Genomic DNA, 56,021 nt, shown 5'->3' with positions numbered 1-56,021 from the left:
TCATGACTGGTGAAGTAATTAATTAAAGCATCGGCCTTTCGCTTAAAACGATTTACAACAAAAAAACTCTTTGTTTAGACTTGTTTTTGTTAAGATCATTTGAAATAGTAACCATCGAATTTCACTGAATATTCAACACAGTCCCATTCATCGTAAGCAATGTCTATGATTTATGGAAAGAATGTACATGATGTTGCCGTTGAGCATAACGATCTTGGCACCAGTGTTATGGATGTATTTTTTTAAGCTGGACTATTCGGTATGTTTAATAAGATTGACAAAGTTCTATAGGCATAGAAAGTTTTGCGTATCAAAAAAGGATAAACGCTATATACTCACCGATAAGTCATAGATTATCACTTGTTAATATTTTCCGTACCCCAAGTATTTATCAGTCAAAGGAAGCAAATAATCCTAGCCTATATGAAAGGTGTATCGAGTGCTGGTAATGATGGATACTGCTGACTTGTGGAAAATATTCGATGGCAATTTATTGAATGTTCCTGAAATGATAGGACAGACTATATTTTACGCAGGAAGATATGGTCAAAATAATGACGGAACATGCAGCAGAGCCGATAGTTTTCATTTAGGATTAAATGGATGTAATGTAGACCGGGAATCAACAGCCTCCGTTCATCTGGTGTAGAAAAGAGATTAAAATGAAAGGGTTTTAGGCTGTTGCTTGAATTGTGGGGAGTGTTCGCTGTTAAATTACAAAGGGGCCACTTTACAGTTGAATTCACATATCCGATGCTTGTCTTGGTTTCATCCTACAATGGCTAAAGTGGTTTTTCCTGTGCTTTATTCTGAAAAGGCTAACAAGGATCGAAGATATCAAAATGATACTCTATAATCATGCACAAGGCGCTCTATAAACTTCAAATTCTTTGAAATTACCAATTTCCTTTAAAATGAACTTTTATGTCCGAGCGTATGCATAAATACTAAGATATATTCAATCTACAGTTGTTTTTACTTTGGTAATCTGATAAATTATCGACCTTTAACTTTTAGTATACATAGAGAAACTAACAACTGAGGACTATCATTTAAAAGAATTAGTATGGACTTTGTTCTGTTTGATTACCTCCATAAATTGATATCCCTTACTATAATTTCAAGAAAACCTTTGGCATCACATGTAAAGATAAGCTTGCCTCGAAAAAGAGAAGACTAGTTTTGCGCTAGATATAATATACTATGACCCGCACCTGACCAGCATTAATTTATGGATGGCTACCATTTAAAATTGCAGATGAACGTTCAATGTTTGAGCTCGACAGAGGTATTTTTTTTTATAAAGACAAAAGATACCAGTCTATTCCATGCTATGCTTTGTGATATTTGGCCTCTACATGATGGAGAGACGAGAGCAGATGCAAATGATAGTTATGGTATCACAGGATATGGGGATGTGGAGCAAAATGGTAAGTAATTTATGAATATGAGGAGACATCCTAGGATAAACGTGTATTTGTTGTATTGCTGCTATAATAAAAGATTATCAATGAAACGTTGCATGAATAGAGTTCGTCAATATTTATCGTTTTAAAGTTTTTGTAGTTGTAAATCAAGAAACATAACATGACGGACTTTTTAAATACTGAGTTCATTTGCGATATTCAAGAAACTAGCCCCATATTAATCAGGGGGTGAAAATGAATATTTATAGGATTTATCATTCCGGAGGCCAAATGCTCTAATGATATTGATAGACGGTAAAAAGAACAAACATGTTACAGGATTTCAGAGTGTGGACACCTATTTAATTAAGCACTGACAAAAAAGTGCATGACGTGATCATAGCGAAATTTGTTTGTAACTATGCGGTGTTTGTAATGCTATTTGCATCAAAAACTGATAACAGATTTGAGATGTGACAAAACAATTTTGTTGCACCATCCCGTAATTGGACAACCCTCAAAAAAAAAAAAAAGTTGGTTTAGGACAACTGAAATAAAAAAAAAATAGGCACAGCTTCCGATTGTTGATTTCTTTTTTGATGCGTGAAAAAAAAAAAAAAAAAAATTCCTGTTTGGGATTTATGCTTTTTTATAGATCCCGCGCAAATATGTTTTGTCCTCGTCGTTTTATTTTTATTTATTTTTTATAAGAGAAAGAAAGGGGTTCTAGGAATGTGTTTAAATGAAGAAGAAATCCTATGAAGGGGCACACATATTTGGATGCATACATGACAATCTGTAAAAAGTATCCGAATCTGATATGATCGAAGAAAAAGAAAAAAAAACAGGTGACGAATTTGGTATATAAAAAGAGTGCCTCCCACCAATCATTTGTATGTGAGAATAAAAAAAAAAAAAAAAAAAAAAAAATCAAAAGCCTAAACTCCCTATTTTTATTTTTTTCCCTCTTTTTTTTTTTTTCCTTCAGCAACAATAACCACCAATGTCCACACCAAGAAGAAGAATTGAAACAGATGTTATGAAGCTGTAAAGTATCAAAGTAGTCAATGAATAAGACAACAGATGAGATTAACCTATGGTATTGTAGCTTAATGAGTGATTACGAAGTAACTCTAGTTAATGATAATATGCAAGAATTCTATGTTCGTTTTCATGGACCAACAGACAGTAAGTGGATAGATAGGGGGAAATTAACGTGTACTTATATGGATAATGTAGCACCTTTTACTGGTGGTGTTTGGAAGGTTCATGTAGAACTTCCTGATCAATACCCTTACAAATCACCGAGTATTGGATTTATGAACAGAATATTTCACCCAAATATTGATGAAGTGTAAACTATTTAAAGTCGATACGTAATTTACGGTTAGATTGACATCCTTTTTTTTTTTTAATTGTTAAAATAGTAGTGGATCTGTTTGCCTGGATGTGATTAATCAAACATGGAGTCCAATGTTTGGTAAGCGGGATTATAACAGTGTACGTGTTTGGATGTTAACCCAATCTTTTAATAGACATGATAAATATTTTTGAAGTCTTTCTTCCTCAATTACTTCGATATCCCAACCCAACAGATCCCTTAAATGGAGAAGCTGCTGCATTATTGATGAGAGAACCACCTAAATATGAAGTCAAAGTTAAAGGTAAAAAGAAAAAGAAAAAAAGATGTAGTTTAGATATACACGTCTCATATGATTTACTAGATTACGTCTCAAGATATGCTACAAAAGAAGCAGCTGATGCAGCAGCAGATGAAAGCTCAGATGAGGAAGATATGAGTTCAGTTAGCTTTGACTCTTCAGAAGATGAAGCTGCCGGTATGGAACTGTAATAAAAAATGATGTGTTTGAACCCTTTTTATTTTTTTTATTTTAAAACACCGGGTTTGCAGGACCGTTTCTTTTTTTTATTATTTCAACATGGCATGTTCGCGTTTTATTTGAAATAAAAAATAAAAATAATTATGTAATGCGTTTCGGTCATCAACATGGATGTTTCTGTCTTTTAGCAAGGGCATGTTTATTGTTTAATGTCAAAAAAAATAATAATAATAAACTGATTCAATCGTACAGTTGTCATATGTTCACCTTTTTTCTATTCCGCTCACACAAAAAAAAAAAAAAATAAACAACCGCCACAAAGTTGCCGGAGGGGTGGGGGGTTACTTTTTTTTTTCTTCTTCTTTTTTAAAATAAACCTCGGATAAACCGCGTTTTATAATTAATAATGAGAAGAGATGTTCGTATACTTCTTGTGGGTGATGGTAAAAAGCAACAAACATGGACCAAGTGAAAGAAACAGAACAATTAACCTTGTTTTCTTCTTGTAGAGGGAGTAGGAAAAAGTACACTTATTGCATCCTTAATTAAAGAAACCTTTGTACCCAATGTAATTCTCAAGAAAAAAACCACAACAACAACAAAAAAAAAGTGGGCCTATAAAAAGTGAATACTTAAAAATGCTTTTGTTCATTAGGTTCAACATCTTATACCCGAAGTGACTATTCCACCAGAGGTCACCCCGGAAAATGTTACTATGCATATCATGGATTCGTCTGGTAAATAAATAAAAGAGATAAATTGAATACGAAACACAAAAGGACTAAACTCAACCCACAATAGCCCGAACAGAAGATCGTGAACAATTAGAGGCAGAGATACGTAAAGCCCATGTCATTTGTATCGTATATGCTATCGATGACCCCAACACATTTAATCGTCTTTCATTATACTGGCTGCCTTATATCAGATCTTTGGGTGTGAATGTAAATAAGAAAAAAAAAATATTACACACACACATATACACAAGCACACACAAGCACATATGAACACACACACTGATATATATAAAAAAAAACGGATAGGTTCCTGCTGTATTGGTCGGTAATAAGATTGATTTACGTGGAAATGACGTGGCAAATGGAAGTCTAGAAGATGAAGTTATACCCATAATGAACGAATTTAAAGTAAAATTACAACCACATAGCATATGCAATCCTATCAATATTAAACCCCCCCCCCCAATTTTTTCATAGGAGGTGGAGACATGTGTCGAATGCTCGGCTAAACAATTATTGAATGTTTCAGAAGTTTTCTATTTCGCTCAAAAAGCTGTGCTTCATCCAACCGCACCTCTGTATGATTCAAGAGAACACGTATTAAAACCTCAGTGTATCGAAGCCTTAAAACGTATTTTCAAGCTATGTGACACGGACAAGGACAATATCCTCAATGATGATGAATTGAATGAATTTCAGGTACACACACCCCACACCTCTTTTTTTTTTTATGTTATTCATGCAATTTGCCTTATTTTAGAGAAAGTGCTTCAATGCTCCTTTACAACCACAAGAACTAGATGGTGTGAAGGAGGTTGTCAGAGAACATGAACCCACTGGTGTAAGTGATATTGGTTTAACAGAGTCTGGCTTCATCTATTTACATTCATTATTCATTCAAAGAGGCCGTCTCGAAACCACCTGGACCGTGCTTCGTAAATTCGGTTACGGTGACGATCTCTCACTGCGCGAAGACTTTCTACTACCCTCGTAAGTATAATCACATATACATATATAGAGCTATATGGATATAAATTGACGTTTCTTTACAAATACAGTCTCGAAGTGCCTGCTGAATGTTCAGTGGAATTATCTCCTCATGGCTACCAATTCTTTGCCGAATTATTCCAGACGTTTGATAAAGACAAGGATGGAGCTTTGAAAAGAAATGAATTGGACTCACTCTTCAGTACATCACCTGGCAACCCTTGGGCCAATACGGGTTTCCCACATACCACCATAACGACAGAGTCTGGATCAGTGACATTACAGGGTTGGTTAGCCCAATGGAGTATGACCACCTTATTAGATCATAGAACAACACTGAAATACCTTGCCTATCTTGGTTTCGAAGGTGATACTCGTACAGCTCTTAAAGTCACAAAACCCAAAAAAGTCGACCGTAAAAAAGGCAAGATTCAACGTAATGTTTTCTCGTGTTATGTTATCGGTGCTCCTGGATCAGGAAAGACCTCACTTTTGAAGGCATTTGTTCAGAAAAAGTTTGTGGAGCATGGCTTTACCGATAAACCCTCCACAGAACCCTTCCATGTGGTGAATAGTGTCGAAATAAATGGCTCAGAGAAATACCTGGTTATGCAAGAGGCCGAACCAAGTCATGTACCTGATATACTGTCCAACAAGAAAAGGCTTGACCAGTGTGATCTGCTGTGCTTTGTCTATGATACCAGTGATGCAAGTTCGTTTGAATATGTCGCTGCATTACGAGTAAACATCTTTTTTTTTTTTTACATCTCATCCATCTTTTTTTCTCATTTTTTTTTATCTGTCAGGAAAAACACAAAATAGATCATGTCCCTACAGTATTTGTTGCAACCAAATGTGAATTGGATTTAGTCACTCAACGATGTGAAGTACAGCCCGATATTTATTGTAGAAACCTGGGCTTGGCCGTTCCCTTAAGCGTGTCTGTCAAGGAGAACCAAATGGCCGATTTGTATCATATATTGACAGCATTAGCCATGAATCCGTAAGTGGCTCACATGTGTAGATATGTCATGATATACTTACCCTAGGATTTTTTTTTTAATAGCACAATGGCTACTCCTGGATCTAGAAAAGATAAATCAGACAAACCTTGGATATCAAAACACTGTCTCACTTTATCTTTAGTGGCGGGTGTAGTGATATTGACTGGTTTAGCAAGCTATAAATTACTGAAAAATCATCCTTCATTTTCGGGCTCTCATCTTGTTGCTTCCTTGGCCTCAAAGAAAAAGGATTAATCATAGTTTTTTTTTTTTTTTCTTAAAAAAAAAAAAACTCTTAATTTTGTATTTCTACATCCTGCTCTTTTATTTATTTTTATTTTTTTTTCAGTGTGTGTGTGTGTGTGTGTGTGTGTGTGTAGTTGGAGCCTATGTTTATAATACAGTACTTCCACCATCAATTGGACACTTTTGTGAAAATATTGGTCGGATTCTAAAAAAATATTGCTCGCTTTTCTGAAAACCAATTGGTCACTTTACTTTCTTGAAAACCTATTGTTCACTTTTTCAAATGTCAATTGGTCACTTTTTGGAAATTCATTTGGTCACTTTATTCAGCAGACTATCTTGAGCTCTTCCTTGCTTGGCGGCATATAATCTTTCGAATGTCTCCTTAAACTTTGGCTTCATAGAGTATTCATGACATTTGATTGCGTATCTAGATAACTGATCAAAAGCACTTCCTGATTTCCCAATATTTTCGAGGATGTTTCTTATATGATTTAAAGCTTGAAGTGGCGCTGTCTGAAACATATTATCAAATTTTATAACTCTTATTAAACCTTTATAATTCTTCATTTAGGAAGAGTCCACTATTGGTTTAGTTTTTTCAGATAATTTGTGCATTAGACTTTTTTTTTTGCTTTATATTGGGAGCAGTCTTGTCGTGAAGAAAATGATCCAGTTAATAGATAGTATTCAACAGACTGTTGGCCAATTTAAGAGAGTTTTCAGGGGATTTTTTGGCATTTCATAATACTCGTTGTCAAGCTGAACTGATCCGAGCGATTTAGATGTAAATAAAAAGCTCCAGTAGCTTGTTCTACGTACCCAGTATCGTTTTGTGTAGGTTTTTTTGGAGAAAATGGCGAAATAAACTATCTTGATGAAATTACGTATTTTCACTTATTGAAGTGTCCAGATTGCAATCGGAATATCTTGAGTGGATCTTTTCTATTCAGAATTTTGCACTACATGTTCCTAAACTATTCATGTTATTGAAGATGTCAATCATGCTTGAAAACAAAAAGTCGATCTTTCATACCTTTAGTGAGGAAGCACGTTTTTTAATATGTAACTTTCAGTGTAAATAGATCCATAAGTTGTAGCACAAAATTCTACAAATTATAAACCGTATAGCTTAGAGCCCTTCAAAAAATAATATGTTTGCGAATTTACCCTTCTTAAATCTTGTTTTTGACACTTTCAATCAAATCAGTCTAATTTGATTTAGTATTTACAATGTAGACAAGGTGACGGCCAAGTAGATACTCAGTTTCCGAAGAGAGGACGCAAGAAATAGTAACACTCATCCCAACTCCCACTCCAAGATATAGAAAGCTCTTAAGCCTGAAGCAGATTTCGGTATTTGATATAACGAACTTTGGAAAATCACAATTATGACAATTGGGCTCGTGTATAAAACCGGCTAAGATCAAAACAAATTCTGTTTTGTTCGCTCTTTTTATACGGTATTCTTTTCATGTCCTCATAGATGTGCCACCAATTTAGCGCAGTACGGTATTTCACGTGAGGTCCTTTCGCAGCTTTAGCCACCAAACTATATTCTTGAGGCTGCTTAAGCATACGATTAGTAAACGCTTCTCTGGATAGATCGTTATGGAGATTGCATAACTTGGCTGATTTAGTCAAATTACTAGATTTCAGCTGTTCCTTAACTGAGGGCTCACTAAACAACTTTTTCGGAGTTCTTAGCGCTCAAGTAAAATTCTCGATTGGTTATTGTTCCAAGAGCTACATTTAGATCGTCAACTTGCGTCAAAACGTCCTCCGTTGGATCGAAAACTCTTTCTCCAAGTTCATTCAACAGGTTCTCTTGTCTATCTTTATAAAAGAATGTAGCCCTCATTATAGTTGTATTTTTAAGCAAGAAGACAAAAAAACCCCGCCAAAAGCATCTGTCAGTTAAATACCAATTTTAGTTAACCTTGTGTCCTTTTTTTGACTTTTGACCAGTTACTTTTTTTGGAAAACATCAATTTCAATAGGCTTCACTGTATAAGTCTTTTTTACAAGTAACCAAATGAATTACCAAAAAGTGACCAATTGACATTTGAAAAAGTGAACAATAGGTTTTCAAGAAAGTGACCAATTGGTTTTCAGAAAAGCGACCAATATTTTTTTAGAATCCGACCAATATTTTCACAAAAGTGTCCAATTGATGGTGGAAGTATTGTACAGTAATTTTTTTTAATCATATAACTATGGAAATGGGTTTTATTCTTTTAATTAATAGTCCATGTCCTTTGTATTACTTGATCCTTGTAAATTGGCTTGATCTAGATAAAATTGAGATATTTGTTCACTGGATGTAGCGTCTTCGGGATCTTTATCATCACGAAGTCGGATGAAACGAGGGAAACGAAGTGAGATACCCTTGTTAGGGTCCACACGACCTACACCTGCCATATATTTCGGACTCACACTAAGATCAGCACATTTCACTTCCCATACCACTTTAGGGTCAAACCAAACATCAGGTTTGGCTCCATTCTCTCCAATACAGTAAAATCGCTTGGGTGCCTCAATGACATGTGCTTTCAACGTATCATGGAACAATTGTAAATTTTCGTCTGAGAAACCTGTACCAATCTTACAAATCGTCTGATATTCCTCAGTCTCTGGATCGTAACAGGCTAATAAAAATGCACCATAGACACTTGTACGTTTACCACGACCATAATATGCACCAATCACTACCAAATCCATCGAATCTCCTACACCACCACTTAAATAATCCTTCTTTACCTTGAGCCAATTACGAGATCTTTTGGAAGGCTCATACGTTGCCTCTTTACTATCAAATGATTTCACCATCAAACCCTCACAATTGCTTGTAATTGAAACATCCAAAAAGGTTTGAATATCCTCAATGTTGTTGGAATCCATATGAGTGGCGAAATAAAATTCATCCTTTGTCTCTTGGAAGGCATCATTTAATTTCTCTCGACGCACCGCTAAAGAATCTTGTAATAAAGATTTTCCGTTCAAGTATAAACAATCAAATGCAAACACAGCTACCCGGACGGTAATATCCTCTTCCTTGACATCTTTACGTTTACGTGTACTTAACACCTGGAAAGGTAAAATCTGTCCAGCTACTTTATCCCATGCCACTGCTTCACAATCCAATATAAATGATGTTGTGGATGGTTTAATCCACTACTAGAACCTATTAATATCACTTTCTTTTCCTACCCCCCAAAAAAAAACTAGACACAAACCTTGTTTATAGCGGTCATAATATCAGGATATCTCTCGGACATGTTTTCAGAATTACGACTATAGACATTAATCGTACCATCCTCAAGACGATGAATTTGTGCACGTTCACCATCATATTTGAACTCGCATGTAAATGTTTGTCCTTCAAATCTATTCAGAACTTCGGTCAAACTCTTGGTTGGATGAGCCAACATGGGCTTCAAAGGAATACCAGGTCGCATTGTACACTGTTCAAGTAATTTATCCAAGGGACACTTTAACAAGGCAGGTATAATCATATCATACGAAGGTAATTGACTATACAAGAAAAAAAAAATTAGATTCGTATTTTATCTCGGTCTGTTCTCCAGCATGATCATTTGATTTTTTTTTTTTTTTACTTGTATACATATTTCACTGTTTCAGTCGCCTTTGCTAACAATTCCTCCTTCTTGGCTGTAGAGATCTTTTTGTTTTTAGGATCACTGAGAACCACAGATTGAGCTAAAGCAGAAAGTACAGTCTGTTCGGCTAAACCAATACGAAGCTTTCCCTCCAAATGACGAATGATAAATTTAGCTTCTTCATCCTTACAAGCGACCAAAAGACCTCTGATTTTATCAATCTTTTTCGATTGAGATGAGTTACCCGAGATTTGGGCTACTGCTTTCAAAGTACGAAATACATGTGAGACGGTCAAAGGTTTAGGTTTGAACAAGGTTTTTTGAGATCCTTTACTATCTCTAGCGACAGTACCCAGATCACCACACTTGACATATTCCGCCTTGATCGTTTTAATCTCGCGACCAGTGGATTGTGCAATGGCCTTGATTAATAAGGATTCTCCAATACCGAGTTCAAGTCCTTCATAATCCGGGCATAATTTGTTGATACACATGTATAAAAGTTCAAGTAATCCATCGGGTGTAAGTCGAATCACCTTGACAAATAACTGAACCAAATTTTCCGTAATCTCTAATCGTTTGGTGGTATTCTCACATTTTTCAAAGGTTTTGCATAATACTTCATAAGGAACACTACAAATGTAAAAGATGAGTTCCTCCAAATAAATGGGAGATAAATTCTACAGTAACTTACGCTGTTCCAGCTTTCCATTCTAAACCAATATCCTTTGTATCAGAAGAAGCACTAAACAACAACAACAAAAACTTTAGACAATTGGCTTTCTCTCTATGTTATGGAAGCGCACGCTTTTACATTGTATGGATAATACTCATCATTTCCATTTTTTCCTTTTTAGCTTCCTTTTCTTCCTCTGCAGCTTCCTCAATTTCTTTATCAAAGGCTTCATTTTCTTTTAATGTTTGAGAAGAGACGTCCATGGCTTCAATTTTTTTACTCATATCCTCTTGTTGGCTCGACATGTCAATATCTGGCTTTGATTCCTCTTTCTGAGTCGTCATGTCCATATCCTCATGTTGCTCTCCGATCTTTGGTTTTTTCTCTTCGGTTACTTCTTCTTCTTCTTCTGAATCACTAATAACTGCTCTCTTTCTCTTTTTCTGCTCCTCCACTGGGTTTTTAACAGGGTTAGGTCCTTGATCGTGATAAAGTCTTGATCGATCTTACCTTCCGCAGTTTTAGGCTTAGCGCCAAAGAAACTAGAAGACGATTGGACGGTTTAGATTTTATATGTGGGTAGGAAAAGAAGAGACATACTTTAATTTCGATTGTTTCTTAACAGCAGGTTTCTTTTGTGAGGACATGGTAAAGAACAAATAAAAAAAGAAAAACTTATCGCGAATTTTTTTTAGGTAAAATGGGATACGCGACCAAAAAAAAAAAAAAAAAATTAATCAATTCCCTAAATGGCTTATGTGTAACAACGCCTATTCGATTATGTATGAAGGCAAGCGAAAGGACATGGTTACCTCACGAATAGTTTTTTCTTAATTCGATGTAAAGTACCGGACTACAGGATAATACATTAAGAGGAATTTAGGAACGCAAAACTTTGGCAAACAAATCATCCTGGCTTTACGGGTATGTAACTAGTGCATTGAAAAAAAAAATCATAAAATCGTAAGATTACTTGATAAATATCAAGAATTAGAAGGTTTCTGTACATGTCTACTTTATCATCTCGGACTACTTTATATGTATAATAGATTATAATGAGAGAGTTCATTAAAATGAAAATGATGTGAGAATTGCGGTAATATCCACATGTCTTTAAAACACCTTTTTGTGCTCAAATGTGGTAACAAAGCGTCTCTCATTCCTTAGGTAATTCAAATTGGTAACAATATGATTTATTTTTTCACTCTTGATTCTTTATTCTTGACTTTCTTCGTGATGTCAATGCAGTCTAGCATATCCTTTCAAAAATAGATACACAACACATTCAATTTTATTTTTCAAGTCTGGCCGCTTTAAGTATTCAGAGGTTACAACCAAATCTTGGTTACTTTTTTTGATAGCGATAATCCGGATCTCAAGTAAATTGAAAGTGGAACCTTAACGGTTAAAAGCTCACGATGACTGGGATAGGGTGGAGACCCGAGTACCTCGCAAAGTTAGAAATATTGTGCGTACCCATCGACACACTTGCGACTTAAACTTTTGCTTTGTCAGTAAATTAAAAAGAGGTGAAGCTTTCGATAGAGATAAATATGCTGAAAAATACTTCAGCAGGTTGTGCATCCTCCAAGGTTGTGGTCGTCTTTGATAGATTCATTCAGGCCTGATCATGAATTATATACAATTTATTATTGATGTCTAGAAATGGATTTGATATGTTTATTAACTCATGGAAGCTCCTTAACCGTCAAAATAAGGGTGCCAGCAAAGATGACGTTTGTATAAAACTGGTCCACCGGTAATACAAAGTAGCATGAACCTAAAGATGTAAAAGAAAAATCACTGTAATTACCAAACCAATTTTATAAGAGAAAAACAATATATTATAGTTTCTTTTTGTTAGATACGCAAGCCAACATATTCTGGACTTTCTCGCTTATGAGAGATTGAGCTGTTGTTCTGAATTTTTGCGTGGCCATGGTATTCTGTTCCAAAGTGTCCCAACCTCTAGTTTAAATTTGTGTATACAGTAGCATTACTACCAGTCATTATAAAATCAATGTTTTAATTTTATGATAGGATATACTTGCACATATTTATTTACTTTATTTGAAAGATGGGAACCTTTCTACTTTTTATTTTTAATATACACCAGGAATGATACGATATTTAACAATGGCACAGTAACGATCCCAATCACTACCATACTTATTTCTACATTTTTCTTCATCACGGCGTTCACGATGAATAAGCAAAATGGCAAAGTAGACACAATAAAAGTAAGGGATAATCGAATCGAAGCCACAAGGTAAACACCAAGCAACGGACATCAACCAGTCACCAAAATAGTTAATATGTCTAGCCTTGCCCCACCAACCTGAAGTAATTAAACGGGATCCAGATTTAGTTTCAATATACTTGAGATCTATCAGATGTAGCATGTTTATCAATTAGTTTTACTTTATCTTTTAAAAAAAGGTGACCCTTTTTTTTTCTCTCGTTTGCTTACCAGCAACTTGAGGGTCCTTGGGATCTTTACGGAAAGCATCCTTTTGAGAGTTAGCAGATCTAAAGATATAATAACCAAGTGCTTGAAGGCCGACAATAAGAGCTAAATGAGGGTATGATAAATCTACAGGGAAATCCGAGAGATAACGTGCTTGTAAACTGTACATGATGGGAACCCAACACAAGTTACCAAATGCCAACATGAAGCCAAAACCATCAGTTGTGATATCCATGGTGGTTAAAATGGAAGATTCATTGTAAAGTGCGTCAATGATGTACCATGCTTGGAAGATATTGACAAGCACCATTGAATACGTAAGTCGTCCCAAATCAACCCATTGATTAACAGCAAAACAAATATTGAGACAGAACCAGAGGATTAAACCTGGTCTTAATTCTGTAAAGAATTTGATATCAAAGTTACCGATACGAGGATTCAATTCTCGGCCAATCATAAACTTTTCGAGAAACAAAGAAGGAGGATTAATTTCATACAAAGAGTGTGCGGAGGTTTGAGCAAATGACTTACATCGTAAATGGGATTACCGGTATTACCACCCAAAGCAAGCATCTTATTTCCAAAGAAACTTGAAACGTAAACAGCAATTGACACAATGAATGAAAAGACAAGCGAAAATAAAGCGATATCGGCAAAATGAGCCTTTGCATAAATAAACATATGATAACCTTGACCACGAAGCGCCATAAAGCCCATGGTGACTAAACCTTGAAAGACGGTCAAAGCATTGACCTTGTAAGTAAGTCGGCTTCCATTACGAAGACGTTCTCCTTCTACTTGCTCTCCGGGAAGTGCGATCGTATAAACGACTAATTGAACAACGATACCAAGATACAAAAATGCACCTCCATAATTCCAGTTTTTGAGAGTGTGAATCACATTGTCAAGATTGAATTGGGCAAAGAATTCGTATAATGCATGGAAAGGTTTATAACCGAATGTTTGATTACAGCCATAAGTAAAAGCCAAGACAAGCATAGGCAAGCATACAATCATGGCAGCAGCACCCAAGACACCACCAAATCTAAATGACAGGATGAGCCTTTCTCTCTTTTTTTTTTCTGTCTGTAACAAAAAAGTAAAATAGTATACTAGCTTACTCGTATTTGGTAGTTTTAGGATTCAAAGGCTTGGAAGGCCCCGATCGTGTAGTTGATCTCGACTTTTTTGTAGTGGTTGTTGTTGTAGTAGTCTTTGTCACTTTGGTGACTTTGGCCTCTTTCTTTTGTGCGGCTCTACGGGCAGCACGGTTAGGGGCAGGCTCTGCTGCTTCTGTAGCCTTTTCAGGATTATCTGATCGCGTTTGATTAGACATGACTTTGTGAAAGATACTATGCGGGGAACAACGCAGAATTTATTTGTCTTTTTGGTTACACACACAAAATGACGGAGGTAAATAAAAAAAAAGCTGTCATTCCATTAACTTTATTTTTACGTACTGTGCTTCCAATCTCAATTTACCAAAAAAAATATTAAAAAAAAATGCTCGTATGTGTGAGGTTAAGCTGTCCAGAAAAAAAGAGGGTTAGTTTAAATAAATATTTGAAGTTCATTTGACCAGCATTTTGAGAATAAATTAACTGGTTTTTTTACAAATGAGTTGACCGATTTTTGATCAAATCGATTACAAAGGTTCTTTATTTAAGGAAACAGTTGATAGACAGTTGAATAAGGTTCTGCAAATGCTCGGCAGTGTTTAAAATACATTAATAATATATAATAATTTATTGAACAGTTCAAGATTTTTTTAAAAAAAGGCAAAGAGTTTAAACACAAGATTTAGAAAGAACATTGATGAGGGACATCGTACGCCATCCATACAAGTACAGTAGCCGCTCTATTTAAGGGTGTCCGATTAAAGGGAATATTCTGTTTGAAGGTGGATTTCAAAGAAACACCATGGGTTCTCTGCATTAGCACCGGTAAACTCGATGAAATTGATGAGAAATTCGAGAGATAAAACAACGAATTAAGAATAAAATAAAGAAATTTGACGAAGTAAAATTATCAAACTGCAAAAATAAATTAATGTCTTTATTATACAATAAATTGGCTTCTTTATATACATATTCAGGACTGACTGAATATCAATCATTAGAGTGAAACCTGTCAAATATACAATAGGCGTATTGTCAATTAAAGATCGAGCATCTCAATGGTATCTACCTTTGAGAATCTTGTTATTGACGAGCGATCATATCATTGGATTGTATTATCTGGAATAAGTGTATGACTATTGTTTTCTAAACATTGATGAGTAATCAATGCGTAGTAAATAGAGTGTAATAGCATGTAATTAATTTAAAGAGTAATGCAATACTGATTTATAGAAAGGTTATTAAATAAGAAAGAAAGAATTGATGATTTAGTTATATCTGTATATAAGCTCGATCACAACACTCCAACTCTCACGACTTGTTTCGTGGTGACTTCAAAACAAGAGCTACAAGTGATGGTCGACTTAAACTCATCTATTACAGCGATATAATCATCAGCCACAGAATTAAGTCGATTCAGAATCGGTTTCATGCTTCGTCGTGTATGCCCACGGATGTATGCTCCTTTTCCGGACCAGTTACCGACAAAAGAAAGAATGGAACCTCGCTTCCAACCATGATAAGAAAAAATATCTCTTCTTGTGACAGAGTAGTGTTTTTTATGGTAAGTGTTTAGACGGATTTTTCTAGTGAATCTATTCTTTTCTATGTCATATTTCTTCTTCTTCTCTCTTTGTAATATATGTGTATTTTGATAGTACAGCCTGATTGATTTTATTTGCTGCGTATTCATATTCATAACCCTTTTGGTTAGATATTGGTATTGTGCACGGCTCATGATTTTTCAACATTTGAAATCGGTTGAGGCTTTCAAATAGAGTAGATGATTTCACACAACTAATTGCCGCCGTTGTCACAATTCCAGGATCCACTTCTTGAATCAACAAACGATTATTTTTTAGATCTGCCTTCATTTTATCTGGTATTTGAAGTGACTTTGTCGATATCGGTAAAGACTGCCTATGCCTTGCTTTGTTGAGAGCAAACATCCTATATCGAAGGTCTATAAGTGATGAATTTAATTTTCGCAATTCGGAATAGATATTGTCACAGTCTGATCGCTTTTTTTTTCAATTGCTTGTACAATTTGGTATCCCATGGGTGATTAGACTTCTCCTTTGCGCGAAAAGATCTACCAAGATTCATTCTGTTGTACTCGAATGAATTTCCCCAAAGCAGCATAATCTTTCTTTTAAATTTTTATCGCATCATTAAGTTATTTAATTTCTTTTTCGATTTGACTGTTGTCAATGACCAAACAGGGCGGCTCCTGGTTAATGATGGGGGTTTTCTGCAAATCTTTGTTTATGGATTTCTTCAACCCAACAAACGGCAAATCATACCGATTAGAGTAGTACAATGAGAAGCCAAAAGTCATCTTTTGCTCTTTCATTATTCGATCTACTGTACACCTATCAAAAAAGTTTTTGAAAACAAACTGTTTGCCTTGGGTGTCCTTGATGTCATGTACGCTGGTAAACCTATCACCTTCAGAATTGAAAATATTGTAGTCTTTATAGAACAAAGTATATAAAGTGGCGTAATTTACAAAAACCAATGATACGCGCTTCTCTTCAATTACAGGATTAAAGCGTCCTTTCTTTAATTTTGTTTTTGCGCCAGCAAAGTTCACCAAGACATTCCGTAAATACCGCATTTTATAACAATTGATGAAAGAAGCCTCGGCATCTTTTTTCAGAGATACTCTCCTCAGATTATTGACAACTTTGGAGCATAATACTAAAGCTTCTTGTGGTATGGTTTCCTGCTTGTCTTTATAAAGTTGTCTCTTTATATACTCAGGACTGACATCACCCTCAATTGTTTCTGAACTTCAAAGCATCATTACAACTGCAATTGGAGCACTCGTTTCTCTAGCAGTGAGATCTCTATTGATGGTAGCATTGTCCAGGACGATGGTGTCTTCGGACACCACAAAATCATCATCCTCGTCATCGCTTGATTGAAGATCTACATTTAGAAACTGGTTAGCAAAGTTCTTGATTATCCTAACTGGACACATCCGTTTTATTAGCGTACCTTCTTCATGCTCATCTTTATTTTCTGCATCCGCAACTCCTGGACTTTCGTCATCGGATTTTCTATCATCATAGTATGGAGGAATTGTACAATCGGTACTGGAAAATACATTTTTTAGAATTTTTGCGATACAATGCATTTTTCTGTATTTTGAGTCTTGAAACTTGATTAACAACTTGAATAATGCTTCCATTTTTTGTGCTAATGATTTCTTTGCTTTAAATTTTTTGAATACAACTTGGCTCTTCTTGGAATCATCAATCTTCTTCGCTTCACATTTCTTCTTATTAAAAAACCTACTCCTCGCAAGGTTGATACGAAGAAGTAATGTGATACAAACTCGTATATCATGTATATACTGGTCATGTAACCACATGCTTTCGAAATTTACAAAGTACTGATTGCATGCACTGGCTAATACGGGAGTAGTTGTAAAATGATAAGCATCATTCGAATTCAGTTGCTGTATAATAGCCTCTAAAATAATACAATGATGGATTGGGTGTTTTAGTCAAGTAATCAATTAAAGATGTATGTACATTGCTTACTCAGTGTTTTTGTTGGGAAACGTTTCTCCAATACAGTGCGACACAATATTCCAAAATCCATTGTAAGAAAACGTTTTTTTCATCGCACAAGGATTGCAAGGACTGTTCGCTTAAGTAGATAAGATCTTTTTCGGTTTCCCTGATACCGTCTGTGGTATTTGACAAAATTATTACAATAGAAAAGTAATGAGATAAGAGTATATCTTTATTCGAGGTAAAAATAGAATAAAGAACTCTGCTTCTATGAAATAATTGATCCTTTTTATATTGCACAACTCTCATGAGTTATATTGATGATTCAACCTTTTTGGTTTTGGAATAGATCTATACTTTGTTTCCCGCCTTGGGTTAAATGAATACTACTCGTTAGAATTGTTTCCAGTTAACGCTGTCCCATATCAGTGGATTGGGAGCATGAGTATTCTAATAAATCTTTAGTATTACCAGACACTTATTTATCAGATCATGCAACGGTTACTGTAAAAGATGCATACTTGTTTGTCGAGTGTAATTGGCAATAGAACATAATAGTTGCAGTTGATCATTTATTCATTATCTTTGTAATGACTAAAATATTATCCCGAATATTGTCTTATCAATATTTGTATATTTGGTTGTAGAAGATAAGTATCCATTAATTCATACACTACTTCTTTATAATCTTTATCAGCAGTGTAATTATATCAATATATAAGTAAATGAACCATTTATATTTATAGCTGATCTATTCTCTCTCTGGGTAGCTAATCCATTGAGAGAACTATTGATATTAAGTTTCTCTTTCTTATAATTCTTGATTGATCTGAGAAGTTTCTCTTCTCGATCGGTGATATCGTAACTCAGCGGTATAGCTTTCTGTATCCAACTGTCATTCCTATATCGTATTTAGGCCAATCATGTAATCTTTAATATAGAAATATGTACTCGAAGTAGGAGAAGTTGTATAGCAGTATACAAGCGTATGCTGGTATGCAACATCAAAGGTTGTTTTAATTTCACAGTTTATTTATTTAAACGATTTGCTTAATTACTTTTAAGTGAATCGTACCCAAATACTACAATGCTGTCTGCTCCCCTCATCGTGAGGGGTTAATCTTTTCATAGGGTCTCTCGAGGGAATATACTTAGTGGATTAGGTTACGAAAGCAAAAAGGAGAAAATATGATTCGACAACATCTCTGTATTGAGACTTATCATTCAGTTAACGTATATGGTCTGGGCCCATCTTGCACCTAGTTAATTTATCATAGGATGACTTGATTTAATTGTCAATTATAATAATGAGCTTAATCTCCATTATACAGATATAAAATACGATTGCTCGTATCACCCATTTTCAAATTGCACTTTCTCAGAGGACTTGATAGTGAATTATAGCAAGTATCTGTTTAATAATGTAACATACTCCGCAGGTTTTTTTTACCCAAATGATACACAGATCAGTACGTATTTTGCGCATACCTTGTCGTTTGAATTAACCAATCAGATTTATATTAAGTGATCGGAAGTGATCGAAGTACTCCCCAGACTTGTCAGCCAAAAGTTAAAATTTCACTGTTGCCACACAATGAACATTTAAGCTCAGTATGTCATATTTTTTGGCCCTTTTTTTTTCTTCTTCAAATACCATGAAAAACAAAAGATCCACGAAAAACTCTCGACTTAAGACAAAGTCTCATTCCGTATGTTTATTTGAACGATCTATTATAAAACACCTGGAACTAACTCCGCATAATTTTGTTTCTGGAAGGATTCTAACATGGGCGATTCACCTCCACGAAAAGGAAAGAGAAAATCGCCTGATCAATCTGTTGATATTGTCCCTAAAAAGCAAAAGCTGCGAGAAGAAGCAACAAAAGGTGTAATCAGTAGAGCACTTAGTTATATCAACTCCTTTGGCATATTGTCCAACAGATCTACAACTGACGAGAAACCTACGGTTGCTGCAATTGAACCAAGTGGCATTGGTGGTAGATCAAATGGTGATAAAACCAACGGATCAAGTGATAGTAGCGCCAATGAGTCAAGTGGTAGTAGCGCCAATGAGTCAAGTGGTAGTAGCGCCAGTGAGTCAAGTGGTAGTAGCGCCAGTGAGTCGAGTGGTAGTAGCGACAATGAGTCAAGTGTTAGTAGCGACAATGAATCAGGTAGTAGTAGTAGTAGTAGTGTGATTGATCTTTCGTCGGACGATGAAGATTTAGAAAAGGAAGTAACGGACAGTGACAGCAAGTAGGTGAAAATCTTCTTTCTTTCTGTTATTACATGCTAACTGAGACTATATAGCATACTATTCCAACACGGCAGAATCTGTTTCTACAGCAGTGATTTAATTAGCCTGCGGCCCAGGAGATGGTTAAATGATAATGTTATTGATGTTGCTTTGTCTCTTGCAAAGAAAACAAATGACGTACATGTTTTCGATTCGCAATTTTTTGCCAAACTTCGTACAATATCCGAGTATGTAGATATTTAAACTTGTTGTTTAATATTTTATTAATCCACTCATTTATCTGAAAATGTAGATCCGATGGTATTCCTAAAGATTTCTATGCAGCCACCTCAGGCTGGTTCAGAAACGAACAACTTCGCGACAGAAAATTCTGGCTAATTCCAGTTTGCGATAAGTAGGTTCTTTTATGTTAATCATGTTTCTGGATGCTTATTTTTTTTTTAATTCTTTTTAGAAATCACTGGTACTTAATAGTCGTAACCCGCCACACCTCCCGAACGTAAGCATTTATCACCATAACATAATTACATCGATTCTAACCTTTTTTAATAATAAGGCCTGTGGTCATGGTACTGGACTCCCTCCAAAGAAAGGCATACAGGTCATACAAGTCCGTAGATATTGTAAAGGCCTTTTTACGACAGAAGTACAAGGCAGAACACAATCGTAAACTTCAACGTGTTCTTGTGAAGATTCTCGACGTTAGTAATTTGTTTTTGACCAGACATATGTAAATACTAATTTCATGAGTTTAGGTTCCGCAACAAACTAATAACCACGACTGTGGTCTACATCTCCTTCGGTCTGCCGAGCTGTTTATGAACCCAGCAGCATCCCTTTACACAACCTTTGCCTCGGTAAGGATTACACAATGTTTAAATAATCATGTCTATTTACTTTGTTGAATTTTAGTCCAAGAAGCCTTTCTCAGCCGAGGATAACATCTTCAAAACAATTAAAGTATCTACAAGAAATGAATTGTCGAGAAGTATACTGCCCCTTATTGCCAGGGGCCGTGTTTAGATACCTTTATTGTTTGATACCACAAACATCATCAAAATAATTAACAACAATATACCATTACAATTGCACATTTTTTTAAATAGTAAGATAGTTATACCTTTTTTTTTTTTTTTTTTTTTTTTTTTGTGAGAGCGGGGTTCCGGTTTTTATCTAAAGTCCTGTAATTGTCATAATGAGGAAAGAAGGAGGCTGTTGTATTCACAGGGATAAAAGAGAAAAATAAAACGAAAGTTAGTGGAATACCTACTCATCAAACTCCAAGTTAGAATCAAGACGAGTTAAAGCACGAGTAGTAGATGTTGTGACTTGCGAAGGAAAAAATGGCGAACTATCGAAGACGAAACACCACATTTAGAGGAATTGTTAAGAATCAGAATTGGTACCATTGAACTTTGGAGAGTCTTTTAAAGGTTGGTGGTAAACGATTAGACGAAATGAACGATAATAATACATTATATGATCGTTAGACCTCTAGTTTCAGCTGAACATTCAGATTGTGTGACATACTTGGGGGAGGTTTTTTCCCGCTGCTACAAAAAAAAAAAAAAAAAAGAAATAAATATATTTATTTTATTAATTAACAAGAAATACGAGGGACGTAATTGATATGTACAAATAAACTTTTTAATAGCATAAGTTAAATTGTGATTAGCATACGGAGGGTGGCAAAAGGCTGGTAGCAAAAGGTTGCTTGGTTAAGAGTGATGGACCCAGAGCGAGAGAGATGGTCGAGTAGCATTTTTTGGAACATGATCTTCTCTTCGTTTTGTATGATTGGAAGGACTGCATCAATTGCTTTCTGCAAATTAACAATGTATTTATACCTAGTTTTAGTTTAAAGGTACTTTTATTTTTATTTTCTTCCATAACTTTCCTTTGTTTTTTCTATAATGATTGGACTTATTTATCAGGCGCTTGTAGCAACTGCTGCTATGAAACATAAAAATTATAATATACATAGCTTCCAATCAACATTACAAGATTGCTGGCATAATTGTAAACTAACACAGATGTCAATTTATAAAGTCCGATGCCGTTCCACCCGTATTGACCATAACCTGCGATACAATGGTAAATATAAGTAGTCTGTATTCTTTATTAACAATACATCTTCTTATATTGATTCAAAAATTTTACTAAAGAGAATCTCGTTCTCATTTGGACACTTGACCGAAGCAAACCATAAGGTATATTTTGACATGTAATCGCTCTAACTTAAAACTTTCTAATAGAAATTCATCTACTGTATTTAAACAAGATAACAGAAACATTTTGTAGGTAACTTGCATTATACAATCAATTTGTATGACCACTAACCTCTCCTGATTTCTGAACAGGATATCCAAATTAGCCCTCTGCTTGACCGTCTAGAAATCTAATACTAGTGTGCATTCTTAATGGGATGCAAGACGTACTGCTTGGTTCTGCAAATGTCTGTCGGCCTAGTCAAAGCCTGTATCTTTTTTATCTGCCAATCAAGCCGCCTGTCATTGTATCTAGTTTCTGAGCCTATAAAATGGCGCAATTGGTGCATGGCTACCTACCTGGCTAGGGTAGTCCCCATTTGCCTGATGTAAAAACTGGTAGACGCCTGGTGAACCTGGTTACCTGCCAATACTGCACTGCCAGTAATGCAGTTTTGGTACTTGTGTTTTAAATACTGTTACACCATAATTCTTTATAGGGCGATTTTTTCACCCTCGCTTACACAAATATTCAAAATTAGAAATTTTACTCATCACTGAAAAAATCTGCGGTGGGTGTCTTTTTTAATCGCGATAGACAGTACCTATATCTCACAAATGCTTCATCTCGCACAATGGTAGAAAATTGCTTCTCATTTAATGATCTTATAAACGCAACAAACAATAACGATTATTTTTCTTACAGACAGCCATTTATTCTTAGCGACAACCATATTGTAATTAGTAACAACGAAAGATCTGCCTCTTGACTGTCCTTCAGACCTAGAAAAAAGAATGTACCTATGATCAAAAATAATGTAATAGGTACAGATAACTGTATTTAAACAGTTTTTACCTCTTTTGACAGTTACATCGTTACTCTTTTGCCCTTGATCTCGTTTGATCTTAATCTTGCGCATAAATATTAGGGTTAAGTCCTAACGAGAAGTTGAAAGTCAGCTATATAACACGCAGACAAGTTGACGCATTTCAAGTGTGAGAAATTTGCATCTAGTTCCAAACAATTGAATTATATTGTCCTCTTGGTGCCAATTAAGGTATCATAATCCGACATTAGGACTATGCGCAGCGTGGCTGTCCCCAAGAGATCCGTTGACGCGAGTTTTGATGCTTCATTACAAACACCCCATTAAAAGTTTTCAAGCTGAAAGATTCAGACATAGCTGTGTCTGATGGGGTTATTAAGTACTGCAAAAAATTATGGCCGTGTTTATCGACTAGGAAGCATAGATTTCCATTCTGCCGGGAAATGAATAACACTTTTTTAAATGAGCATAGTTGGCGAAGGGAGAAACTATGGAAACAGAAAGCTTTCAATTTATCTTATTTAATATAGACATTAAGTGCCGATGTTTCTTTGCCAATTTTACAGCTTAATCGCATATGCATGACGTTGAGTACCTCAACTGTTGGTTCATTTCACTAGAATGGCCTAATGTACATATATCACCAAAAGTCACTACTGTCGGGTGAGACAACCAACTCCTTAAAAAAACGTGGTCGTAAACTGATCAATGGTAATTATAGAATCAACACATCGTACTCAATTTTAAGAGGTTGGTCTTATCCCTATCCACCAAAAAGATGAATTCAAACACCGTAAAATGAAAAACTATGGTTTCGTGTTACTTGGAAGCTTAATCATGCCATGTTTCCTCTTGGCTATGGTTACGTTGTACACGTACATCTTATACGCGTTCGAGAAGTATCTATCTTATATTGGAAGGAAGGGGTTCTATTTTTGGCCTCTTAAAACGCAGTTCGATATAATTCACTCCTTTTAAGAGAACATTGCGCTTTTGAAATATGTGTTACATTTTCAAGAAGTTGGGTTCTAACCTCAACGACACTTGCTTAATGACTAACTCAATGATTTAAATGTTAATAAAAACAACACCGTAAAGAAAAAGTTATACTTTTTAGAAGAGTGTATTGAGTTGTTAGGATGAAATGGGCATTGCCCTTGAGAGAATAATGGGGAAATTACAAAAAAATAAAGATTCCAGTATAGCAGTCAAAAAAAAAGTGCCGTCCTCAATAAACCGCAGCAACAATTATTTTGTTATTTAACGTGGAAATACGTGTTCTTACTTTTTTCTTTTCTTCTTCTTACTTTTCTTTCTTTCTTCACTTGACCTTTCAGAAAAAAAAAAAAAAAGAAAAAAAATTGAATTCATTTCCACTTGTTTTCAACAGAACAAAAAAGAGTTGTACTCTAGTTTCTGAAGTTAAAGGATCCAACAGCCTACTATCTAGCCTTGAATGAAAAACAATAAGTCCACTTTCCACTTTTTTATTTTTGGCATGACACAAAATTTATAAAAGCAACACCTAGAAGAAACAAGACATAAACGCAAAAAAAAGAGACTTGTTTTCGATGAAAAAGAAAACAAAAGGCAAACAGCGGAGCCTACATGAAGAAACAAGCAAATATGACTTTCTTCCACCATCACCTCCACCCCAAATCAAGTCCGTACAAGACTCACATTACCAATCCTCCTCTTCTCCTGTAGGAAGACCTCCACCTTTTGTCGATGGCATAAGCGAAAACGACATCATTTTACTTCAAGATTTAAAATCAATGCTTGAAGGCACCTCTTCTGACCTGGGCATGTCACAAGAAGACGAAGAGAAGCCCTTTCTAATTCAGTCACCAGAAATGGATATCCATCTTTTCACTGAAGATCAATTTGACGACATGTCATTTGATGATGATACCTTGGCTTTATTTCCGGATTTACCAAAATCACCATAGTTACCGTTTTTTTCTATTTTTTTTTTTTTTTTTTTTTTCTATTATTTCATTTATTTATATTATTATACCAACACAATCTCCATTATTTCACTTTTTATAAATAAAAACATAAAAAAACCTCTCATTTTTCTTTTTAAAAAGGGTCAATGTGAACTGCCCATTTAAGGTTTTGGGTATGTCGATAAAAACGCATTGTCCATGCCAAAAATTCATGTCTACAACTTTTTATGACTCACGTTGACCCACACTCCTTAAAAAAATAATGATCGGTTGAATTCATTCGATGGGCCCCTCCAATGCCTCGCTTGGCCTTGATTTCTCATTGGTACAGGTGTGATGGATCCCAAAAAAAAAAAAAAAAAGAGAACTTGTGACCTTTAATGTAGCTCAGCATACCTGTTATTCTGGTTAAGGGTAATTTGTTTTCCAGCCCGGGATTTACCATGAATATGGGCCTATTGCAGATAACCTCTTTGATGCTTTTTCTTCAGCCATTGTGTAACCCGTGGAAGCAAAATGGATTATGTTAATATCCTATACGTCATTTTGAGTGGGTCACTGATCTGCGTGTTACCGTAGCTAGTCTAGGCGTGCCAAGAGAGTTCAAACCTTCGGAAGAGAAAGGGGAAAGCTTTTCACACGAGGGGTGATAACCCATTGTTTATAAATTTCTTGTAGCCAAGATAATTAATTTACACAAAGGATACATATAAAAAGATGCAAGATGTTTGGGGACCAAAATAAAGTTTAATTACCAAGTACATTATAAAAAGATGAAGAGATTTTTTTTTATTTATTTTTTACTGCGGAATAGAAAAATCTTTGGCAAATAAAAGTTCCTGAACCCCATTGTTACAATGCAGGGTCAATGACAAAAGACAAAAAAAAAAAAAAAGCTTAATTGAGTTTTAAAAAAACCCTGCGATAACATGGCAAAGAATTTTTTCTTTTTTTTAATTAAAAACGGCGTCTCATAAAGACATGGACATGAGGTAATTTTCGTACACTTTGAATCTCGGGTGGATTCACAAAATAGACGCATTCAAATTCAGCATACTTTGTGTCCAGGATGTGTTGGATATAGAGACGAGTCAAGGGTATTTGGGACCATAAGAGAATATGATGGATACCTGGGGTAACAGAGTAAGGGAAATCGTTGGGGAGAATAATCACAGGTGGACAGTTTGGGTCCGTCATTGCTTCAAACTTGAGCTTGGTAGTCAACAAGTATTTTTCAATCGTACCATACTTGGCCAGAGTATCCTTCATCCATGCATCATACACCGTTTGTACTTGTTTATTGCGGTGAATGTTCTTTATCTGGTTGGTAGCTATTTGTAACAATGTCAATAAAAACCATTCACAATCGATGAAATAGGTTATACTTTACAAACGTAGTGGTATACTTGCTCCCATGTAAACACATCATCTTCATTATACTTGGTAGCAGGTTCGCTTAAAGAACCAGTAGTAGTGGCAACAACAGTATTGGGTGGCATGTTTCTATTTATTTTAAAATTAGAAAGTGTAACCCAGAAAAAAAAAAGGGAAAAATAATGAAAAAAAAGGGTCCTTTTAAAGTTGAAATACAGGTCACCTCTGATTTGTTCAACCATTTGTTGCATAAGCAGCATGGACTTCCATTATGACTTGCCATTGAACCAATCAAATGAGCGGATGATAGCAGCACACACTTCAAATCATTACATAAGCAATTTAGGGTGAACTACAACCTAAAGCACGGCACTTTTTTTTTCTAATATTTACACACGGCACAAAAAAATCTTTTTTCTTTACACACCTAATGAAGAAAAAATTGGCCATTGTCAAAGCTATTGAGGAACAACATGTTCAACAATTGCTTGCATTGTTCCCAAAAGGAGGTAACCAAAATAAGATGAGTACACACAATAAAATCAAACTTCTAAATTCTCTGTTCTATAAAGATTCCGAATACTTTAAAGCTTGTCTTGAATATTACAATGAGAATGCAGTTGAAAGAATAGCAGAAAAAATTCTTGTGGACATGGGAGGTCAATACCCACAGTTACCGATTCCTTCACAACCTCATGACAACCGATTGAATGCCAGTTTACGTATACTTGCCCTTGACCTTTTCCCCAGTTGTGACATTAGCTATTTACGAGAGCTGGTGCTTAATTTCAGTTATGCTCATATTGAGCAAGTGGTCGAGGTTCTAACTTGCACGGCCAAATGGCCCGAGAGACTGGATTACGGTAAAATGGATCCATCTGAAGGGATCCGTAGCGAAAAATACAAGAAACAAGCACAAGCGCAATTAACACTCGATTATCCTCAGGTTAGCTACACCACTTTTTTTTTATATATGTAAATATATTTTGCTCCCCTTTTTCTCATATATATCAAGGTCTGGAAATCATCTATTCGAGCAGTATTAGCAGAGAACAATTGGGATTACTTGAAATGCTTTGAACAGTTAAAAGAAATGGGATCAGGAGGGTTTTGGAAGACCCTTCGTAATTTCTTTAGTCATTGGTCAGCCTCATCCTCTGTGCATGTCGATCAAGCAGTGACAGATTATCACTTGCTGGAACAATTGAAAGAATTACGTCAACATGATATTGACAAACAAATAGCGATAGATCAAGATTATGCATACAAGATGAACACAAGGGAATACACACATCATGGACAGTTGATGACCTGTCTCTGCTGTTACAGTGATTACACTTTTGAAGAATTGTCATTTTGCTCGGAAGGAGAGCATGCTTTTTGTCACGGATGTCTAGTACACTATATATCCGAAGGTCTTTTTGGACAAGGGGAATTACGCGGTCAGCCCTCTATTGGCTGCATCTCTTCTTCGAATGATGAGTGTAAAGGTGTGTTTGCCACCACTACACTGAAGCGAATTTTGACGGATGATATCTGGATGGCGTATGAAAACTCGTTATTGGAAGGTGGTATCAGTGAGCATGACCGTATTCAATGCTGTGCATGTTCCTATTTTGAAGTGGATGAAAGCACGAAACCATTGGCCTCTACCTTGATTTACGCTAGCAAGTGGATTCGATCACTGACAAAATGGATCATGGTAGTTGATGCGATAGTTTTATATTATTATATTCATAGTTGGGTTGTTTTAATTCTCATTTTATTCCCTCTTCAATATCTATGCATCGTTCAGTGGGATATGAAGGCAGACTTAGAAATCGCTTATCAACGGGTTTCCAAATCCAGAAGAAGTAGTGTGTTTAACTGTAAAAGGGATGGCTGCAATACTGTCACTTGTTTAGAATGCCATCGACCTGTGCGTGGTCTTCATACCTGTTGGGAACAAGAAACAGACGGTCTTCGTCTCTATGTTGAAAAGGCCATGGCGGATGCCGTCAAACGAACCGTAAAAACAAAAAGATAAGGAACCTAGTTTTTTTCATCATGACTAATTTCCAATCTTTTTTTAGTGCCCAAACTGTTCCCTTTCGTTTCAAAAGTCAGATGGATGCAACAAGATTGTCTGCAGGTGTGGATACGCCATGTGCTATATTTGTCGAAAGGATATTGGTGAAGGTAATATTATGAAATGACGCAAGACAAGAGGTGGGGGTACTCACAACGGTTCATTTAGAATCCTACAATCATTTTTGTCAGCATTTTAGAGCCAGACCGGGATCAAATTGCTCGAGCTGTAACAAGTGTGATTTATATAAAACTGCACCTGACGATGAAGCTGTCCAATTAGCAGCGACACGAGCTAAAAATCAATATTTACAAGCTCATCCCGATATTCACACTACAAATCTTGTTATTGGTCCAAAAAGAACCTTGGACAGATTAGGTAAAAACTACGGGAAGTGTGTCTTTTTTGTTTGTTATTGTACTCACACTATTATTTTTGTGTGTGTGTCGTAGTTGAATTAAGACAGGAGCTGGTAATCACTTGCCTTGAAAAAGGACTTCAATATATCGTTTAAAAAGAGACATATCGTTTTGTACATAGAATAAATACCCCCGCCCACATTCACTGGCCATTGTAATGCGTAACTTAAAACAAATGGTGTGTGCATACATGCTAATAATCATTCCTGTTGTGAAACAAGAGAAATGACGCACACATTGGAAATTATTATGCCATTCTTTCCAGAAGCAGAAAATTTTTACGCTTTTTGACACCTTGTGGTCCGGAAAGAATGTGTTTATAAATTAAATTATGTCATTGACCACTGCTATTGCGCTATAATTCATTGTATCCATGCAACCGTTTGTTCGAAATATAAAGAAAATGTCGCATCATATAAATACAGCAATTGGGGGGTGGGGTGGGAACCGTTTCTTTCACACGATATAGCGTTACACTGACGATTTAAGACAGGCTGGAATTTCCTATTTTGGCTTCAAATATTTGGTTATCGCAATTGTAAATCAAAATGTCGCCATCGAATGGCGCAATGTAAACATTTCCAGGCACAAAAATAAGAATAATTTTTTTTTTTTAATTTCTCCTCTCTCTTTCATTTTTCTTTCTCATATTTAAATACATCATGTCTACAACAGACCATTCACCTCCTTCATTGCCACCTATTTCCATGTTCACATCAAGGTCACAGCCATCTTCTTCACTGATGCCAGCGTCACCACCTACCTCTGGTTATGATAAACACACCTCTTTACCCATCCTTCCCAAACCAGTTAATAATGACTATTATAAAGAACGACCCGAACTATTATCACCTCCTCAAAATTATTACCGTTCTAAGCCCGCCTCTACACCTTCTTCAGCAGCACAAGCACAGGCACCACAACAACAAGCAGCAGCGCCAGATCAGAGTACACTGTGGGCATTATTTAACCAATTCCAGCAACAGCAACAAAAAGAAAAGTCGCAAGAGAGACGAGGATCGGACAGCCAAGATGGACGAGGCCTTTCCTCAGAGGAAGTGTTGGCGGAGAAAAGGAGACGTAATGCAGGAGCTTCTGCAAGGTTTCGTGATCGTCGCAAACAACGAGAGCGTGAATTATTAGATAAATGTAATGAATTAGAACAACGATCCAAAGAATTTGAGAATGCATTAAGACGTGTGGATCCTGACCATCCGATATTATCAAAGCAACTAGACTATCCAACCTCTCGTTCCATCACCCAAAGCCCGCCTCCCAACGCCGCCGCCGCCGCCTCCGCTCATGACGATAACTTGTTTGACCGTGTTGGCCAATTAGAACACCTGATGACCCGATTCAGACAAGAAAAAGAAACGGATGAACAAAAGCTCAATGAGCTCGAAAAAGAGGTAACGTTTCCTATCTCTCTCTATTTCTATCTCTCTGCTTTTTTCTTACTTTTTTTGTTTAGAACAAGTACTTGAAATCCTTGCTGATACCCGTGAGTCTATCACGAAAATCAAATGATCATAAACGGATTCGATTATCCGATTCTTCTGATAATGATATCACCGATGAAAACTAAACATAAAACCACCAAACCCCCTTCACCCCCTCTTCATTTGTATACAACGAAACATAAATGCATTAAAGTCCCTTTTTTATTTCAATCTCTTTTTGTCATTTTGTGAAAAGAAAACTTTTTTTTAATCATGATTTGTGTCTGTGAGTGGGGGTTATTCATATATGAAAAAGGAAGGGTGTGTGTGTATGTGTGTATGTGTGTAAGCAAAAAAAATAACTTGTATAATGTACGTGAAAAATATCTTTTTTTCTCTCTCTATAAAAAAAGTGGTGTGTGTGTAGGGATTATGATATATAACGAAAGAACAAAAAATAACTAGCAAAGGAAAAGGGAGTGTAACTGGGGTATTTGGGTATCATATATATATATATATGTTGAAAGAAGTAGAGGGTGCTTACTTTTCTAATTGGGTAGTGGTAGTGGTAGCAGCGGCAGCAGCAGCATAAAAGTTAGCCATCATGGCAGCAGCTTGTTGTTCATCCCCTTCTTCCGTCATGTATTTGGCATGCAAAGCAGCTGCTAAACTAGGGCTGATCGAAAACTGGTGGTTGGGTGGCGGTACACCCAAACTGGCTCCAGGAGCAGAATCTACCATCACCATATTAATCTCCTCCATCAACCGTTTATAACCTTGCACATGCTGTAACTTGAGCTTGCACAATAACTGTTTTACGCGTTCAGCAATACGCTGTCTTTCGCGCAAATCAATGTAAGAACTTGACAAAATCTTTTGTACGAGACTCACACCGTGTACCTGGTCATGCAGGATTTCATCCACTACTGTGGTGGTGGGACTAAAGAAGAGTGCTTCCAAAATAGACGATCTGGCATCGGGTTCTTGACGTTGGTTGATCAACTTGAGTACGGTCAATGAAGCCAGTTTGTGTGTACAAAGACGCGCCAAATGAGGCAATAAACGAGGCGCCAAAACGCGGTAACGACCTGGAATACCAGACGTATCGAGAAGCCAAATCAATAAAAGTGCTCCGTTTGCGTTGGTGGCCAAAAGCAAGGCATGTTGCACAAGCGAAGCAGCTACATATTTCTATTTTACAACAGCAACAACATCGTGTGAGTTTAGTATACACATATTTTAATAAGAGTTTTTTTTTTTTTTTTTTTTTTTTTTTTTTTTTTTTTTTACCTGTTGTCTTTTGGTCACATGAGGACTTTCCAGGGTCGCTCTCACTGCTCGTGCGCCAAAACGGCCTTGTGCAATCTCCCAGCATGAATCGACAATGGCGTCAAAGATAAATTGGTTCCGGTTAGGACCTAGACCTAGACAACATTGCACCACATAATTGCCAAATTGATCTAATAAAAGGGAAGGCACGTAAGGTTTGATATGACCACATACAATCGCGATCTGTGCAGGTAGTTTAGCGGTGTCAATAATCTTTTGTGCGGCCCATGTGCCATTCTTGTGAACACCAATGGAGGCCAAATAAGGTGCTACGGCTTCAAGCATGATGGATTTCGTCATTTCCGAGCATCTTTCAAACAATCTTTGGATGACCGTATTCCCAATATAATCTATATTCATGCATTATTTAGTATGTGTGTGTTGTATATACTATATATCATTTACCGCTGCAAAGCTCAACAAGCTCATCAACACATTCAACAGCAATGACTTCTAATTCCTTGACGGTGATATGACCTGTATCCAATCGCTTTCGTATGTCTCTTAAACGTGAAATATCTACTTTTCTCGACTGACCTAATTCCGGTGCCGCAGGAATACTATGATAATAACTTGTAGGTAAATGAAGCACTTTTTAAGGGGGCAAGGGCAATTTTAGTATCACAAAATAGAGAGGTGCGGGAGGGCGAGAGGAGCAAGGGGTTTGAAAAGAAAAGGGGGCAAAAAGGGTGGAAAATAATTACCGTCAAATATCGGACCATCCGAATCATCTTGTCCAAAATCTTGCATGATTAATTTACGCTCCGTTACAACAGCAGAGAACATGGAAGGGTTTGAAGTGGACATGACTTCCATCATATACATCATCATATGCTGGTCTTCCATTGCAAAGTTGCTTGGAATTGGTGTGTTGACACTGAATTTAGAACTCTCTGAATCAGACGTTTGTTGTTGTTGTTGTTGTTGTTGTTGTGTGACATCCAAGGATGAGCCATCAGGTAATTTAACTGCAGGCGGAACTTTTGCAAATCCAATTCTTACTGTACCAGTACCTGGACCCATGATTTCTCGATTCTGACAAGCTCGCTTGGCTCGCATGGCTTCTTCTTGCGTGTAGAAATTAATGAACCCACAATTCTTGTGGGATAATACCCGAATAGATTCAATCATACCAAATGAAGAAAATATATTGCCTAATGCTTGTTGGCTTGTATTTGTTGGAATATTTCCAACCCCTAAAAAAAAATTATATCATATTGAGCAAGCTTATTTTAAATAGATGGTAAATAAATAAACAAAAAAGTAAACATACACAAAGCTCTTGTTGGCCCTTGAACATTTTCATTTGTTGTGGTACTGGTTGCATGAACGGGTAATGGCATGACATTGACAGTCGTATCGGATTTACCAAAACCTACTTTGACAAGATGATGATTGGATAATCGACTTGACATCTTGTTCACCAAGGTGTCTTTGGCTCGCAAGGATTCTTCCGTCGTCGAAAAGTTAATAAAGGCACATTCGCGGTCTGGCAAGATTCGAATACTTTCAATCACACCAAATTTAGAAAAAATCATGTTGAGTTCGTTGGCTCCATACACGTTCAAATCAAGTTGACCTATCCACAATGATCGCGACGGAATCTGGTTATCTCTTGCCGTTGTTGACATCACACTTTCCGTCTCCATGCTATCTAACAAATGTTCATACGACGATGAGGATAAACTTCCTGCATCCTATAAATACAAATAAAGTTTAGAAGCTATAATTAAAAAAAAAAGAAAAAGAAAAAAGGGGCCATTTCAAAAGGGGAGCCAAAAGCGTGTGTGTGTGTGTGTGTATATATATATATATATATACACTTTTATATATTTATACACAAGCTCTCCCATCAAAAAATAAATAAAAATCATCTTACCCCTGTCCATACACCACTGCCATCGATGGATTGCATATCTTCATTATGAATCGTAGGAGAGTTAGTTGCTGTAGCTGTAGCCTTTCGTTGTCTCGCAATCATCTCTAATAAATCAGCACTACTATTGGAGCTACGCAAAAAAGGTCGATTGAATTGTCTCGTATCCGAATACCAAATCGATCGTTGCTGCTGTTGTTGCTGTTGCTGTTCTTGTTCAACTGCACTGAGAGCACGAGGTCTACTCTGTTGTTGCTGAAGTCTAAGGTTTGCAACCGAGGAACGAAGGTCTTCCCCCCTATAATAGGAAGAAGAAGAAATAGATTCACCTGCATTCATATTCCAGTCATTTTGTTGGTCTTCACAAAGTGTCTGAAGGGAAGAGTAAGAGTGGCTGGCATGAATGACTTGTCGCTGAGGATGAGGGTGAAAAGAAGAGCGAGATGAAGAAGTACTCGTAGGAGTATTATCGTCGTTTAGACCTAATGAAGCAAACGTACTTGCGATTGTATTATTATCATCTCCTTTTAATAATTGATCTGTGGTAGGTGTGGTTGGACTTGTCAAGATATCACCAATCCAATGGTGATGATGATGACGTTGTTGAGGAGGTAAATTGTTGTTATTGTTATCGTTATCAAATATACCAGATCCAAACGCTCCATGATGCTGCTGCTGATGATGATTTGGGTTGATCATAAGTGGCATATTCTTATTATCTTCGGTGCTGACTAACAAATTGTGATTGGTGTTATAAGGAAATGACGTTGATTGCGTTGGCATGGTTTCTGCACGAGGTCGACGTAATATATTATGATGTTGCGTTGAGCTAGTATCACTGTCATATTCCTCCCCTCCTTCAAATAAAAAGGGTTGCGTTGTTGTCTTTTTCTTCCATAATAATGAATTATTCTCGGTTACGGGATCACTAGAATAAAAAAAAAATCGCGTAGATGCATAAATTAGAAAATACTCGAAAAACCACATATAAAAAAGAAATTGCGTAATATCTCTTTTATACAAATATGTGTTATATCCTCTCTTTCTCTTTTTTTAAAAAAATAAAATATTTTACGTTGTTTTAGAAGTTGTGTCTATGGTGGTGGAAGTACTAAGAGCCGAGGAAGGAGATCTTGTACCTGAAGTAGTCATGTCTTTTCTTCTAATGACAAAACTAGTTTGTTGAATGTCTTATGTATCTCGAGAATATGTGCAAAAATAAATAAATAATAAAAAAAAAAAGTTTAACGAAAGAAAATGAAAAAAAAAAAAAAAAAATAGAAGAGGTAAATAATATTTAAATATTAAAGTATATATAAGTTGGAAAAGGAGAAGAAGAAGAAGAAAAAAAAGATGGGTCTTGTCCTAAAAATACATATCATTAAGTTATAATATGAGAAAGCAGGGGCGTTATTTTTATTCGGCGGGGATAGAGTATACATATTTTACGAGTATAGTGTACATATATTGTCAATCAAAAAAGACAACCCTTCTGTATATATAATAGGCCCAGTCGGTAATCATCCCGAATGTTATGTTGTTACACAAAAACTATATCTCTTTTTCTCAGTCCGTCTCCTCACTAATAAAAAAAAAACCCTTTTTCATTCATCGCTCTATTAAATCTGAAATCATCTTTTCTTTTTATACACATGTATATATATTTACATACTATGTCTTTTTTATATAATCATTTTTTATTTTTAAGGTCTCTCTATGTTTTGATTCTCCAAAATTAAAGGAGCTGTAAAAAAACAGGCAATATAATTTCATGTCAAGCAATAATTTAGCCCAATCATATTGTAATTGTAGGTTACACTCACAGGTTGATTTCGCATACAGTAGTATCACTTTAAATTCAGACACATACCTTTTTTTTTTTCATACAATGGCAAAATAGAATACAGACTCTCAATATACTAAACTAGGCATACACCTTTAAAGAATAATATATTGGTTTCTGGTCGCTTTAAAGTTAAGTAATATCAAGTATACAAGATTGGATGCACACATATCTGTTATCAACTCTGATAGAACCACTGATGTCACTCTTAAAAATGCTCTTAATCATCTCTTTACCTCTTTGTTAAATATTTTATAAATTCTTACGCATCAAAGTGAATTTTTTAAGAATAATACTGATCAAAGTCTCTGCTTCTGGCTTTCATTGGAGATCGACATACATACCAAGACTTAATAGTCTTGTGTCCACTACCAATACAATTGTCACGCACACTTTTGCGTTGACAGAATTTATTTTTGTTAGTGGATCGCAAACACATGAATCCTTTGACCTTCAATAATATGCTTAAAAGAAATTAATTATAGCACTCGTGGAACAAAGCAAATCCACTTTTCCAAAGAGCCCAAAATAAAAAGAGCTCAGAGAACTAATTGCGATAAGTAAAAAAGCATTCGTGTGCTATCAATTAGAAAAACTAATGTACCTTGTTATATGACAATCACCACCATTTAGTCCTAAGGAAACAAAATCGAAGATATTTCATAAGCTATGACGAACCACAAAGTAAAGCAATACGAAGCCGATCTTTCACAGCATGCAATATCAACTTGCAATGTCTTTAAAATTTGTGAATACCTGGAGACCAGGGCAAATGGTATAATACAATACATTAATACTTTATCATACAAATGAGAACAATACATAGCACGATCATGACTTACTATCTTTTAGAAAGATGAAACCTTCCTCAGTTATCAACAGACAGCAGTCTGACAGCCAACTTGCAACAAGATTTCAAAAGTCATACGCCCCACTTGCAAGTACTCTAAGGACTGGTCGATGAAAGCCTGAATTATATTGGTTTCTCCTCCTGTCATTCCAAAAGCATACCTTCATCAGATTTGATTATGGGTTTTATTTTTATCAAATTGACTTCTTTGAGGTCATTTTCATGTGACAATATATTTTGTACTATAGCATGCCTTCGAACCAAAAGAGAAGAAAGATTGCTGGTTCGGGTGCTGAGGAGAGCGTCTTAAAAGAAGCAAATTAGAAAGGGCATTGGTGGGATGATAAAATTACCGAATTTATCTCTAAATGATACAAGAAAACTGTGCTCCATCTGTTAATTAATTGAAAAAAAGCTCTCATATGCTCATAGTGGATGTCACTTGAGGTAATAGCGAATAACAAAGAAATCAGTGCATGATTTAGTGACTTACCCTTACAAAGAGGACAGATAGGAAGAAGGCAGACACAGCCCATTGAGTTTTTTGATGGGGATAGTCAAAATATTTTCGATTGCTTTAACTTCTCGCTTGCTAAGCGTATTCCGCACCTTTGACACCTTCTCATGATCTATTTAACATGTGCGGAACAAAGAATTAGCAGGAAAAATATTTACAGTCACAAATAGCCATCTATCCGGGTTTGCAAGTGTTCAAACGCTCTTTCCGAATGATGATGTTTGTTAATTATACACTTCTATTTTATGCTTTCTGAAACGACCATGATCCTGCCCGGAAGATTGTTAACTGGTAAAGTAAGTCAATGATGCAGATAGATTAGATTTGATTCTAAAAATTGCAAACCTTTGTCCAAAAAAGGAGAAGCAGAGGTTTTTATTTTACAGCTAAACTACTCTTTTGCAATGTCCCTGATTTTTGTATTTTTAAAATGCGAAACACTGAACCATACACTATTTATCATATGACCCAATGTGACAATTTCACACACAGCAGAAAAAGAAAAAATAAATAAAAACCCTTTTTCCCCCTTCCTTTTTTTTTTTTTTTTTTTTCTTTTGAAAAAAAGATAAATAAAAATCCAACAAAGAAAAACACCCAGTCGGGTCTGTGAGGCTGTTAATAAAAAAATAACAAAATTAAAAAAAAAAAAAAAAAAAAGATGGGCCTTACATATCGCACTTATATTGAAAGCGAATCACCAGTGTATGGATGCTTCAAATGTAAAGCACATTTATCAACCGCAGAAGCAATTGTATCCAGGGTAAAAGCATATAAAAAAAGAAAAGGAGATGTTGGGTTGTATGATGTTCACTTTTTTTTTAATAGAATTTTCACGGACAACATGGAACAGCATTTTTATTCGATACAGTGTAAATATACAGATACAACAATGAAAAATGATAAGTTCAACTAAATGAATAAAACAGAGTAAATTTAAAATTTGATGAAGCTGAAGATAGGGAAATGTTGACGGGATTACACAAAGTAAAGGATATCTCTTGCATACAATGTTCAACTGTCCTTGGCTGGGTTTACGTTGGTCTTCGAATTCATTATGCTTATCTTGCGTTTTGTTGTTCTAATCTGTTTATTTTTTTTAATTATAGATCAAGGCATACAATGAAGAAAACAAGTATAAGGAAGGGAAATTTGTAATGGAAAAGAAGCTTTTATTCGACTTTACAACAAGGAAACAGCTACAATAAATTAGGATTAGTTTTCATGTGTTCTTTCACTTATAAATAAAACACCATCTTCATCCAGATGATTGTCATGTATGTACGTCTATTAGCCTTGATTAGGCCCCCTTTTATAATCTACCAGCCAGAGATTGAAAATTATAATAAAGAAGAGGCAAGCTTAAAAAAACCTGGTGTAACGCTGAAGTGATACAAAACCCTGTTGAGATCTTTGGCTTGACTTTGCTACTTTAAAACCAATTAGACAATGCAATTCATCTCGCACATTCTAAATCAGCAAGACAAAATTGTAGATAGACACTCTACCTCTATTGAAGAAGTGGATAAATGTGATGGAAAATTATGGTCATGCTGAAAATACCGTCATTAATATTGCCAATTAGGATAACAAGGCTGATAATGAGTAGGCAGATAGAGAAAATAGTACGTACGACCCAATGAAGATAAAAAATTTCAGGTGATCTAAATAAAGTATATAATATGCTTTAATAACCGGTTTCCATAAAGAAGGCAGTAGTGTCTGAAGTCACGAAAATGACAGGTATCGCTTGTAGCACAGACTGTAAGAAATATGTACAGCTTTAACGTGCCACCAAGATTAAACCATTTTTTTTTTTCGCAGCGTTGGTCTTGGGTGGAGGTTTTTTTTTAGTTGTTGCTGATGGCCGTACCCCTTTAAAATACGTTATAGGTACAGTCATAAACAGAGAAAAAGTGTAGCATTCGATGTTTAAATGATAGTATTTTTTAAAAAACGAGTTTTAAAAGAATTTCATTCGCGGTCCAGATTATATACGTGGGGCTTTTTACAGATATTTCTATTATAAATAAAGTCTCGAACAACATGGCTGATTAAGTAAACAATTATATTATCCTGACATAAGCTAGCTCATATTTTATCATTCTATAAATAAAACACTTTTTTCTTCCCTTCTCATTTTTCATTTTCATTTTTTTTTTTTTTTTTTTTTTGTATTGATGCATAACGATATCTTTTTACAGGAAAGCAATGAATATTATGAAAAGGTTAGCTAAAAAAAATTAAGTCTTTAACCAAGCAATATTCCTCAGGAAAAGGAAAGGTTTCCTTCGCCACTGAAGATGGTGAAGAAAATGCAATTTTTATAACAACAAGCAATGATGTGCTCTCATTCCCCTTGCTGTCACCAGGACTTCCACAAAATCAGTCGGAAATCTCCGCTGCTATAATAAAGTCTCTGTCATCTCCCATCACCATTGTCTATCAGGATAAGCCCCGACCATTGGCTTCCCTAAAAACGTATACGCATGCCCATGCATTCATCAACGAAGCTCTGCGGCAGAAATACAAAGAATTACTTCCCTGGCCGTGAAAATACGAATGAAATTAGCCATAGGTCATTATGAGCGCGGGTTCATAGAAGTAATTATATTTTTATCAACTGATTTCGCCCACAAATGCAACAAAAAAAACAGGGTTAGCCGTAAATATGTCCACCAATTTGAAAAGACCTTTTTGGATTGATCTTTTCTAAGCATTTGGTGATGAAAAACGACTATTAAACTACACATAATATGAGATTTTCTCCCAGAAGTATACCAGAATCAGTGCAGATACCAATTATCTGATCTAAACTTGGTTATGTCTGCTTCGTCGGTGGTATGGGATACGATCTTAATTATGTAGAACGTTTCGTGATGAGCGATCATTTAGAGTCTAATCACAGCTGTTAATAGTAGATTCACTGATATTTACAGTCTGATCGACCGATAAAAGAAAATATTCATCATATTAGTGGATAACTATACTCCATTACGATTCTAAACTCTGACATCATCCATAACCTGGATGCAAGCTTGGACACAATTAAGAAATCTTTAACTATTGGATTTCAGCTTGTCAAAACAACTATGACTTTTCCAAGTGTTTCACTTTATAAAGACGGAAGTGGCTACATGTACGAATAAATAAAAAGTTACAATCTTGCGACTGCTTATGACAATCGAACAAGGTGGCTACGGGCTTTTGACTTGATGTATGTTTAATCTCCGCCCGCATAACCTCCACCTTGATTGGTGTCCCTGACAAGCACATTTTAACAGTCAACGATACGCAGTTTGCCGAAGCAAAGGATGAAGTGGTAGAAGCTCTCCGAGCCACGCTTTATTTTCAGATAAATAATAGTAAAAAGTATACAGTGCCCTTTTTCTCCAGATTTTTCAAACTAGCAAATGTTCAATCTTTTTTTATTTATTTAGGGGTAAGAAATAATTGACGACCCTCCAATACGAGGGTTGGGTGTATACCATCCCTTCGTCCTATATTTCAGCAATCTGCGTATTTTAGAGACTTCCGGGGGTTCAACTTTTTACTAAACGTTACACCGCTTTTTTTTTACAGCATTCAACATTGGCCTTCAGCTACTCTTTATCACGACCCTAAACTCTCTCACATGAACAACCTTACACAAATTCTTACTTGGAATAAATAAAACTCAGTCTGCCTTGTATAGTTTCACGGTGGTTCTGTGACCATTTGCGCTTTTTTACCATAAAGGAATGGAGCATTTATACGATTATTCACGACATAAATCCTGCATTAGCTTTAGTGAGTGGCACACGGTTATTCTACATTGATACTTACTATAATATAGCTTTTGATTACGACAGTATCACGTCTCAAAAACTCTTCAATGATAACCACTTTGATTCAGAAAATGATACGAGGTTCGCTAATACCTAAACAAAACGATATTTTCTTTTAATATTTTTTTTTTTTTAAAAAAAAGAGAAGTAAAAACCGCGATCCCTTCGTTTTTATATGACACTACCACCAAAACCATTATTGCCCGAGGAGATTTAGCTGATCAGGCGATTAGGGAAACCGAAAAACTTCAAAGCCAATTTTTTTATGTACGCAACACTTTCAGCGAGCTGAATAACATTTATTCCAGATCGCAACACGAGACTTATAAATACGGGGCGTATGACAATATTGCTCTCCAAGAAGCGGCGTATATGTTACAACAACATGTTGATCATTGGAAGGAAAAGTCGGGATGTTCAAACATGGATTTTTTTTATGCATTTACTCTACCTATAAATTGGGATTATGAAATAAGAGAGGCATTGATACGACCTCTCTTCCTAATGGCAGACCTTATTTATGAAAGCGATGATCAGGGAAGAATCGTTTTTTTTACGGAGCTGGAATCGACTTTTCGATTCATGCAATTACGCATTTTTCCAAATAGCGAGATAGAAATACAACATGGCACGCAGTACATTATATGTACATTGGATTTTCAGAACGGAATGCATGTAAAGCTAGATCTAGTCTCAGCTCAATATCCTTCTTTAAAAGCGGCCGACAGTGACTATGTCCCACAAATACTGAAACAAGCTCAATTTACCATACCATCTATATTGGATGGGATATCACTGTTACTAGATTCATACTTGAAAAAGCATTATAACATTATCTTGCCACCAGAAATTATTGACATACTCTCACAGAAAGTCAGATTATTACAAGGAGTAATTGAAACTACGGAAAAAATTTTATTTCAAGATGAGGTAACTTAATATGTGTTCGTGTCGTTAGAGAAAACTTTGAAACTGTTTTTGTTGATTTTTTTCCCCTTTTTTCGTAGATCTTAGATTTGTGGTATTTTCAATACTTTTTATCGTACCATCCGTTTCAAGAGCTTCCAATTTTATATCACGGAGGATACAATTTGAAGAAAACTGAAATCGATGTTATTGAATCGATAACTCTGGAAGATATATTTGGAAGCTTGCCTGACTCGACCAAAAAGGAATTTCTGAATCAAATGGATATTTTGCTGCAAGGCATGGGTTGTGCAAAAGCAAGATCTATGATAATATTTTACTCCGATCGAGTAAAAGAAAATCGCCATTGTCAGGTGCTACTCGAATTAATTGTAAAGTGGTCAAAACTTTATAATGAAGGCCGACGCAGTTGCTACAAATTGATTACGAATGGAAACACCTTAAGTTTCAATTTAGCCACATACTTTACACAGGATGAAGTCGCAGGTCTCGTTGAAAAACGAATGAAAGAATTTACAATGTTTAGGGACCCGGTTATAATATCTACAAAGTTGAAAACTACGCAATCGAAAATTTCGTCGAGACCTATTTGTTTTATTAACATGGGTAATTAAGTTAAATTTAACTACCTGATGGACACTAAACTTAGTTTTTTAATTATATAATAACAGACATTCAGCCCACACAGATCAAGCCTACACTCACATATATGAATGAAGAAGGCCAAGTTCAACAAATGGAGGATATTGAGTGGTAATAAATGTTATATTGTCATGGGAATTTATATATGATCGTATCAAAACTTAACTTAATGACATTTAATTTATATTTAGCGATATTCCAGCATTGGATGGCTTTATTACGCAATCAGAAATACATCAAAAGCTGATACTTCAGATAACTGATGGGTAAAAATGAGCGGAAAGAGCGCGTTGAAGTATTAACTCCTATCATTAAGGATAGAATGATGATGCAACTACAGAGAATATTTAAAGACTCCCTCAAAATGCATTCGAAATATGGCAAACAAGATAAGAGGGAGGGCTCCCTAAACGACTACCTTAGGATGGAAACAAGTAAAAATTATTTGAAGGAAATTAGAGATTTATTGACTCTCTCCAAATCAAATTTGCTAGAACAGCTTATGGAAAATATTAAGCTGGACACATTTTTTATCATGGATGATAAATCTTGCAACACTAATAACAATTTAGTGACTACCTGTCAACCAGAACACATGTTCTTTTTTATGTTGATTTACTTCTACAACTTGGGAAAACAATTGGAAGATAAAATTGGAAATAAATGGAGGGACAAGAGTATCTGGTACGGGGTGTGTATCGATAAGAACTTATTGGACACTATGTTTGGTTCAACAAAAAAATTGGAAAAATTGTTTTTTGCAAGTGGTATACTCCGAAAAGACAACAATTTTATCAAAGCAAAATTTTGTATTCGAGGTGAAGAAATTTTACCTGCTATTCAACAAAAGTTTGAAGATTTAAACTTCAAGATGAAATCATACTTTGTTGTGGCACAAATATTCGAAAAACATGTACAACTTACTATGCACCAAATTGTGAAACTTGAATCGTCTGGAAGTGATTCGGCTTCTATCGTCATTCAAGATAAAATAATATATATTAATGACGTATATGATACTCTTGTCAAGAAGATTTGGATGCGTATGCAACGCAACTATCAAATTGATTTTTGTACCACACATATGCAAAATAAGAATACAAAAAACGATTTTGGATCAATCCAAAAATGTGGTTATATGCGTCAAAACCTAAAGTCATGTGTAGTAAAACTTGTAAGTTAAAATACAATCATTTTATTAATTAACTAATAAATATCCTTAGTTGAAGAGGAATAGAGACAAATTGGACATGAATTCAACTATAAAGCTTAACATCGACGACAAATGTGATTGTAATATTGATATTTTTCTCTGTAATGTAATTGAAGTAGGGCTAAAGTCAGTTATGGAAGAAATTGCAGCAGTCATAGCGGCTTCTCTGTCAAACAAAGAGATTTTTGGAAATTACGAAACAGATTATCTTTTTATGTCGGGTGATCCATTTAACCTGTCCTATGGATCTTTGATCTATAACGCATACACTATGGTAGCTCAACAAGCAATTGATGACAGTATTAAATTAAATCAAAGAGATACCCAAGGATTTATACTAAGAGAGTCGTTCCGCAAGTTACTGAAACCAAATACACACAATAAGCCATACATGTATGATAGGTTTATCACTGGGACTTTGTGTCAAGTATCGAGTAAAACACATGCGGTGCGGTTTTCATCCCTTTATGGAGGTAATCTTTATTCTTTTTTTCTCACAAACAAGAGTAACGATGTCAAAAAAATTATAAATAATGATGGTAGCTATTTGGTATTGATTAAGAAAGGGCAACATATTTCAAAAATGGGTTTAGCAATTAAAGTCGAAGAAATCCCAAGAGACCAGCCGTTAGCAGGTAATTAATCAATTTTTTTCTTTTTCCATATTCTTGAAGGAGTGACTAATTATTATATTAGAGATTATCAGTGTAGAAAACTCCAAGGGGGTTCAGTCAGAGAAGTATAATCTTTTAGATAAACACACTACAGGTGTAAGACATGAAATACACACCGGCCGCCAAAAACGTTCGACACATAAATTTAAAGTGGAATACAGGCGTTTGCAATATAATTGCTCTTACGAATTATCGGCCAGAGTGATGGGTTATGATGTTGACTATAATGAGACATTATATGAGGAGTTTGTTAATATGATAGAACCGCTGACACTTAAATATATTTAATCTGATTGAATGTGGACAAAGAATAAATAATGTCTACTGACAAGCAACTACATGCTTTTATTCCCGTTGCTGTCATTATGACTTTCGCAAAATCGGCCAAAAATCCCCAGTGCCGTAATCGAGTCGTTGGTAATTTTGGCTTAAGTTTTCTGGGGATAGACTTCAGGATGACGCTATGGGCGATTTTGATTGAACCTGTAGTAAAGTTTGTCTTATTATGAGGGATTTTATCTCCATAGATACATGTACAAAGGAATAGAAAGTTGTGATCTTGCAACAATCTATGACAATCGAACAAGGTGTCTACTTGATGTCGATCTTGATAAATGTTTTGAAAAGTCAAAATAGAATTCATGAAAGACTCAAGGCCAAACACGATGGATTGGTTGAATTGGACGGTCAGACACAAGCTTGATTGTTTAAACAGTTAAAGCAGTTAAAATTACGGCTAGCGTGGGCTATCTCGCCCTCTCCCTTTCATTCTAGAGTGATTGTATCTAGAGCCAAGTAGAGATGATTCGAGAAGCCACCTCCTATTATCGGCATAAACTTTCCCGCAAATAAACTTATTCCCATATCTATCAAAAGATTTGTAAACAAATTAAGATATAAATAATCGTAGCAGATCTAGAGGTTGTCATATATATTTCTCAAACTGACTACCTTTTTTTTTTCTACGTGTTTTTTATGCTTTTTTAATAGATAAATTTAAAACAGACGTAGGTTTGGATATTGCCTCCAAATGTACGTCAAAAAGAAAGATAAGTTCTGCATATATCGGATTTTAACGAAAGAGCATCCCCAAAAAACACTTGGCCCAAGTGTGCAGTTGGTCAAAAGCGCTTTTTAAATTGGTCAGATCAATACCCAATTTCTTTTTTTGCTTCTGACCAATAAAGTCAAAATCCTGTAAGTAAAATCGTTAGTGACTCGCAAGTGACATCACTGCAATTTCGAAAATTTTTCATTTTTCTAAAGACTATATCGAAGTCTCAAAAGCAAGCTTCTTTTTCAGTTAACGTAACTTTTTGCACATTTTACAGTAAGTCATCACTTGTCAATTAAAAACCTTTGCTTTCAGGGTTAAAAAATTATATAAAAAAAAAAAAAGTCTAACGCAAACAAAAATAGTCATGCCTCCCAAGAAGGTTGTCAAGGAAGAAAAGGCCATGCTTGGTCGTCCCTCTAACAATTTGAAGATTGGTGTCGTCGGTCTTCCTAACGTTGGTAAGTCTACTTTCTTCAACGCCCTTACCAACGCTTCTGCTGCCGCTGAGAACTATCCTTTCTGTACCATTGGTATGTATTTAAAAGAGTAAATATAGTTTATCACTCTAAAAATTGACATAATCACTTTATAGATCCTGAGGAGTCTCGTGTTGCTGTCCCTGATTCTCGTTTCGATTGGTTAGTTACCCACACCAAGCCTAACAAGGTCATCCCTGCTTTCGTAAGTATTTTATAATGGAGATTTTTTTTGGGGAAAGAGAAAAAAGACGTAAAAAAGAGAGTGTGTGTGTCTATGTGTATTTGTGTTTTTGTGTGTCAATGCGATCTAGAAATAAAAAGCTAATCCTCCGAATAGTTGACTGTCATTGATATTGCTGGTCTCGTTAAGGGTGCTGCCTCCGGTGCTGGTTTAGGTAACGCTTTCTTGTCTCACATTAAGGCTGTCGATGCCATTTTCCATGTTGTTCGTGCTTTCGATGAACCCGATGTCATTCACGTTGAAGGTGAATTAGATCCTCTCCGTGATTTAGAAATTATTCGTGAAGAATTACGTTTGAAGGATATTGAATTCATTAGCAGACAAGCTACTGAATTAGCCAACGCTGCCCGTCGTATCGGTAACGGTGGTAATGCTCAAGATAAGGCAAAGAAGGAGGAAGCCGCTACTGTCCAAAAGGTCCTTGAATGGGTTCAAGCTGGTAATGATGTTCGTCATGGTACTTGGACTAACAAGGAAATCGAAGTCATCAACGGTCTCCATCTCATCACCGCCAAGCCTGTTATCTATCTTGCTAACTTGTCCGAAAAGGATTATATTCGTAAGAAGAACAAGTGGCTCGCTAAGATCAAAGCTTGGATTGATGCTAACTCTGCTGGTGATCTTATGATCCCTTACTCCGGTGCCTATGAATCCCGTCTCACTGCTGCTTCTCCCGAAGAAAAGGCCGAGATCGAGAAAGAGACTGGTGCTGTTTCCGTCTTGCCCAAGATTATTGTTCAAGGTTACAACTCTCTCCAATTATGTTACTACTTCACTGCTGGTCCTCAAGAAGTCAGAGCTTGGACTATCCGTAAGAACACAAAGGCTCCTCAAGCCGCTGGTGTCATTCACTCCGATTTCGAAAGAGGTTTCATTATGGCTGAAGTCATGAAGTATAACGATTTGCATGAATTAGGTACCGAAGCTGCTGTCAAGGCTGCCGGTAAATATATGCAAAAGGGTAAGGATTACGTTGTTGAAGATGGTGATATTATCTTCTTCAAGTTCAACGTCACCGCCACTGCTGCTCCCAAGAAGAAGTAGATTTTATTCCTTAAATTATAATGTTATAAAAAATATATTAGTTTTTTTTTCTTTCGTTTTTGTTCAGTTATGTCTTCAACTCTAGTGGTAGAAATTTACAGAATGCACATAATATCATGATCTGCTGGATAACCATGACATAACTCTCTTTTGAAGCAATATTTGTTCGTAACTGTCAAACAACATGCAAGGTTGTTTAGTTTGTGCTAAACAAAAAGACCATTATGATTACTGGAAAGGCAGAGCTTAGTTTTACTCCCACGATGGTAACTATCAATCTTGATGAACAGAAAGGCGAGATACTGTTTCGTGCGTATAGTACTATTTTTTAATACAGCTTCATCACTGTACATGATTATTCGATTGTTAAAAAATACGGTATGTTATTTCAAAGACTTTAATCTAGAACGGCTTAGTAGTATTATCTCCAAATGACAAGTTGTAGTACGCAAAAGAAGCATGACATGAAAAACAAAATAAATAACTAAGGCAGACATTTTCCCTAAAATTGCGAATGTTTAATTTTTTTAAATACCACGTTTATTATAATAACCAGGAAAAAAATTGCATGCTTGCTATATGTGCGATGTTACCTTAAATTTTCGTGATAATCTCAATACCCAAACAACTTGTTCTTTGGTTCGGGATGGTTTCACAAGATATAATAAAAAAAGCTGAGCACTTCTGGCTTAAGGTCCTTAAAAGTACCTATGTCTGGATCCTTAGTGAATTTTAAAATTACTTCAGGAAAAGGCATTGATGCAACAAACACAGCATTTGATTTCTGATGAGGGGATTTAGTGAAAACGCCGTACGTGTAATGCAATGGTTATAATTGTCCTACTTCTCTATTGTACCACAATAGCACGACGGCAGGCTAAGCAGTGTACAATGTCCATAGTATATATAATTAAGCGACATTTCCTGTTTACTTATAATTTATTTTTTGTTTATCATTCATTCTTTTATCTTTTCTCTTTTTCTTTAGTTCCTTTACCACAAATGTACAGCTATTTGGAGTTTGGATATTTAGGCCCACTAGTCATATATTCTTTTTTGACACTTGAAATATGTTTCTGCTTATTCAAGGGTACGGTATACCGATCGCCAATCACATACACTGCTTTTTTTGCTGCTCTGTCTGCATTAATATGTGCCATTATAAATGCTGCGGTAAGAGAAGATATCGACCGTATAGTGAGCACTAGGGCCGCTGTATCTGTCTTTTCAATAATATATACACACGTTGCATTTGTACCCGGATTAATTGGCTTCTATCGTATATCCAAGCAAAAAGGCAGTAGGTTCGGCACTGCGCTTGCTATTATCGGTTGTCTCTGGGCTTTCATCTTGATTATTATAGGCATTGTATATAACGTTATGATTGAAAAAAATGCTTGGTTTGATTCTGTCGGTTCATACTATGTCATAGTCTTTGGACATGTTGCGCTTGCTTTTATACTCGCAATACTTCTAGCGCTTAACCATACAAGTTTACATGGAAAAGCAAAAATTAGCTTGGTTGCTTACACCATGCTTTTCATATTGTTCGAAATTTGCTATTTCATTGAAATTTTTGCCATCCATACAGTACTCGCTTTATTCGTTGTCTCACTTATTTTCAACGACCTTGCATCAGCTATTGCTCTTATACTTTCAGTTTCGTACGGCCATCTTTGGATAACACAGAACACTTTGGGTGACAAAGTCGAGATTTCCTCTGAAGACAATGATTACCAGCATAACTAGTTTTTTTTTTTTAAAAAAAACACATAAAGTTCTTCCATAGTGGAATAGTTTTATATATGATTGTCCCTTAACAAGACAATTTTTCATTAATAAGTATACTTAATACATGTTCTAATAACTAAATAACAGTGTGTTTAATTTGAATAATGCTAGTTCTGAGAGACGGGAGGTAGGTCTGAAAGTCCCAAATTTTAAACTCTCAGGAATATAATTCCATTATTCTTGATTCGTTTTTCCTAATATCGTATTATACGTTTATATGGCTTTTATTAATGTTTTGAAGCCGGACATCAGTAATTGTCAAACCATATACGGATAGTATAAAGATATCAAGGCACACATTTTGACACTAAAGCTTGATTCTTGAATGCTCTGGCATGGTTCCGATCACGTTTTCAAACTTTTAGTTTGCTGTTTTCTTCACTTGAGGTGTGACAAATTGCAGCTAAAAAAAAAATCTTTGGAACGGCCCATTATAAAATACTTTTCTTCATGCTTTTATCAAGTAGTTAACCGAACATCTCTTTTTTAAACACGAGGCACGTTTAACAGATAATTAAAAAAAGCCTCTACAAAGAAATTTGACAATAAGCTGGAACCCCTTTCTGTACCAAAAATAATAACCCAAGTAAGATATGATGTGTCAGGAAATGGCCAAATCACGTAAGCAATTGAGGTTCACTGCAAAATTTTGAAAAAGATTTATTAAAAATTGACCATATCGCATTTTTGGCGAAAATATCAAATATTGACCGCCAATCGCCTATGTTTAACTCTGAAAAAGAAACAAACGGCTACAAATATTAATTTTGCTACTGCGAAAAGTAAGGGTTGATTATTAGAATAATATAGTCGAAAAAATTAGTGCTTTATGATAATTGTTGATGATTTTACACGAGAAACAAGAACGATGGTTTGGCTTATGGACTGGGATTGATATTTTGTGTCACGTTAATTACATTTTCTTAACATATTCGCCTTAGACGCATCACCAGTTATTGTGACATGGATAATCAGTGGCATTGGTCAGAACAGCTGGGCACATAATCTCGTCAGCATCTTAAACCACAAACTTCTTTTGCTCGTTCTCGACGTAAGACTTAACCCAGGGAATGGCCTTAAATTATGGCGTTATGATTTTCACCAATCCAACATGAAGGTACTGTAACTCAGAACCGTAACAAAAGCAGAAATTTAAGAAGAACAAGATTTTAATTAAAAGGCTAATACAGATACAGTAAAACAATGTTGCCAAGAGTGTGTCGACAAGCTCGTTTGGATTAGATCCTTTTTTTTAAAAGTCCATTCCAAGATTTTTAGTAAAAACCTTCTCAATATTTCTTACATAGCAATAAAACTTTTCTTTTCTTCCCCCAACAACTGATTTTGTACTTAAATTTTTTATGTATGTTTATAAATATTAAATATAACTTACTTTGACATAGATGTACCCTTTCCCTACCCACGCACTAGGTAAACCTGTTAGCGGACATCTTACATCCGTCAAGTTAAGTCCAATATTCTTCTCTACAACTGACTATACCTGCTTTTCTTTATATTGCCACTAGATAGAAATGTTAGTAACTTATTGTATATAATTGTACTATGTTTTAACACAGTAGTCTATAGATATAACGTATACAAAACACTCACTAGGCTAAGGTAAATAAAGAAGCAATTGTGACCTATGTAAGCTACCCACTAATATTTTTTTAATTTTAGGTATGTAGCTTTTCTATTCGTATAATACGCTTACGTATTAATACAAAGAATACACTAGGATAAGGTAAATAAAATAGCAACTGCAACCTACATAAGCCAATCACTTATATTTTTAATTGTAGGTATGTAACTTTTCTATTTGTATAATTTACTCTTATGTATCTATTTTATCGGTAATTTATGTATCCACTTATCTGTAATTTCACCTCATAATCCATAATTCCTTTTGCCGTTGTTATTTTATAAACATTTAATAAAAAATAGATTCAATTATTCATAATATAAACACATAATTGTTCATAATACAAGGGTATAAAATTTGATAAGCAAGGGACAATATAACGATACCGGCCAATAATAGTACAACAATTGATGGCATTCGTGATAAATACGACCAGTAATAGTATCGCATTCTTCATAAAAAGGTTAAAAAGTGTAGAAATTGACGGCATTCGCGAAGATTACGGTCAAAAAGTGTAGAAATTGATGGCATTCGCGAAGATTACGGTCAAAAAGCGCAGAAATTGATCGCATTCGCGAAGATTACAGTCAAAAATTAACCGCCATCGCCGCGATTACTGTGAAAAATTGACCACCATCGCCGCGACGGCGGGCGAAAATTCATCGCATTTTTGCTTGTTAATATTTGATTAAAAATTGACCGCGATAGAAATTTTGCGGTGATTATCACGAAAATTTAAGGCAACATCACACATACAGCAAGCATCCAAATTATTTCACTGATTTGTTCGGTGACACTGCCTGGTTATTATAATAAACGTGGTATTTAAAAAAATTAAACATTCGCAATTTTAGGGAAAATGTCTGCCTTAGTTATTTATTTTGTTTTTCATGTCATGCTTCTTTTGCGTACTACAACTTGTCATTTGAAAATAAATATCTCTATACTACCGAAAAAACTTGTTCTCTGATTCGGGATGGTTTCACAAGATATAACAAAAAAAACCTGAGCACTTCTGGCTGAAGGTCCTTAAAAATATCTATGCCTGGATCCTTAGTGAATTTTAAACTTACTTCAGAAAAAGGCGTTGATGAGACAAACACAACATTTGATTTTTGATGAGGGGATTTAGTGAAAATGCCGTACGTGTAATACAATGGTTATACGAGGCATGGGGGTTACAGCATATCTCTAGATCAGAAAATTACCACAACGGTACAAAACGGTCGTTTTAATATTAAAATTTCTAGTGCAATATCCAATAGAATTGAAATATTTAGCTACTCATTTGATACTGTGTTATACAGAGAACTCCAGGATTTAAGAAACATTCAATAAAAATTCAAAATACCTGCTTATATGTATGTTTCGCCTCACCTTCACCTACATTAAAAGTACCTCAAAGTATTGCTGACTAGACGAGGTGTTGCTCAGCATGCATTGCGATAGGTCATATGAAGTTTACCAAAGAATTACATTGTCCTACTTCTCTATTGTACCACAATAGTACGACGGCAGGCTAAGCAGTGTACAATATCCCTTAGTATATATAATTAAGCGACATTTCCTGTTTATTTATAATTTACTTTTTTATATCATTCATTCTTTTATCTTTTCTCTTTTTCTTTAGTTCCTTTGCCACAAATCACAAATGTACAGCTATTTGGAGTTTGGATATTTAGGCCCACTAGTCATATATTCTTTTTTGACACTTGAAATATGTTTCTGCTTATTCAAGGGTACGGTATACCGATCGCCAATCACATACACTGCTTTTTTTGCTGCTCTGTCTGCATTAATATGTGCTATTATAAATGCTGCGGTAAAAGAAGATATCGACCGTATAGTGAGCACTAGAGCCGCTGTATCTGTCTTTTCAATAATATATACACACGTTGCATTTGTACCCGGATTAGTTGGCTTCTATCGTATATCCAAGCAAAAAGGCAGTAGGTTCGGCACTGCGCTTGCTATTATCGGTTGTCTCTGGGCTTTCATCTTGATTATTATAGGCATTGTATATAACGTTATGATTGAAAAAAATGTTTGGTTTGATTCTGTCGGTTCATACTATCTCATAGTCTTTGGACATGTTGCGCTTGCTGTTATACTCGCAATACTTTTAGCGCTTAACCATACACTTTTACATGGAAAAGCAAAAATTAGCTTGGTTGCTTACACCATGCTTTTCATATTGTTCGAAATTTGCTATTTCATTGAAATTTTTGCCATCCATACAGTACTCGCTTTATTCGTTGTCTCACTTATTTTCAACGACCTTGCATCAGCTATTGCTCTTATGCTTTCGGTTTCGTACGGCCATCTTTGGATAGCACAGAACACTTTGGGCGACAAAGTCGAAATTCCCTCTGAAGACAATGATTACCAGCATAACTAGTTTTTTCTTTTTTTTAAAAAAAACACATAAAGTTCTTCCATAGTGCAATAGCTTTATATATGACTATCCCTTAACAAGACAACTTTTCATTAATACATATACTTAATACATATTCTAATAACTAAATAACAGGGTGTTTAATTTAAATAATGCTAGTTCTGAGAGATGGGAGGTAGGTCTGAAAGACCCAAACTTTAAATGCTTAGGAATATAATTCTATTATTCTTGATTCGCTTTTCCTAATATCACATTATAAGTTTATAGTTATGCCTTCTATTAATGTTTTGAAGTCGGATATCAGTAATTGCCAAACCATATACGGATAGTATAAAGATATCAAGGCACACATTTTGACACTAAAGCTAGATTATTGAATGCTCTGGCATGGCTCCGAACACGTTTTCAAACTTTTAGTTTGCTGTTTTCTTCACTTGAGGTGTGACAAATTGCAACTAAAAAAAAATCTTTGGAACGGCCCATTATAAAATACTTTTCTTCATGCTTTTATCAAGTAGTTAACCGAGCATCTCTTTTTAAACATGAGGGACGTTTAATAGATAATTAAAAAAAGCCTTTACAAAGAAAATTGACAATAAGCCAGAACCCCTTTCTGTACCAAAAATAATAACCCAAGTAAGATATGATGTGTCAGGAAATGGCCAAATCACGTAAGCAATTGAGGTTACTGAAAATTACAGATCAAGTTTTTTATAAACGTCGCACATTAATTTCCTAAAAACAAAGAGTAAACACATTTTTTCACACTCAAATAAGTCTAATACTGTGGAGCGCTAATCTTGGAACAAAATCAAGGATGGCTTACATATGTATCGCCTCTAAAGAAACATTCGGTAAAAAAACAAAAACCGTCATAAAAAAATTTCTCTTCATAATTTAAGGTAGATACAGTCTATAATCCCTTCTTTAGAAATAATGGCTCGCAATAACTAATAGAAATGTTTTTTTCTGTCTTTTATCAGCTAATCCACAGGACATAACAAGCGGGGTAAAGTCCGATTTGGAGAATTCGAGTTTTTAAACTACGTCAAGAAAGATCATTTCTGGACCAAAATTCTAATTCTTGCTCTCATGTCTTTTTTTAATAATTTCGTCGGCTCCATCAATTCAGTTGTCGATTCGGTTGTGGATACTTATTCTAATGCAAAAACCTTTCCGAATACCATTATAAAAGTTAATGGAAGCTACTATACAATTACAAAGCTACTAGGCGAAGGGTACGACGTAAATAAGTTCAATGATTACGCTTTTTAGACTAACAACGTTTTGAAGTGGTTTCTCATTTGTTTATTTGGCTGAAGATGAGAAGAAACAATTGTATGCAATTAAAACGATTCGATGCAAAATGGGTAAAGAAGTTGCTGAAAACGCTATAAAGGAGGCTATCATGACCGACCGATTTCAGCACCAGAATATTATCAAGATTGTGGTAAATAAAAGTAATCAGGTAGTTAAAATATTTTTTGACAATATGTACATAGGATATGTGCATGATTAAAGAGGAGGATGGAAGCAAGACAATCTATATCATCATGCCTTTTTATAAGGTAATTAAAAAATAAATACCACACATGGATAATCTCTAATCTGCTTTTTTAATAAAATCAAAGCGAGGAAACATCCAAGATTTAATCGAAAGGAACAACCAACAAGGCAAAATGTTGCCGGAAAAGCTCATACTGACTTTATTTCGAGATATTTGCATAAGTATTCAGGTCTTGGCTGAGTATAGGAACAGAGCTGGTAAACATATTCCTTGGGCACATAGAGATATTAAACCTGCGTACGTAAACTTGCGTAATTCCTGTTCAACACTATACTTACAGATACTTGATTTTTCTTTTAGTAATGTACTATTGTCGGATGATGGAAAATTACCTATCTTGATGGATTTTGGATCTGCGAGACCAGCAAGAGTAGAAATTACAGATCGAAAGATTGCGATGAAACAACAGGACGACGCTGCGGAAAATTGCTCGATGCCTTATAGAGCACCAGAATTATTTGAAGTAAAACCCGACACTGTTTTGGATGAAAAAGTGGATGTGTGGTCATTGGGATGCACTTTATTTGCTATGGCATACGGAGAATCTCCATTCGAAATGACTATAAACCAACAGGGTGGCACGATGGCCTTAGCCGTTTTAAATAGACAATTTAGATTTCCAGCTGGTAAAATTTATTCGAAAACATTCCAGGACTTTATTTCTTGGATGCTGAAAACAGATCCTAAAGCAAGACCTAATATCCAGGCAGTGATCAAAGCCGTTAATAGAATGCTATCCTCATAAAAAAAAATAGCCCTTTTACAGTTATTACTATTTAATCTTTAATAAAAATTATCTAATTTAAAATTTTAGGGACAGGACCTCCTCCATTTGTATCCACAGTCAATCTTCCAGATTCATTAGATAAACTTTCAGCAATTCCGACGTTAAAACCGCTGTAATGAAAAATCAAATAGAAAGATCTGAAAAATGGACCCCCGAGGTATACGTTTTGACTGTCTGATCCACCAGCTATGGCAGTGTAACAGCCACCATTGGCACCTTCAAACTTATATATGTACTGACTCGGGGGAATGTGTGCTTTTACACCTATCCCGAATTGTATTGTTAACCATGGGGCTGTCTCATAAAAGGAACAAGGTATGGTATAGACATTGAGATTAGCATTGTAAACAGCACCGAGAGCGCTGTTCATTTTATCTGCAGTGGCTGAAGGCACAGTTAAAACTGGACTACTTGAGTCGATTTTGCCGTATGCCCCAGATGGAAAAGAAAACTGAGGGTTACTTTGATAAGTTGCATTCATGTTGAGAAACTGAAACCCTGTAACCGGTATCTTCCAAAATGGCGATCGGAATCCCATAAGCGGGATCAATGGTAATTCATATACAGGACCTTTATAAAATGATTTGTCGACACCTGTAATTCAGTGTTAAAATATATCTTTATAAAGCTTATATTGTTAGTTTACCAAGGATGAAAAAGGATGATGATAAAACGCTATCAATAAGAGGTCCTCGCTTACGAAAACCGGAAGATCCGGACGAGGCAGCCCCGACAGAATAGCGGCTATCTCCGGCTAAAAGTTTGTATTAATATAAAATCAAATAAGCTATATGATTTTACTAACATGCACGTTTGCTTCTAAAAACCCCTGAAAATGGATTGGGGATAGGCGCAACATCGGATATGTCAAAGTTGTATTTTGTCTTGCTCCAATCGATACTACCGAAATCACCCATACCTAGCCTGGCATCTAATCAAAGCGTGTTAAGGGTTAAAGTTTAATTTCTTTCCCTTTCCCTTTTTCTTTTTTTACGTTACTTGCAGGAGCTAGGTATCCTTTGGGGTAATCTACCTGGTAGGCTTCTGCAACAAGATGACGGGGAATAGTGAATTTTCCATCAAATGTAACGGCGTCCTACATTTTTAATTTTAGATATAACGTCCTGTTTTGGTTATATCGACTCACTCACTAATTC

General features: G+C 35.6%; 19 protein-coding genes across 19 annotated transcripts; 11 read left to right on the top strand and 8 right to left on the bottom strand.

The window, feature by feature from the left end:
• The first annotated feature begins 2,318 nt into the window (after window positions 1-2,318).
• Window positions 2,319-3,442, top strand: EV154DRAFT_526361 (ubiquitin-conjugating enzyme E2 8). Its single transcript, XM_051603385.1, has 6 exons — window positions 2,319-2,453; window positions 2,515-2,594; window positions 2,646-2,760; window positions 2,834-2,886; window positions 2,942-3,070; window positions 3,131-3,442. The coding sequence occupies exons 1-6, from the start codon at window positions 2,410-2,412 to the stop codon at window positions 3,256-3,258; spliced, it is 549 nt and encodes a 182-aa protein (XP_051452291.1). The 5' UTR covers window positions 2,319-2,409; the 3' UTR covers window positions 3,259-3,442.
• An 89-nt stretch (window positions 3,443-3,531) lies between these two features.
• On the top strand, window positions 3,532-6,320 carry EV154DRAFT_526358 (P-loop containing nucleoside triphosphate hydrolase protein). Its single transcript, XM_051603384.1, has 10 exons — window positions 3,532-3,690; window positions 3,757-3,815; window positions 3,903-3,984; window positions 4,049-4,191; window positions 4,291-4,392; window positions 4,462-4,683; window positions 4,745-4,974; window positions 5,043-5,712; window positions 5,778-5,974; window positions 6,038-6,320. The coding sequence occupies exons 1-10, from the start codon at window positions 3,654-3,656 to the stop codon at window positions 6,228-6,230; spliced, it is 1,935 nt and encodes a 644-aa protein (XP_051452290.1). The 5' UTR covers window positions 3,532-3,653; the 3' UTR covers window positions 6,231-6,320.
• Window positions 6,321-7,610: 1,290 nt separating this feature from the next.
• Window positions 7,611-8,082, bottom strand: EV154DRAFT_486628 (uncharacterized protein; the record flags this gene model as incomplete). Its single annotated transcript, XM_051598871.1, has 2 exons — window positions 7,611-7,869; window positions 7,904-8,082. 2 exons carry the CDS (start codon window positions 8,080-8,082, stop codon window positions 7,611-7,613), a joined length of 438 nt encoding a protein of 145 aa, XP_051452289.1.
• A 314-nt stretch (window positions 8,083-8,396) lies between these two features.
• EV154DRAFT_74533 (ATP-dependent DNA ligase) lies at window positions 8,397-11,211 on the bottom strand. The gene is made up of 7 exons (XM_051607755.1): window positions 11,118-11,211; window positions 11,028-11,059; window positions 10,656-10,971; window positions 10,536-10,586; window positions 9,839-10,474; window positions 9,458-9,755; window positions 8,397-9,395 (listed from the first exon to the last, which is right to left on the bottom strand). Exons 1-7 carry the CDS (start codon window positions 11,162-11,164, stop codon window positions 8,463-8,465), a joined length of 2,313 nt encoding a protein of 770 aa, XP_051452288.1. The 5' UTR covers window positions 11,165-11,211; the 3' UTR covers window positions 8,397-8,462.
• Window positions 11,212-12,553: 1,342 nt separating this feature from the next.
• On the bottom strand, window positions 12,554-14,338 carry EV154DRAFT_555809 (ergosterol biosynthesis ERG4/ERG24). Its single transcript, XM_051605303.1, has 4 exons — window positions 14,106-14,338; window positions 13,516-14,029; window positions 12,988-13,444; window positions 12,554-12,903 (listed from the first exon to the last, which is right to left on the bottom strand). The coding sequence occupies exons 1-4, from the start codon at window positions 14,318-14,320 to the stop codon at window positions 12,620-12,622; spliced, it is 1,470 nt and encodes a 489-aa protein (XP_051452287.1). The 5' UTR covers window positions 14,321-14,338; the 3' UTR covers window positions 12,554-12,619.
• Window positions 14,339-15,396: 1,058 nt separating this feature from the next.
• Window positions 15,397-16,719, bottom strand: EV154DRAFT_486625 (uncharacterized protein; the record flags this gene model as incomplete). Its single annotated transcript, XM_051598870.1, has 4 exons — window positions 15,397-15,731; window positions 15,805-16,052; window positions 16,147-16,251; window positions 16,406-16,719. 4 exons carry the CDS (start codon window positions 16,717-16,719, stop codon window positions 15,397-15,399), a joined length of 1,002 nt encoding a protein of 333 aa, XP_051452286.1.
• A 177-nt stretch (window positions 16,720-16,896) lies between these two features.
• Window positions 16,897-17,711, bottom strand: EV154DRAFT_486624 (uncharacterized protein; the record flags this gene model as incomplete). Its single annotated transcript, XM_051598869.1, has 2 exons — window positions 16,897-17,579; window positions 17,651-17,711. The coding sequence occupies 2 exons, from the start codon at window positions 17,709-17,711 to the stop codon at window positions 16,897-16,899; spliced, it is 744 nt and encodes a 247-aa protein (XP_051452285.1).
• A 1,563-nt stretch (window positions 17,712-19,274) lies between these two features.
• On the top strand, window positions 19,275-20,972 carry EV154DRAFT_555808 (uncharacterized protein). Its single transcript, XM_051605302.1, has 8 exons — window positions 19,275-19,332; window positions 19,401-19,879; window positions 19,934-20,107; window positions 20,173-20,274; window positions 20,335-20,379; window positions 20,437-20,581; window positions 20,636-20,737; window positions 20,793-20,972. The coding sequence occupies exons 1-8, from the start codon at window positions 19,279-19,281 to the stop codon at window positions 20,901-20,903; spliced, it is 1,212 nt and encodes a 403-aa protein (XP_051452284.1). The 5' UTR covers window positions 19,275-19,278; the 3' UTR covers window positions 20,904-20,972.
• A 4,848-nt stretch (window positions 20,973-25,820) lies between these two features.
• On the bottom strand, window positions 25,821-26,362 carry EV154DRAFT_569382 (uncharacterized protein; the record flags this gene model as incomplete). Its single annotated transcript, XM_051606133.1, has 2 exons — window positions 25,821-26,194; window positions 26,254-26,362. 2 exons carry the CDS (start codon window positions 26,360-26,362, stop codon window positions 25,821-25,823), a joined length of 483 nt encoding a protein of 160 aa, XP_051452283.1.
• Window positions 26,363-26,460: 98 nt separating this feature from the next.
• On the top strand, window positions 26,461-29,014 carry EV154DRAFT_526343 (uncharacterized protein). Its single transcript, XM_051603383.1, has 7 exons — window positions 26,461-26,746; window positions 26,810-27,183; window positions 27,253-27,939; window positions 28,033-28,245; window positions 28,310-28,415; window positions 28,474-28,683; window positions 28,758-29,014. Exons 1-7 carry the CDS (start codon window positions 26,668-26,670, stop codon window positions 28,817-28,819), a joined length of 1,731 nt encoding a protein of 576 aa, XP_051452282.1. The 5' UTR covers window positions 26,461-26,667; the 3' UTR covers window positions 28,820-29,014.
• Window positions 29,015-29,324: 310 nt separating this feature from the next.
• Window positions 29,325-30,395, top strand: EV154DRAFT_526341 (uncharacterized protein). Its single transcript, XM_051603382.1, has 2 exons — window positions 29,325-30,133; window positions 30,196-30,395. Exons 1-2 carry the CDS (start codon window positions 29,387-29,389, stop codon window positions 30,307-30,309), a joined length of 861 nt encoding a protein of 286 aa, XP_051452281.1. The 5' UTR covers window positions 29,325-29,386; the 3' UTR covers window positions 30,310-30,395.
• EV154DRAFT_526339 (uncharacterized protein) lies at window positions 30,396-34,466 on the bottom strand. The gene is made up of 6 exons (XM_051603381.1): window positions 33,372-34,466; window positions 32,766-33,189; window positions 32,197-32,688; window positions 31,898-32,083; window positions 31,454-31,842; window positions 30,396-31,354 (listed from the first exon to the last, which is right to left on the bottom strand). Exons 1-6 carry the CDS (start codon window positions 34,353-34,355, stop codon window positions 30,704-30,706), a joined length of 3,126 nt encoding a protein of 1,041 aa, XP_051452280.1. The 5' UTR covers window positions 34,356-34,466; the 3' UTR covers window positions 30,396-30,703.
• A 2,695-nt stretch (window positions 34,467-37,161) lies between these two features.
• Window positions 37,162-37,850, top strand: EV154DRAFT_526334 (yippee zinc-binding/DNA-binding /Mis18, centromere assembly-domain-containing protein). The gene is made up of 4 exons (XM_051603380.1): window positions 37,162-37,341; window positions 37,407-37,450; window positions 37,508-37,616; window positions 37,688-37,850. The coding sequence occupies exons 1-4, from the start codon at window positions 37,240-37,242 to the stop codon at window positions 37,784-37,786; spliced, it is 354 nt and encodes a 117-aa protein (XP_051452279.1). The 5' UTR covers window positions 37,162-37,239; the 3' UTR covers window positions 37,787-37,850.
• Window positions 37,851-41,988: 4,138 nt separating this feature from the next.
• On the top strand, window positions 41,989-44,275 carry EV154DRAFT_74322 (uncharacterized protein). Its single transcript, XM_051607754.1, has 6 exons — window positions 41,989-42,085; window positions 42,166-42,240; window positions 42,296-43,148; window positions 43,198-43,660; window positions 43,781-43,822; window positions 43,884-44,275. The coding sequence occupies exons 1-6, from the start codon at window positions 42,042-42,044 to the stop codon at window positions 44,147-44,149; spliced, it is 1,743 nt and encodes a 580-aa protein (XP_051452278.1). The 5' UTR covers window positions 41,989-42,041; the 3' UTR covers window positions 44,150-44,275.
• An 888-nt stretch (window positions 44,276-45,163) lies between these two features.
• EV154DRAFT_606765 (GTP-binding protein YchF) lies at window positions 45,164-46,736 on the top strand. The gene is made up of 4 exons (XM_051607560.1): window positions 45,164-45,191; window positions 45,281-45,448; window positions 45,511-45,599; window positions 45,735-46,736. The coding sequence occupies exons 2-4, from the start codon at window positions 45,283-45,285 to the stop codon at window positions 46,680-46,682; spliced, it is 1,203 nt and encodes a 400-aa protein (XP_051452277.1). The 5' UTR covers window positions 45,164-45,191; window positions 45,281-45,282; the 3' UTR covers window positions 46,683-46,736.
• Window positions 46,737-47,679: 943 nt separating this feature from the next.
• EV154DRAFT_526321 (uncharacterized protein) lies at window positions 47,680-48,560 on the top strand (the record flags this gene model as incomplete). The annotated part of the gene is made up of 1 exon (XM_051603379.1): window positions 47,680-48,560. A coding segment is annotated over exon 1 (743 nt), but the record flags the coding sequence as incomplete, so codon positions are not given.
• Window positions 48,561-51,701: 3,141 nt separating this feature from the next.
• Window positions 51,702-52,647, top strand: EV154DRAFT_526320 (uncharacterized protein; the record flags this gene model as incomplete). The annotated part of the gene is made up of 1 exon (XM_051603378.1): window positions 51,702-52,647. A coding segment is annotated over exon 1 (743 nt), but the record flags the coding sequence as incomplete, so codon positions are not given.
• A 946-nt stretch (window positions 52,648-53,593) lies between these two features.
• Window positions 53,594-54,890, top strand: EV154DRAFT_526318 (kinase-like domain-containing protein). Its single transcript, XM_051603377.1, has 5 exons — window positions 53,594-53,748; window positions 53,804-53,960; window positions 54,013-54,078; window positions 54,142-54,314; window positions 54,378-54,890. The coding sequence occupies exons 1-5, from the start codon at window positions 53,603-53,605 to the stop codon at window positions 54,820-54,822; spliced, it is 987 nt and encodes a 328-aa protein (XP_051452274.1). The 5' UTR covers window positions 53,594-53,602; the 3' UTR covers window positions 54,823-54,890.
• EV154DRAFT_74267 (aspartic peptidase domain-containing protein) lies at window positions 54,849-55,960 on the bottom strand. The gene is made up of 4 exons (XM_051607753.1): window positions 55,864-55,960; window positions 55,670-55,795; window positions 55,511-55,618; window positions 54,849-55,458 (listed from the first exon to the last, which is right to left on the bottom strand). Exons 2-4 carry the CDS (start codon window positions 55,779-55,781, stop codon window positions 54,875-54,877), a joined length of 804 nt encoding a protein of 267 aa, XP_051452273.1. The 5' UTR covers window positions 55,782-55,795; window positions 55,864-55,960; the 3' UTR covers window positions 54,849-54,874.
• Window positions 55,961-56,021: the final 61 nt, after the last annotated feature.

Source organism: Mucor mucedo (assembly GCF_025094135.1).
Source record: "Mucor mucedo strain NRRL 3635 chromosome Unknown EV154scaffold_151, whole genome shotgun sequence".
Lineage (NCBI taxonomy): Eukaryota > Fungi > Mucoromycota > Mucoromycetes > Mucorales > Mucoraceae > Mucor > Mucor mucedo.
Note: the sequence above shows the minus strand (reverse complement) of the source record. Positions and strands in the feature narration are given on the sequence as shown.

Excerpts from the sequence above, each read along its gene's own strand:
- EV154DRAFT_526361 (XM_051603385.1), top strand. The coding sequence starts at position 2,410 with ATGTCCACACCAAGAAGAAGAATTGAAACAGATGTTATGAAGCT. Across the intron at positions 2,887-2,941 it reads AACATGGAGTCCAATGTTTG|ACATGATAAATATTTTTGAA; the intron begins GTAAGCGGGATT and ends ATCTTTTAATAG. Across the intron at positions 3,071-3,130 it reads ATATGAAGTCAAAGTTAAAG|ATTACGTCTCAAGATATGCT; the intron begins GTAAAAAGAAAA and ends ATGATTTACTAG.
- EV154DRAFT_526358 (XM_051603384.1), top strand. The coding sequence starts at position 3,654 with ATGAGAAGAGATGTTCGTATACTTCTTGTGGGTGATG. Across the intron at positions 3,816-3,902 it reads AAGAAACCTTTGTACCCAAT|GTTCAACATCTTATACCCGA; the intron begins GTAATTCTCAAG and ends TTTGTTCATTAG. Across the intron at positions 4,975-5,042 it reads GAAGACTTTCTACTACCCTC|TCTCGAAGTGCCTGCTGAAT; the intron begins GTAAGTATAATC and ends TTACAAATACAG.
- EV154DRAFT_74533 (XM_051607755.1), bottom strand. The coding sequence starts at position 11,164 with ATGTCCTCACAAAAGAAACCTGCTGTTAAGAAACAATCGAAATTAAA. Across the intron at positions 11,060-11,117 it reads AAGAAACAATCGAAATTAAA|TTTCTTTGGCGCTAAGCCTA; the intron begins GTATGTCTCTTC and ends ATCGTCTTCTAG. Across the intron at positions 10,587-10,655 it reads ATGAGTATTATCCATACAAT|TGCTTCTTCTGATACAAAGG; the intron begins GTAAAAGCGTGC and ends GTTGTTGTTTAG.
- EV154DRAFT_555809 (XM_051605303.1), bottom strand. The coding sequence starts at position 14,320 with ATGTCTAATCAAACGCGATCAGATAATCCTGAAAAGGCTACAGAAGCA. Across the intron at positions 14,030-14,105 it reads CCTAAAACTACCAAATACGA|ATTTGGTGGTGTCTTGGGTG; the intron begins GTAAGCTAGTAT and ends CCTGTCATTTAG. Across the intron at positions 13,445-13,515 it reads CCGGTAATCCCATTTACGAT|TTTATGATTGGCCGAGAATT; the intron begins GTAAGTCATTTG and ends TTTCTCGAAAAG.
- EV154DRAFT_555808 (XM_051605302.1), top strand. The coding sequence starts at position 19,279 with ATGAAAAACAAAAGATCCACGAAAAACTCTCGACTTAAGACAAAGTCT. Across the intron at positions 19,333-19,400 it reads TTAAGACAAAGTCTCATTCC|GATTCTAACATGGGCGATTC; the intron begins GTATGTTTATTT and ends TGTTTCTGGAAG. Across the intron at positions 20,380-20,436 it reads ACCCGCCACACCTCCCGAAC|GCCTGTGGTCATGGTACTGG; the intron begins GTAAGCATTTAT and ends TTTAATAATAAG.
- EV154DRAFT_526343 (XM_051603383.1), top strand. The coding sequence starts at position 26,668 with ATGAAGAAAAAATTGGCCATTGTCAAAGCTATTGAGGAACAACATGTT. Across the intron at positions 28,416-28,473 it reads TCGAAAGGATATTGGTGAAG|AATCCTACAATCATTTTTGT; the intron begins GTAATATTATGA and ends CGGTTCATTTAG. Across the intron at positions 28,684-28,757 it reads AAGAACCTTGGACAGATTAG|TTGAATTAAGACAGGAGCTG; the intron begins GTAAAAACTACG and ends TGTGTGTCGTAG.
- EV154DRAFT_526341 (XM_051603382.1), top strand. The coding sequence starts at position 29,387 with ATGTCTACAACAGACCATTCACCTCCTTCATTGCCACCTATTTCCATG. Across the intron at positions 30,134-30,195 it reads TCAATGAGCTCGAAAAAGAG|AACAAGTACTTGAAATCCTT; the intron begins GTAACGTTTCCT and ends TTTTTTGTTTAG.
- EV154DRAFT_526339 (XM_051603381.1), bottom strand. The coding sequence starts at position 34,355 with ATGTGGTTTTTCGAGTATTTTCTAATTTATGCATCTACGCGATTTTTT. Across the intron at positions 33,190-33,371 it reads GCAGTGGTGTATGGACAGGG|GATGCAGGAAGTTTATCCTC; the intron begins GTAAGATGATTT and ends TTGTATTTATAG. Across the intron at positions 31,355-31,453 it reads ATGTGACCAAAAGACAACAG|AAATATGTAGCTGCTTCGCT; the intron begins GTAAAAAAAAAA and ends GTTGTAAAATAG.
- EV154DRAFT_526334 (XM_051603380.1), top strand. The coding sequence starts at position 37,240 with ATGGGCCTTACATATCGCACTTATATTGAAAGCGAATCACCAGTGTAT. Across the intron at positions 37,451-37,507 it reads GCATTTTTATTCGATACAGT|AGTAAATTTAAAATTTGATG; the intron begins GTAAATATACAG and ends TGAATAAAACAG. Across the intron at positions 37,617-37,687 it reads CTGTCCTTGGCTGGGTTTAC|ATCAAGGCATACAATGAAGA; the intron begins GTTGGTCTTCGA and ends TTTTAATTATAG.
- EV154DRAFT_74322 (XM_051607754.1), top strand. The coding sequence starts at position 42,042 with ATGAATGAAGAAGGCCAAGTTCAACAAATGGAGGATATTGAGTG. Across the intron at positions 42,241-42,295 it reads ATACTTCAGATAACTGATGG|AATGATGATGCAACTACAGA; the intron begins GTAAAAATGAGC and ends CATTAAGGATAG. Across the intron at positions 43,823-43,883 it reads AAGAGACCAGCCGTTAGCAG|AGATTATCAGTGTAGAAAAC; the intron begins GTAATTAATCAA and ends TTATTATATTAG.
- EV154DRAFT_606765 (XM_051607560.1), top strand. The coding sequence starts at position 45,283 with ATGCCTCCCAAGAAGGTTGTCAAGGAAGAAAAGGCCATGCTTGGTCGT. Across the intron at positions 45,449-45,510 it reads CTATCCTTTCTGTACCATTG|ATCCTGAGGAGTCTCGTGTT; the intron begins GTATGTATTTAA and ends ATCACTTTATAG. Across the intron at positions 45,600-45,734 it reads ACAAGGTCATCCCTGCTTTC|TTGACTGTCATTGATATTGC; the intron begins GTAAGTATTTTA and ends TCCTCCGAATAG.
- EV154DRAFT_526318 (XM_051603377.1), top strand. The coding sequence starts at position 53,603 with ATGTCTTTTTTTAATAATTTCGTCGGCTCCATCAATTCAGTTGTCGAT. Across the intron at positions 53,961-54,012 it reads AGAATATTATCAAGATTGTG|GATATGTGCATGATTAAAGA; the intron begins GTAAATAAAAGT and ends ATATGTACATAG. Across the intron at positions 54,315-54,377 it reads CATAGAGATATTAAACCTGC|TAATGTACTATTGTCGGATG; the intron begins GTACGTAAACTT and ends TTTTTCTTTTAG.
- EV154DRAFT_74267 (XM_051607753.1), bottom strand. The coding sequence starts at position 55,781 with ATGGGTGATTTCGGTAGTATCGATTGGAGCAAGACAAAATACAACTTT. Across the intron at positions 55,619-55,669 it reads TTTTAGAAGCAAACGTGCAT|CCGGAGATAGCCGCTATTCT; the intron begins GTTAGTAAAATC and ends ACAAACTTTTAG. Across the intron at positions 55,459-55,510 it reads ATCATCCTTTTTCATCCTTG|GTGTCGACAAATCATTTTAT; the intron begins GTAAACTAACAA and ends ACTGAATTACAG.